The 64,849-nt window shown below is 34.6% G+C and overlaps 7 protein-coding genes across 8 annotated transcripts in view; 1 reads left to right on the top strand and 6 right to left on the bottom strand.

Moving 5' to 3' along the window:
* Positions 1–4,184: 4,184 nt before the first annotated feature.
* tgy (twiggy) lies at positions 4,185–5,681 on the bottom strand. The gene is made up of 4 exons (XM_068303186.1): positions 5,108–5,681; positions 4,921–5,029; positions 4,582–4,863; positions 4,185–4,525 (listed from the first exon to the last, which is right to left on the bottom strand). Exons 1-4 carry the CDS (start codon positions 5,644–5,646, stop codon positions 4,340–4,342), a joined length of 1,116 nt encoding a protein of 371 aa, XP_068159287.1. The 5' UTR covers positions 5,647–5,681; the 3' UTR covers positions 4,185–4,339.
* Positions 5,682–11,819: 6,138 nt separating this feature from the next.
* Positions 11,820–22,792, bottom strand: RhoGAP18B (Rho GTPase activating protein at 18B). Its single transcript, XM_068302170.1, is given in 9 exon segments — positions 11,820–12,653; positions 12,711–13,199; positions 13,309–13,330; positions 14,519–14,693; positions 18,375–19,025; positions 19,027–19,539; positions 20,486–22,177; positions 22,180–22,268; positions 22,326–22,792. Coding segments are annotated over 9 exon segments (4,257 nt in total). The 5' UTR covers positions 22,768–22,792; the 3' UTR covers positions 11,820–12,469.
* Positions 22,793–24,008: 1,216 nt separating this feature from the next.
* Positions 24,009–24,473, bottom strand: LOC137583417 (uncharacterized). Its single transcript, XM_068298438.1, has one exon. The coding sequence runs from the start codon at positions 24,471–24,473 to the stop codon at positions 24,009–24,011; it is 465 nt and encodes a 154-aa protein (XP_068154539.1).
* A 7,645-nt stretch (positions 24,474–32,118) lies between these two features.
* Positions 32,119–34,120, bottom strand: Inx5 (Innexin 5). Its single transcript, XM_068303210.1, has 2 exons — positions 32,916–34,120; positions 32,119–32,832 (listed from the first exon to the last, which is right to left on the bottom strand). The coding sequence occupies exons 1-2, from the start codon at positions 33,657–33,659 to the stop codon at positions 32,308–32,310; spliced, it is 1,269 nt and encodes a 422-aa protein (XP_068159311.1). The 5' UTR covers positions 33,660–34,120; the 3' UTR covers positions 32,119–32,307.
* A 5,698-nt stretch (positions 34,121–39,818) lies between these two features.
* Positions 39,819–40,509, bottom strand: LOC137586850 (uncharacterized). The gene has a single exon (XM_068303027.1). It carries the CDS (start codon positions 40,506–40,508, stop codon positions 39,855–39,857), a length of 654 nt encoding a protein of 217 aa, XP_068159128.1. The 5' UTR covers position 40,509; the 3' UTR covers positions 39,819–39,854.
* Positions 40,510–41,834: 1,325 nt separating this feature from the next.
* On the top strand, positions 41,835–42,722 carry LOC137587033 (uncharacterized). Its single transcript, XM_068303270.1, has 2 exons — positions 41,835–41,924; positions 42,013–42,722. Exons 1-2 carry the CDS (start codon positions 41,883–41,885, stop codon positions 42,655–42,657), a joined length of 687 nt encoding a protein of 228 aa, XP_068159371.1. The 5' UTR covers positions 41,835–41,882; the 3' UTR covers positions 42,658–42,722.
* An 8,425-nt stretch (positions 42,723–51,147) lies between these two features.
* mei-P26 (meiotic P26) overlaps positions 51,148–64,849 on the bottom strand; it is a 23,292-nt gene continuing 9,590 nt past the window's right edge. For both annotated transcript variants that reach the window (XM_068303256.1, XM_068303257.1), the window contains exon 7: positions 51,148–64,740. In XM_068303256.1, coding sequence (XP_068159357.1) covers positions 64,636–64,740 — 105 coding nt within the window. In that variant the 3' untranslated portion in view covers positions 51,148–64,635. The remainder of the gene's footprint in view (positions 64,741–64,849) is intronic.

Below are 64,849 nucleotides of genomic sequence, written 5' to 3'. Positions count from 1 at the left end.
GCAAGGACAATTTTCCATTCTTCTTCTTCATACTTGGCACTTTTTCATTCAGCTTCTACAACTCCCCTTCTTCTCTTGGCCGAAACTGAATTATACTTGGTTAACACGAAAACTCAATAAATTTGCAAAAAAAAAAAAAGGAAGAATTTACATATATATAAAAGAGGCTATATCCTTGCAACGAAATCTAGATACTCTTGTGACTAGTTTGGTCTGAGAAGCACTTTGAAAACCTTTCAGAAGAAACAAAAATCAAGCATACCCTGTGGTTAGGGTAAAAAAAGGAAAGAAGTACGCCCTTTCTTCGTCTCTGACACGTCTCCGCTTGCTGCCCCCTCCACTCACGGCTCGCCGCTCGTCGTGTGGTCTATGTAAATTTCATTTGCCAAAGGATTTTTCATTGAGTTTCCTTCCTCAGACTCTGTTGCATTTAGATTTATTTGCAACGTGTGTGTGCTATGTAAAACCTATTAGAGAGAATCCCTACCTCACCTTTCAACTCCCCCGCACACACACAGTCACACACACAGACACACAGTCACCCTCAAAAGCTGCAAACTCTGGTCAGGGCCCTGAGTGGCAACTGTTGCATACTGAAACTGAGCCGAGCCGGTGTCGATGTTGTTGGTGAGTCGGTTTAGCTGTGGCAAGTCTCTGGCACCTTTTGCGAACTAATCGCCTGTTGAAAATGCTTGGCACAGACACACACACACACACACACACACACACAAGCAGGGTGGCAGCAGTCAGCAGTAAGTAAGGCAAATATATTGAGTTCTCATATTGAGCAATGGGTATAAATGTAATGCAAAAGCCAAGCATGGCTAAAATCCAATGTCAAATAACCAAAAGAGACGCAGTCAACAGCCAAAAGCCAAGGAGATTCACTACACACAGATGGCAAAGTTTGTACCACGAGTCGGCTAATCGATATCAATATAATATGGTTCAGTTTCAACTAGATCGCAAAAAGTTAGACGAATAAATAAATAAAGGCAAAAGAACAATTTGCCACAAAGTATGCAACAATTTTTTCAGCGCACTTTTCCAGTCGTTGTGATCTAATTGCAGGAGAGTAACGCTCTCTCATACAATTCCAGTGTAGATTAGCGTGTCCTGTCCTCGTGGACAGGAAGCGAAAAGTAAACTACATCCACACACACACACACACACACACACGCACACAGGCACACACATGTCTCTATAGGGAACTGAGTGGGTGAAAAAACGTAACAACAACAACAGCTGAAAAATAAAAAGTACAGCAACAAAAAGTAAAATGAAGCCGAAAGGCAAATAGAGCATAAATTACGCAAATCCAACACGACACTTTACAACGGCAACAGCAGCCGCAGCAGCAGAGGGAGCTGAAGCTGGGGCTATCGAGTGGGATGTTGTCAGAAGGGGGGCGGAGGGAATGCAATGTGGTTGGGGACTAGCAGTAACAACAACAAATAAGTTAAGTCAAAGTCAGAATGGCAAACAAACATTTGCGTGCGAATGCAATAACAACACATTCCCCATCTCACTCTCTCTCTCTCTCTCTCTCTCTCTGGTCATTCGACCACTCGTGTTTTTCTAGCTCTCGCTTTCGGTTGCTCTGTTGCTCCCGCTCTTGCTCATGGCTTTGTCAATGGAAAAAAAAAAAACAGAAGTGTTGCATGCAATCAGACGCCAAATGCTCAAGTGTCTCATTGTTAGCATACATATACATACATATATGTAGCATATAACCAGGCGTCAATGTTAAAACGAGAAGAGAAGGCGAAGCAAAAAACAAACCAAATATAAAAGGAAAGTAAAATGAACAGCAACAAGCAACAACAACACCAACAACAACAACAAATATTAAAGCAAAGAAATAAACATTTTGTATACCTACTATTATCAGGCACTGCCAGTAGCAGCAACAATCAGAGCACACTCCGGCCAACTGAAATGGGGAACGGGCAATGGGGCAACATAATTTGCAGTTGCTACTGTGTGAGAACTTTTCAATGGTTGCCAACCTGAATAAAAACGTACTTTCAAGTGCATCGTCCATTCAAAATACAGTGGCAACACTTTACTCGAAGTTCGTATGCCAATTTTTAGGCAAAAAACGCAACTCAATTAGATTTCGATAAAGTCTAGTTGAAAATAAAACTTTTAATAATATATATATAATATCTAATTCTGATATAACGAGCAGTGTTCATTATGTATGGACCCAGTGTGCAGTTGGTGCCAATGGTAACGGTAACAGCGACATCCATTGCCCGGATATGCCGGTAGAACCTGATACTGACTGAATGTACATACATTCATACATATATATGTATGCGTGTGTGTGTGTGTGTGTGTGTGTGGGTGTGTGAGTGCCCATGTAGTGGCATCAGGCGGATGTGCAGTCGAGCAACAGCAATGCATGTGTGTGTTAGAGTTGTGTTAGTATGCGCGTGTGTGTGTCGGCTAAACAAAAGTGGCACAACAAGCACGAGCCAAAGCTGGGCTATAGACAAAAAACAAGCTGACAAAGAAATTGTACAAACTGAAAATGATTTGTGACCTTTGCCAGCATACACACACACACACTCACCCACACACTCACCCACACACTCTTTATTCGCAGCACCTACATATACACAGTGACGCTTGAGCGATCAAAAATCCAGCCAAATCCCAAAAAAAAAAAAAAATTTATAATAATTCTAGACAAAGGCATACAAATCTTTATAAAGATCTTTTGTTGTGTGGAATCGGAATGTTCAGCAATATGGAAATTAAATTGCAATCCTAGAAGGGTCTTGAAAACTAGCTTGGTAAGTCTTATAAGTAGTCACCCATCAAAGGTAAGCAACTATTTAACTAGTTTAACTGAAGAACCCCATTCATCTTCGATTAAGACTAGTAAGAGCTTTAACTAATTGAAGGAAGCCTATCAAGCCAATTTAACTCACACCACAACTAGTTGAGAATTATAGCAAGATGAAGTGAAAAGATAGGCCAACAGCAATAAGAGCTTGACATCAAGTGGGCAATTTACCCTAAAGCAAACTGTCTATATAAAAAATAAAAGCAACCGACTACCTATAATAACTAACAGAATGACATAGGAAACCTTATCTTTAGGTTATACAAACTTAATGGTTTGCCGGTTCCGGAAATGTCATTGTGTGGAACATTGTGTTCCCTGAACTTCTAATTAGGTTAAAGTCGAGTATTTGAAAGTTAGTTCCCCACTGTTTAGTTTTTTCTTTTTGCTGACAATTTCCACAATAATTTCACAGAAGTTGGCAAACTCATTGTGGTCCTGGAAGTAGAGGTAAAGTTGGGGGGTATGAGAGGGTGCTTCTGTTCTTATCCTGACTGCTTTTGGCCTCTGTAATTAATACCAAATTAATTGTATTTGGATAACACAAGCGTTATCAAGATTAATTGAGTAACAGCAGGCAGTTTGCATAATTTGGAATTACCCACAATGCCCGCCCATCTAACAGCACTCGCCTCGACGTGCCTTAGCCGTATAATGTCTGGCCTAAATCACTACCACACGCCTTCTTCTCTCTCGGTCTCTCTCTCTGTCTCTCTCCCTCTGTCTATTTGCGTGTTGACGACCGTTGGAAGCATAATTTGCAATTTCAAATTCCAACCGAGTGGATTTGCTACCTCCTTTTCGCTGCCTCTTTTATCCTCATTTAATTGCACTTGGCCATGGTCTGAAACGTAACCGACCAAAGAAGCCAAAATAACGTAACGTGGCATAGCTAAAGTAAATTGTATGCCTCATCGAAGACAATCACAACACGGCCAACATATAGTTAAACGAGTGAATAAAATCAAGTTAATAAACATTTGAAATTCAATTCTGTCTCCCCTTTGCTTAGATAAGTTCTTGTGAATTCATATTGTAAATATTTCTGAGCTGTTATATTGGAAATTGAATTCCTACAACAGATCTTTTGTCCAGGCATTCGATATAACCCATTGTTGAGAGGCATTAGGATGCTTTTAAGAACTACAACTGCACCTTAAGTCCATAATTCCTTATTTAATGTTGGCTGACTCCTTTTGTTCTGCATAGAACACAGACGCTGCTCAATAATGCATACACAGGACAACACATGCAGCAACTGTTAACTCCCCTCCCCCTTCCACTTCCCATCCCGACAGCAGCTCGAGCAGCATCTGGAAACCTTAGCACGTCTCCTTTAAGCCTATTATTTATTAAACATATGAGAGAAGTAAACACAGAACGAAATAAAAATAATCATAAAACAAAAAAAGGAAAGAAAGAAAGAAATGCCACTAGAAATAAAATGGAATCTGTTCCGTTGCGAGAACTTTGTCCCGGTTCTTTCTACACATTGTCACTTGGCCGTATAAACGACTGCAGCTGTTCGGGTAAGATTTTTGGTGGCAAATACTCGGTCAATTCGGTTCGACCATAGACCTGCAGTTGATAGTTGAAATAATCATAGACATATAGCTCATTGCTCGATATATAATGGAATGCAACTGGATAGTCCGACAAACAGTTCATGCACTAAAACGGCAAACGAAGGATTTCAGCATAGTTTTCTCTCAGTGTTGTTAACTCACCGCTCTGGGATTGTAGTAGGCATATTTAAAGAACCAAAAATCCATGCCATAATAATGTGATAAGAGTAAGGAGAATGGTGCCATGGGTAGGAAACGAAACCGTAGACTGGCATCACGGGAATCACCAGATTGTACACCCAAATTAAACAGACATATGCCCATTTCCAGATCCTCTGCTTGATCATCCTGCTGACGGCATTTACTGCTATCGTTGACACCAGTTGCAAAGATGCGTAGAGCCTCGCGACTAAGGATATAACCGCTGCCACCCGACATATAAGACTAGGAAACAAGTAAGAGGATATAAATCATTCATTTACTGGAGGCTTGAAGACTTACCCCATTTTTAGGAGGATTACCGATCAATTTGTAATTGAAACCAAAATGCAGGGCCATATCTGGTGAATAGGGATACAGCATATAACGTAAATTTTCCACAAACACATAGCTTGAAAAGATAATAGAAAAGTTTTCCATTAAGGACTTCTGAGTCTGTATGTAGCTGTTTGAATCAGATCGATCTTACGTGTCGTCATCGGCTTTCATAAACCAATCCGCTTCATCGAACTTATTCTCATAGAGATAGGTGAATGCCTCTTTGGTTTTGCCCCAGAGCACTTCGTACTTATCCGGCTTGCTGAGGATCACCGTCTCGAGCTCATCATCTGGGGCCGATGTCATAAAGTAGATTTTGTTACAACGTTTGCCCCATGTGCGTTGAATGTGTACGGCTCGTGATTTATGATATTTCGGTGTGGTAAGGACCCAGCACAGGACACGCACCTCCCTTTCCAGCTGCTGGGCCAATGTTTCATTCATATTGTTTCGTTGCCTAGCCGCTGAAATGGGTGCAGCAAAGGAGTTGGCCGTTGCACCGGCTGTTAGCATCATTACGTCCCAGTAGGCATACAGTGAAATGAGGCAAATGCCGCCAAGTGTTAACACCAGAATCAACTGACGCCTGGACAAACGTGGCGTATGCTGAGAACGCAACAAGCCCAGATCGCTGTCATTCGGATAGGAGTGGTGGTGCCGGTGCTCCACTATGACGTGATGCTCGGCCATATCGCTACTACTTCTACTGCTCCACTGCAGAGGCTGGCAAAACCAACAGGTGTGTGTGCGAAAAAAAAAACTGTCTAGCTGGCATCTTATCACACAGTGCAAAATAAATTAAAGAGAAACCCACCAAGTAGATAAGACTCCAACAGAAGCCGATAACCATAAATAGACGCATGAATTTGAAAGTATTTCCGACACATTTCATCCATTTCATTACAAAAAAAAAAGATAAACACACAGGCAAAAACAATAACAAAGATAACTTAACCTAATTCAAACCACTTAAAGTCTTTGGCAGGTTGAACAATTGATTCTGACCATTTAGATAAGGCGTCTCCTTTGCCTTTGAGAACACTTTCAGGCAGGTCAGGAATTGTTATTAAATTGTCACTTTATTTAAATTTTTTCCACCACCTAAAAAATGATTTTTGTTTTCTTTAATTTTGCTTCGTTTGTTTTTTGTTTTCATTAATCAAAATACTTTTTCTAGAGCGAAAACCCCAAAGCGAACCAAAAAACACACAGAAGAACCAAAACTAGAGGAGAGAAACTACAGTTGAAGTTGAGCGAATCTTTTCAATTAATCATGAGCGACATGTGGTCGTTGTCGGTGGGTTGGCTCGGCTAGTGCCAAAGGAGGGCGGGGACCGCCAAGCGTGAGAAAAATTATATAGCCGCCCCTGGTTCAACAGTCGGATGTCCGCGTGCAAACAAATGGTTCCCATAATGGCGACAAAGCGCCATTCTGCTCCCATCCCATCCCATCCCGGCCAGCAAAACTTTACAAGAACAAAAATCTCTCATACGTCATTCGTATATTTGCTTTTATTGTTTGTATTTTACTTCTGATGACTTTTAGTTTACCTAAAAGGTTGATATTTTGCATATTGAGAGCGTGAATTTATCATGAAATAGTTAACATTAAAGTTCAACGAACGAATCCTTAGGACTGTCCGCAGTACATCCTGTGGCCATTTCGAAAATGATCTATAGGCAAGATGCCCACTTCTTGAAAGGGTATAACAATTGTCGGTTTCTCTGTGTGTTGATGCTAGAGATGATAGCGTGAAATTCGATAGAGAGATTCAAGTATCTTCTCCAAGGGAGAAGTCTGTTAGGTAGATATAAGGATAAGAGCCTTAAGGATCAATGAATTCCAACAAATCTTTTACTATTTCCAATTATGGAATCGCATTAAAGTTTAAAGCATTGTCACGGGTTGTCTCACGATCATTTTTTTAATACTTCGGTGGCCAAACATTTGCCATATATTATTGTAATCAAAGTAAACATTCCAATTGACCAAACACAGACAGACAGACATATGTACATATGTATGTGTGTACATACACCCAAGTGGGGTTAGCTCCAACTGTTTCAGACACATATTTTCTTTTTTTTTTATTTTGTTAGCCAAACGAAACGAAGCGTCTTTGTCAATTTTGCCTTCCCTTTGACTTTTACCATTTTATCCATTTTATTCATTTTGCCGGAATTTTTGGTTTTTCTTTTGCTTCTTTTTCTGGGCACCCCTGGGCGGCCAATGACTTTACAAACAAGTGGGGAGGAATCCATCAGTTTTGTTGTTTTTGTCACTTTTTAGTATGTCGGTTGGGATACTACTTGGGGATGGAGTGCAGATTGAAGGTACATACATATACATATGTATATATGTATGTATATATGATGGTTCGTCATAATACCAACACGGAGAGTAACCATGGACATGAACATGTTGTCTTCGCCTCGTTTTTCTTTTTTTTTTTTGCTTTTTTTTTTTGTATTTTTTATGCAAACAGCATTTGAATACGAAATGAAAATGCCAATGCAAGATAGATATTTAGGGGCAAAGAGTGGGCCAAGTGTGTGTGTGTGTAGGTGTGTGTGTGTGTGTGTGGCAGCGGGTGGATCGACCGGAATACCTGTTTCTGGCATTGCATTTGGCATTATGCGGTTACGTTTACCATTGGCATTTTGTTTGTAAACAAATGTTCCATGGTGCCCAGGTGAATGAAATAGTTTTTACTATCTATAAAATAGCAAAAGCCTTCAATACTCTGCTGACTCTACCAACTCTCTAGCTCTCTCTTACTTTCAATACTCTCCAAAACAAAACTTAATTTCTGTTTAGACGTGGTTCCTTATAAAATAAAGAATTTCAACTGGTTTCATTTTGCTCATTTTTTGTTTTCGTTTTTAATCTCTGCCCTTTACTTAGAGATAAAAACAAGCATCTCGTTTGTAGGTAGAGTATTTGAAAAACGGCTTTGTCAATTGTGTTATTTGTTTTAGTTTTTCGTCACTTTTTTGCATAGAGTTTTTTATTGAATAGGTGGAAACAGCTGCTGGTCGTTGTCCATCCAAGACTAGCGTAATTTCCATTCGCGCTAACCCATGGAATTTCATCTTTTTATTATTCTTGGTTAGTTTGCGTTGCATTACAAAGTGTGGGTGTGTGTGGGTGTGTGTGTTGACATGTTATGATTTCGATGATATTAATTTCAACTGGCTGCCATGTTGATTCAGCAAATATTCCTACATCTGACCAACTGCTGATTCACAAGCATTTTTTTATGAAACACAAAAATTGCAACAAAAGTTAACTTATTCTCCTGTCACTTATTAACCCATGTTTACATATGAATTAACATCTGTTGAGATTAATATGCTAGGTAATCAACGATTAACCAATTGCTTTTGAGTATCCTATAAGTTAACAAGTATTCACAACAATCCAAAGTCATGGCTTATCATTACATTAAGGATATCCTGTAATTGAGAACTGCAACTACTTGATTGTATCAGTGACACAATCTCTCAACTCGGAGAGAGCAGAAAAAGGATGAATACTCACCAAAAACTTATTGAGTTAAAGAAAATTTTAAAAAAATTCTACTTTTTTATCTTGCTTACTCCATTTTGGTTCCGGTTTAATTGCAGTTCAATTAAATTCAAAGTATCTATGAGGCGAGGAAGGACAACCCATTAGGATGCATGCATGAAGATGAAGACGGAAACCGGAAACAAATATAAGTTGTCACTCGGTTGCCAAATGAGAAAATAAATAAATAAGCTGTGAGAAATGGATGTTTGTTAAGGGGAATTTTTGCTGTTGCCTTTGTCACGCGATTTTCAATAATAATCTCTTGTCCTGTGGCATAAATGTCGCATTAAAATGTCACGCACTTGTGGCTTAATCATGCCAAAGGACACTTGAATAGTCATTCACTTCCTTTGCCTTCGTTTCTTTCAGCCATGGCTAGCCCAAAAGGGCAGCACATTGCATTTGATGGTAGCAGAGGGGTGTTGTGGCCCGGTTGGATGGGTTCTTTGGTATTACTTGTTTGCGGTTTTATTATTATATCATCAGGCTCGTGTGTCAAATGGGCTCAGCATTGTCATATCTCTTCGCTCAGAGCTGCTGGCTCAGCGTCTTGTCAGTTATTACACATTGCCGAACGACTTAATGTCGAGGATTGCTGCCAGCGTTTTCACTCTAGTGTTGCTAGAGTGGTGAGTAGGATGCCACACTCTTTCGTCTATCTTTCTTTTGCTAGCCACAACAGGTGGCCTGGCCCTTAAAAGATTTCGCCTTTCTCCCAGTTTTCATGTGGGAAACCATTTTGGTCACTTTTTTTTTGTGTACCCTAAACTAAAGCTGTATGTATTACACTTTGGACCTTTTATCTATTAGTTCCTCTAAAACTGTAATGCTTTGGTAATCGATGGCATTTTAAAAACATAACGAATCAATTCCAGTTTTAGCCTGCATACTTATTTTGCCTGTTGTCTTAGATTGAATAAAGTCCATTTGATTTCTAATTCTGATTACTTTTGTGCCATTTTTATACAATTTGATTTTGTTTACTTATGAGAGTATTGCCAGTTCGCTTGAATGTCAAAAACAAGTGTATTTATTTAGATAACATTTATGGGGGCGGGGGTGGGTTTGTGGGCAAGGCGATGCTCGTTTCTTTTTTCATTTCTCCTGTCTGAAATTCATTTTTCATGCAATTGGCAGTCTTGCTAGTGCTGCACTTGCACAACGTTTTATAAGTTAAGGCACGTTTCAGTGGTTAGGTCCACTCCACTTTACTGCTTCACTCTAGTTCAGTTCATACCGGACTCCACACTCCACACTCGGCTCAGCTCAACGCAACGCAACTCAACTCAACTCAACCGACTCGACATCACCTCGACATTTTCAATGCGGTCAAAATGCGGCCCCTTCGACCTCCTGGCACAAAATGTCCGCAATGAGAACGCAAAGTTTATTTGCTGAGCATTGCCAAAAACGGGCAATATTGTGTAGTATAGAGCTGTACTTAGGCAGTTAGGCAGTTAGGCAGTTGTAGGCGGTGGCCGAACTCTTCTGTGGTTTTCTACCATAAATTGAATTATAAGCCCTGTTTTCTGTTGCCATTTTTCATTTGTTAGCCATAATTACATATATTAGAAACTTGCTTCATTCAATTTGCATTGTCAATTAAATAAAGTAAGGAGAATTCTTTAGATTGAATTTCGCATACGCTATACACCTACTCTAAGATTTTCTTCATTTTAGTCTAGAATAAATTTAAGTAATGTACACATACACACACACATACAAAGAAAGATAGTATCTTGAGATGGCATTTCTCTTTTTGCACTTACTTAGTTATTTTTGGTGATTGGCCAGCAAAAGTTTTGCTGCCAGGCCACAGTCCTAGTGTCGCCAAGTTCAGAACTTATATATTAAACCCATGTGCCGCCTTCACATAACCCTATACACATACATGTACGTTTGTATCTCTCTCTCTCTGTGTGTGTGTGTGTGTCCTTTCCTTCTTGATGAAATGCCAAGTCAAATGCTTGGCTGATTACATTGCTGTTTCGTTGGCTTTTTACTTTTGGGTTTTCTTTTTATTTTGCTAAAAACTTTACGTATGATTTGGTCAGAAAATTGAAATTTTCCTTACAGCCGGTTGCGGCAAAACTCTCCTCTCTCTCTTTCAGAATGTCATCTATATGAACTACATATATGTATGTATGTATGCCTGTTATTTGCGATGCGGTTTGGCAACCGAATTAGTTATTATTACTTTGATTACTTGCAAACAGCAGAGAACATTTTAGGCAACATGTAAGTGTCTTGGCATTTAATTTAATCATCAAATTATAACTTTGATCACCATTTAAACCCCTTTTAAATGTCAGTTTTAACTGACAGCAAAGAGAAACTCAAGTATTTCTCCTATTAATGAAGGGAACTTGCCTACTGAAATTACGCATACGCACTGTGGGCCAATATATAAACTAAGCTTAAATTTAATCTGATCAGCTTTGAGACATTTTCTAGACATAATATTTCATTATATTAACGAATACATAATTTTTGAATCTCGTCAGTAAATTTTTAGTCGATTTTATTGGTGTTATTTTGTTCAGTGTAATCCGCTTAGTTGGCCGAACAAAAAATATATTGCCTACTTTTAGGCAGCGCATACAAAGAAGCCATAACGAACAAGCTGGAAGGACGTATAAAAGCAAGCTGCTTGCTACTTATCAATTTCATTTGTCATTTGTCTGGCCAACTATTCTATGGTCCACTCAATTGTCATGTCGAAACTTTATTTGCTACTCCTTCTAGCTCTAAATCTGGTAAGTTGAAAATCCTTTTCTCTTCAAACACCTTGATCTAGCCTCCGGTTTTTTGTAGTTCCTCCACTGCTCGGCCGAGGATATCAGTTGCCTTAAGCTAAACAATGTGACATCGAACGAAGTTGAAGCTGTGCTACCGACAACGCCAGTGGATCAAGTCCCCATGCCCATCAAATGCTATAGCAAGTGTGTGATTAAAGAATATCTCAATGACAAGGGTAAAATCGATTTGAAACTAGTGGGCAACCGTGCCAGAGAAACGGAGAAACGAGTTTTGTCCCACTGCAAGACTAAATACGATCACAATTACGACGACAACAATGATGATGTCAGGCCGAATGAGAGCAATTGTGACTACGCTTATGTGATGTTACAATGCCTATATCTGGGCCCAACCAACGGAACGTCAATTGATTGAGCTTTGTGAACTACAAAACAAACAAAAAACACAACTAATGTCAGAGCACGACATTAGCTATAAGCTAAATGAAATAAAACAGTAAAAACTTAATGAGTGATAAGCAAAACTTCCGTAATTATTCTCTCTTTTAAATATGAATTTAATTGATATTTAGTTGGTTATTTTTTTTTTTTCTCATGTTTTATTGAGTAAGCATTTTATTGGGAAATTTGTTTGGTTTTTGCTTTTGCTCTTCTTTTAACAATCATATCGCATACAATTGTATATATGGACTATGTATACATATATATATATGGTATATAAACTATATCTTAGCGAATATCACACGATATATGTATGTGTTACATAAAAAAAAAAAAAAAAAAAAAAATATATATTAAAAAAAAAAACACATTAAAAATGTATATATAAAGATATATCAAATTAAATTAATTAATTATAATATGATGTAATTGTAATTATCGGTATTATTGTTGTTGTGATGATATGGGAGACCTTATAGTGAGCACTCACTGTATATCAACTAACCTACTGTCTTTTCGTTATAAATAACATTTCCTTTTTTTGGTAATCATTTTCGACTATTAGAATGTTTCTTAGTGAAAAATGGAAAAATGGACATACGAAAAACAAAAATTTCAAAACAAAACGTTCAAAATAAATAGAATTTTAGACAAAAAAAATGAAAAGCATCTAAAAACAAATACAAAATGAATTTCTGACAGTTGACAAATGTTAAAGAAATATTTGCATGCCCCCTTAAAATTAGCACACTAGACGCTCATTATCGGGCCGAAAGATGCGATCATGATTCTCAATCAGGAGCTTAGCCAGCATATTCATGCGACCAATATCGAATTGAATTTGATTGGCGGTCAACAGGCAGGGACCCCAGACGATGGCTAAATTGGAGGCGGGCATACGATTCAAGGCACTGGCCGCAGCAACTCTGCAAAGGGGATTGATCAGATTCAAGTTGAACACTTTTATCCTATTCATTACTCACTTGGTCAAATGCTTAATGAGAAACCGCAATGTGGAACGATTCGGTTCGGGCATATCATCGAATGCCAAACGCATACGTTCAATTGATCCCTCATCGTTCAGTTGCCGACCCAGACGCTCGTATGCCTCCTGAGTGATCAGGGGGGCGGATAATTCCCTAAAGAATTGCTTATGCAGGCTGGTCAATGTATGGATATCGTCCGTTTGCAGAAAGCGCGGATCATACAGAAGCGTCAACTTTCGTTTCAGCTCGTCCACTAACAGTTTATTGCCCGATGCACGGTACAGACCATCCTGCTCAATGCAATCGGCCTGCTCGATATAGGCACAGACATCAACTACGAAACGTGGCACATTCGGATGATCGGTCATATTCAGTTCAAGGAGATTGAGAGGTGATCCAAATAGAGGATATTTCGACTGATCGTCTAGAAATAAACTGTTGACTTGACTGCGACGTACTTTCTTTTCGCTTTTTGGCGAGCGATTACTGCAAAGAAAACAAAAACCAAAGGTCAATATACATTTCATTTCAAAAAACGAACAAGGAAATTCCAAATTTCAACTCATTTTTTAGATTTCTAAGTTGGTTTACTTACATGCGAAGTCTATTGACATTGACTGAATTCACAAACGTATCCAAAATTGGTTTCACATGAAAAAAAGAAAAAAATGGAGCACATAAAAATATACATATATATTGATAAGTTTATACAAAAATATTTATGTAAAATACTCTTCACTCAAGCCTACATTCGGTCAAACGCCCATCAAAGGAAATGAGGGAAAATGTTGGCTTTGCCATAATGCAAACTCTTATGATCTCTGATCAAGCCAGTTGTATATCAGCTCCTCGACTGGCTTCCAATGCAAATTGCGTATAACTATTTATCCGCCCACCCACAAATATGTGGATATGTCTGTCATCTTACCCCCCTTACCTCATCCACACTGTGCCCCTACACACACACACACACACACACACACATGATTCATTTGGAAGCCAAAAACAGATATTCAGCAAAAAAATAATAATAATCAAGAAAGAAAGAAAACAACAACAACAATGAAAAGTGAAACCAGCTAAACTTTCATTAACTAAAAAATGCAACAACTCTCAGAGAGAGAGACACACAGGGTGAGAGAATAAGTGATATGGAGAAATATTTACATATGTATATGATGAGGGAGAGGAAGAGGAAGAGATAGAGACATACACTGACAGTTTCCCATTCATGTGGGCGAACCTTAAAAGGCTCTGCTTTACCCATTAAAATATCCACAACAAGCAAATACATTTGGAACCACGGTCTAGACAAAGACTTGAGAACATTTCTAGTGACAGGATGAGACAATTTATTAAAAATTTTTATAGATTTCGAGAATTTTTGCAAATAATATGTGGGGATCTTTTAGAATATTAAATGCAATCTCACTCCGCTGATTATATTGATCAAGTCAGAAATCAACAAAAGTCATGACCACTAATCAGACCTAGCTTCTAGTTAGTATTGAATTCTCAATCGGCAAAAGAGTTAAAAAGATAGATAGATTCCTTAGACAAAGGCAAAAGAGCTAAAAGGATAATGAAGAAGGATTATGAGAGATTTTCAATAAGAATTATGAAGCCAAAACCCTTGTAAAACAGATCCTCAGATATTTATAGACTTTGGAACTAAAGAATCCTCCAAATTATTTGCCCTTCTTTCTTTCGAGCAATTCTTGGAAGATATAAATTATAATATTAGAATTTTGAATCTATCTATTTGCCAGATCGTTTGGAGGTAATGTCAAATTGTTTGTACTTACATTTCTTAAATATTTGGGTCGTTATGGACTTCTTATCTTCCTCGCCCGGCAGTTCGGTCAAATTGCCAATTGAGGCGCTCTTGAAGCGTTGCAATATCGTTGTCTGTTGTGTCTGTTGCACCTCATTATCTTCCTGAATTTGCTGTGCACGCAGAATATCAGTCACTGGCACAATCTGGAACAAAAACAAAAAAAAAAAACCGAAGAATTACAATCACACAATCAGCACCAAAGTAAACACACAGAGAGAAAGAGTGAGGAGAAGAAGACACGCAACACATGCATTTAATAAATAAGTTCCATGTGGTGAATTGTGGGTGGAAAAAAGGGCCCAGAAAGAGTAATATACAGATACAATACAATTGCGTGGAGAGCACCCAAAAGACTGTGGGCAGGGGGGAACGGATACAGAGAGAGGAGATACATACATACATCTATAGAGGATAGACCGAACCTCCAAAGATGAAGATGAAGAGGTGGAAAGTGCACAAATTGAGATACACAATTTGAGAAACGGCGGCAAATTAATTGCAGCATTTCGTGCTCGATGTCGATGTTAGGGCCATTGTGTTTTTTTTTTTGTGTTGTGATTTCCCTTGCTCTGTGTTTTGTTTTTCTTTGCTTTTTCTTTGAAAAAGTTCATTTTGCTTTTTGTTGTTATATTTGTTATTGTTTTTATCATCCCCCCCTTCCACCCCTCACTTCATTTTTTTGGATGGTTCATTTTTCTTTTACGCTCACCGTTGTTTGTCTTCTTTTCGATTTGCCTTTGTCCGTCATTTGTTATCTTCCGCTCTCTCTCTCTCTCTCTCTCGTCGTTTTGTTTTTGCTCTCTCTTGCAAAAAATAACAACAAAAAATTTAACAAAACAAAGAAAAATAAAAGACCGAACAAATTTGTTACAAAAATCTTGAGCTACGCTTGGCTTGACGTTGAAATGAAAAGTGTCTGTCCGCAGGGCTAATAGTCTTCTATTTAAGGTCTTTTTTTTCTTAGCTCATCTTATATTGCATAAGTTTTTGATTTTTGTTTATTGTCGTCTCTGGCATAAGTAACAGAATTCCAACTCCAAGACAGCCCCCCTTGCTCACCTTCTTCACAAGTTTCCCCCTCAGGAACATATGGCACACTAATGCATTATCGAGTAGCAGTGATTTCAATAACACAGATTTTCCATTATTTTTCCGATCAACTCTAAGGGCATGAAATCAACTCTAAGGGCATGTTATCGAGACAGAAAGTGAAAAAAATATCGTATCATCTGTTATCGAAAAGTGAGGGTATTGGGTGCCGCCTTAAGTTCTATAATCAATTGATCATCGAAATGAAAGCTTTAGTGTTGGAAGGATGCAGAGAGACAATCCATTGGGTTTGGTCACCCCTGAAATCTCAGTGTATTGAATATTTTCTGACTTCATTCGGCACGATGAGTTTTCGAAGTGATTTTGTAATATTCTTATCCTGATTATCTTGATTTGAATATACTTTTTTTAAACCCTTTTCTAGGGTACTCAAAGTAATTCTTCTATGTATTAGATTGAATCTTTTATTCTTGAATCTACATATCCATCACAAATCCAACATAAAACACTAACTAATAAGTTACTATTCTTCCTCCTTAACCAATCATAGGTAGCTTTAATTTCCATTACTTACATATTGATTGACAAATAATATAAACTTTGAGTTAGTCTTTGTTCAGATACATCGTCTATAACTGTCTTTGTGTACACTTAAAAGTTCTCAGAAGACCCCAACTGGTTATTCGATATGGGTTGGGTTATTATATTCATATACAAAATTTACTCACAACTCGAATCGGATGTGCCTGTCCCTTTTGTGTGTTCGTAATGAAACAACATATATCCCATCGAATCGACTGTGACTCGATGTTTATAAACAAATGTGGGTATATATATTAAGCTTAATGATTTCATTAAGTGTAATCTAGCGGTTGTGACTGAATCAGCTGACCATGTCCATAAATGTGGACATGAGAATGAAATGGAATTGAAAACAAGTGAATTCGAAAAAGAGTTTTTGATTAAATGAGTATTTTGGTTTGTTTTAAACTGAATCTCTGGAGCTTTGTTTTTTCTTCTTTCTTTCTTTTTTTGCAGTGTTTCTCATGTTTTTTTTTTTTGTTTTGTTAGTTTGCATAAACATTACACACATACAACATATGCGTGTGTGTGTATTTATTCGAATATACATATGTACATATATTGTATATATATAAAATGCCCAGTTGTTAGTTTTTTTGTTGTTTTTGTTGGACTTGTTTATTGCTCTTTGTAATCCGACTGGTACATTATACAGAAACGATCCGTTTGTTTTAAGGGTCTCGGAAATCATGTGCTCCGCCATTATGCCAGTTGGATTCCTAAAGAAATCTGATGGCCATATCAAATGGCTGTGGGAATAAGCACAGCAGAGTATTACGAATGGGCAAAGGGTATACAAACGTTTGCTTGGGCTAAAATTTAGCAAATTTCAAATGCTCTCTCGTTATTTGATTTCAATTTTTGGTGTGCTTCAGAGCTTGAACGATTCTTGTCTTGTTTTTTTTTTTTATGAATATGACCTCGAATGTATACGATAATTTTGATTGTTTTTATTGTGGTTGATGTTGTTATTTTTAAATCCCCCCCATCTGATTCACTAGACCAACAAATTTAAAGCCAAAATAAGGCATATGAGAAGTTTGTATACCCTTTTCCGAACATTTTTTGGCATTTTTTTTCGAATCCTACCAAACTGAGAGCCAATTGTGTGTATCGAATAGAAAGGGTATCTAAGGAAAGTGATTGATTCGATTCCGTAGAGAAGAAATCCATGCAACGATTCGAAAATCCAAAAAAACCCGGCTTGACATCCAGAGAGAGTGGATGGCGGGGAGGGGGGGTGTAAGTCCCCCTATTCTATGATGGCAATTCCAAAAATATTTGACTAATGATTAACTAATTTAATGCTAATCAATATCAGAGAACAAAACCGGTTTGCCACAAACTTGGATACATGCTCTTACATTCATTTAAATGCCGATTACATATACAAATGTATATATGTTGGGCGAGAGAACACACACACACACACATACACTCACGTACATATAGACATATGCAAAAAAAAAAAAAAAATAAATAATTGTCGCTCAAGGGGAACGACGCTGGGAAATGTGAATCAACAGAATGTTTTTGGGGTCTTTTGCAAAAATGACATACACTGAGAAAAATTACAGTTTCATTTGCTTAAGACATCATTTTCAAAGAGCTAACAATTTACATTTCATCCATTTATAGATCAATCTCAACCACCGCACCCCTAAAGTATGCAAAAGTCTATCCAAAGTGAGAAAATAATTCAAAATTTTGTTGAATTTCCGTTTCATGGACTTCGCCAGACCAATGGAATGCAATATGGAAAGCAATTCCATGGAATTTTTTGCATGCAGCAAACAGCGAAGGAAAAAAAAAACGTCAAAGAAACAGGCAAAAGAACGTGAGAGACAAATAAATAAGGCTGAAAAACCAACAGCCACACAAATGGCAAACAAAGTGCAATAAAAAATATTAACTATCAAGAAAAAAAGTCGGCACAATTTCCACACTGATAGTGCAGATGGCTCTGGCCCGAGGATAAGATAAATCAGGGTAGATAACGGTTGTTAATAATTGATTGATTTGATTTAGAAGTTCACCAAGTCTGAGGAAGAATCAGCCCATCAGACCTTGTAAGCCGATTAAACCAATTGAAATTGAAGTGAATCAAATTTAAGGTTCTTGGGATCGGAAGGGGATAGTGCACATGCAAGGATTCATACATTTTGGGTTATGCTCATGCGCCGTGGACTCACCATATCTTCCTCATCCTCGCAACAATCCATGCGTAGCAATTGCTCCCGCCAGGCTAATACCGAATCGGTCAACAACAGACGGGCCTGTGAACGAACGCGTAGTTTACGTGCCGAACGCGGTCCCTGAGCCAATGAGGCACCGGCTCCACGCTTTGTGCTCGCCGCAGCAGCTAATACAGCCAATGCCCAATCCTCCTTGAGGGCATCCAATCCAGAAGGATCCTCACAACTGCAGCCGCTGTCGTCGTTCTGATTGCTATTCCCAATCTGATGTGCTGCCGATGTGACTGAAGTGATGGTATTACTGGTATTGGGTATTGGCGGCGCTGGACGATGATATTTCTGAAGGCGTGGCGGGCGTGTCGTAAATTTTTGATGAATTAACGAACGTTGATAATCATAGTAAATGGCGCTATATTTCTTTGGCTCCTTGGGACTATAGATAATGCAAATGTTACGCAATATGGGATGTATTAAGACGGCTGCATGCGAAGCGGAATTATTTATAATATTATGAACTGAAGTACTGGCACTTTGATTGCTAATTGAACTACTAATCGAGCCCAATGTCGCTGTGCTATTGGTCACTGTGCTACCCAGACTGAGTGTTTCCAATTCGTTGGAAAACTGAAATTCATCTCCCGCTCTCTCCCAGGCACTCTGATCCATCGATATTGTTGGTGAGGGCAATGACGGCGTTGGCGGGGGGTGATGATGTCGGTGATGGTGACGTCGATGGCGATGGCGATGGAGAGGGCGATGGAGACGGCGATGGCGACAAAGACGTGGATGAGATGATTGCCGTTGGTCGCTTAGTCACCAAGTGACTGGCTTTAGCCGCAACTTCGTCGTCATCTCTTTCATCGTTGACTTCCCTCACATTGGGTAAATGTTGCAGAATTGGCTCTAAAGTTTTAAACTGCCATATGGGCTGATAAATGGATTCCTCTCCATCTTCATCTCCATCGCCATCGGCATCTCCCAATTTCATTTTCTCATCACTTTCATCCTGTTCCATGTGTTCGACAACTTCCTCTAGTTTTTGTATTCGCTTTATATCCTGATTCTCCGTTGTATTGATATACCCTGCACGAGTTAGAGCAGTATTCGGATTCCTTTGCGGCACTTGTGGTGCTCTTCGACGTAATTTAACCACACAGTTGTTCTATATATGAAAATAAATATATGCCGATTGATAATTCAAGTCCTACTTTAATTGAGTTTCTTCTTCTTCTCATTGTGGGCAGAGAATTGACTATTTAACATATTCAAATATGTGTGTGTGTGTGTGTGTGTGTGTGTGTGTGTGTGTGTTCCAATACTTGTTTAAGAAGGTCAAGCAAATATCAAAGTATGTTTTATAAACAATTACTCGATTAGAAATATATTTTCTCATATATATAAATATGCTTTTTGTGTTGTTGTTTCACTATAATTGAAGCAGTATTGTTTCAAAAATAAACAATTTGGAAAACACATTAAGCACACGAGGGCTGTGTGAGATCACACAGGCCAACAAAATTCCGACTCAATTTGCAATTGAATTCGTAACGAGAATCTGCATTTAAATTTACTAAAATATATTATTTAAATGAATACAACTGTTTTTTGTTTTTGTTTCCACCGAGGGGAAATCAGAAGCATTATCTCAAATTGGTCTACACTGAGAGAAAAGCATTGCAACTGTTTCTGTTTTGCTTTGTTGCGCTGTGTATATATATATATATTTCATTATCGTCATTCAAAGTGCACTAATTATTAATGATAATAATTATCATTTGTTTTTGTTTTTTCTTTTTTTTTACTTGGATTTTTCACAGAATTTGAGTTTTTAGTTAAAACTTTACACTAGTTTTAATGTTTGTTTTTGTTTTGTTATTTGCTTTTCTTATCGTATTCTCGGACACACACACACACACAACATAACGACTAGCAACAAATTTTGTTGCTGTTTTATCTATTTCTCTAATCAATTTTCAATTTTTTTTTTTTTTTCAAGTGAACCACCTCACAAAAAGAAGAAGAGAAAACATTAAAAAAAAACCAAAAAAAAAAATAATGAATTGTTTTTCTTTTTTTTTTTTTTTTTTTTTGGTTTTATAATTGTTAACCTGTGCGGAGGTTTGCTGCTGTGTGCTGCTTATGTTGTTGTTGTTGTTGTTGATGTTGCTGCTGTTCAAGTTGTTGCTGCTGCTGATGTTGTTGTTGGTATTGGCATTTTCATTGTCATCAATGCGCTGATCGGCAATTTGTTTTGGCTTGAGAGGTGCTGCCATATTGTTGTTGTTGCTGCTGTTGTTGTTGTTGCTGCTACCAATTATTGTAGCTTGCTGTTTCCCCAACTCTTCCGTCTCCTCCAGCATTGCCCCTTCTATCAATGACTTCAACTCTGTTTCTGTTTCTGTTTCAGTTTGTCCTTCTCTTTCTAACTCTCTCTCCTCCGTCTCTAGCTGCGTCTTTATCTTTGGCTTTAACTTTGGTTCGGCTACGAACGCGAGAGGCCGAGCGCCCAGCAGCAGCACGTTCTCACTCGCTGACGTTGCTTGGACAACTGGAGGTGAACTACGACAACAACGACTTTGAGACGATTTGCCTCCGACGACCAATGTATTTGTGCCTGGGCTGACTCTGACTCTGTCTGACTCACACCCGGTATTGGTATTGGGAGAGCCAAGAGCAACGGTTTTTTTTACTCTCCCTCGCAAGCGATAGCAACGATGTAGCCAACGCTCAATGGAGATTGCCGATCGTTGTTGTTGCTGTCGTTGTTGTTGCCGCAGCAACAACATTGCCAACGATTTGTCATAGGCACACAAAAATCCACGAACACTTGAATGTAAACTAGCGGCTAAAAAGGTGCTTTGCATTAATTGCCACAATGAAATATTGGGTAACACATTAAAGTCACTTTTTCGTGAATAGCCCAACTGATCGATCGTTTGAGATTGTGTTTGGACCATAATCTCAGCATTTAGAATGACGATTTCAACAGGTTGTTGTTGTTGTTGTTGCTGTTCTTGTGGCGGCAATTGTTTGAGAAACTCATTGACAAATTCCGCATTATGATGTTCATTGATGCCGCATCGTCGACTCTCCTCATATTCATTGTTGTCTTTTGGATTGGCTCGTCTCTGGTGGTTTTTGTATTTTAGTTGCCTTTTAAAGTCATCAACCAGAGATTGCTCTGGTCTTCGTAACTTAACCATATCCATGTCCATATCACGTTCGACATTCCATTGGAATCTGTCATAGCTGGCCGGCATCGATTTGGGTTGCTGATGTACAGCCAAATTATCATCGTAATTATGTGTATCCCTACGCAAGAGGCTCATCCATTGGCAAATGCTTTCATTCAAATATATAGATGACAAGGATGACATTTTAGGGTCCTTATTAGTATGAGGATCTTCAATCACTTCCTCCAACTGCGCCTCCTCTTCCTTCTCCTGATCTCGCTCTTCCTTTGATTGCTGTAACATACGTCTACGCGATATTCTAGGACGTTTGTGTCCAACTTTTTGCTCCTGTTGCTGCTGCTGCTGCTGCTGCTGTTCCACTCTCAATCTACCATAGATATGTTGATCACTTTGACTGTTTTGCTTAAGTTCACATATTTGATGCATATCAAATGTGGCCTGAGTGTGAAACACTTCATCCACATTGTGTATTATTTCCAAAGAAGCAGCACCCATCCCCCCACCACCACCACCACGTGCCCCTCTGCCGACACAGCCATCAACATCTTTTGTGTTGCCTCTCTGCAATGAACCCGACCGATTCAATTGTCTTAGAGATCCAAAAAGTAGCGACCAAGAGTAGCGGCACTTGACTTTGAATAACTTAAAAGGCTGCGCGACTTGTTTGATTTGCTGTTGCTGTTGCTGTTGGTGGTGGCAATGATGTTGCTGATGTTACTGTTGCTGTTACTATTGCTATTGCTGTTGCTTGACAGAAGAGTCTGTTGTTGTTGTTGTTGTTGCTGCTGCTGCTGCTGGCATTCACATTGGTCATTTTCACTGTAGATGCCACGACAAAGTTCACATATATTTTCGTATATGTTGGCCTCGTTCAAGGATGACGGCAATGGTGCGGATCCAACCAATACACCTCCACTAGCAACACACTGACAGAAATTGCAATAATGACCTTGGGCCGTAAATTTGCCATAGCCACAGCCGCGACATAGATTCTCATAGATCACCGTTGTCGTTCTATTTCGTTGAAAGTACTTATGAAGTTCCGGCATTGATGGCACTTGAACTTGACCGGGACATCGTAAGGGTACATTCTCGTATATATGATTGATTCTCTCAATATTATCATTGATATCGGCATCCGCATCTCTCACTTCTGCATCGCCATTTCGTTTCATATCATTCACTTTCTCTGGCATCTCGCGCTCTCTTTTTTATCACTAGATTAAATTCATTAGTCTCAATACACTAAGAAAAACAAATAAAAAGCAGAGCACAAAAATAAATACCCTCAATGGATCAAAATTTACCAAAATTATTTAGAAATTCCCAATACCTAAAAAAAGTCGAGTTTCGTAACATTAGGTTAACTTTATAGACTGTCTTTATGTAAACTTATTCAATTCTTTAATTTCAAATTGTCTATTTTTGAGGTTAAGTGTCTCCTAACCTAACCTTAAAAGCAATTTTCTTTCTACTGTGTAAATAATATGCCTTTTAGTTTTGAAATTAGAAACTTCAACTTCAAAAAGTTAGCCAATTTTCAAATCTAAACTAAATTTATTCATTACCATTTAAATATACTTTTAATGGTTAAAAAAAAAACTTGTTCCACTGTTTTTAAGTGTAGTATAAACAGAATGAGTCACCTATTTCGAACGAGCGAGAGAGCGTGTGTGGGGGAGGGGAGGAGAGAGAGAGCAAGTGAAGGAGAGCAGCGCTCTTAAGCGATAAACTGTATTTGCTGCTATGCGTTTTCATTAATTGATTGCATTCAAACAGTTAAATGATCGTTTGCCTGCTGCTCTCTTGCTCGTTATCTTTCTCTACTTTTTTTTTTTTTTTTTGTCGCAATCATTCTTTTGCCTTTCTTCTTGTAGGCCATCTTCTTCGCACACATGCGGGACACGCAGGCACACACACACACACACATACGATCAGTAGAGTTTCTGTTCCTCTCTCTCTCTCTCGCTCTCTTTGCCCAGAATCGACTTTCCTCAACTTTAACCCCTACTTTAGGCCGCATGCTTAATAAGCACTTTCTGGCATTGTTCACTAATTAATTTTTAAAATATTTTTTCATTTAACGATATTCATCAATTTAAAAAAAAAAAAAAGGGGAAAACCATTTTTAGCTAGACGAACTTATGGAACCCATTTGGGGGTTAACCATGTAAGTATCTGTGTTTGTTTTGGGAGTGTTTCACTGTCTTCAGCCGACTGTGGAATGTGGAATGTGGGCGTGGAACGGTTAGAAAATGAGGAGAAACTCCCCCAAACGAGAAAAGAGTTACCAAATACTTCTGAATGGTTCGGCTACTTTAATAATTTTTAAATCAATTTCATGTCGGTAACAATTTGGAAAATATGTTTATACATTTAGGCCCGCTCCCTTAGTCTCACACTCGCTGTTCTCTGCTCTCCCTTCTTGCCATCTTTCTTAGATTTTACCATACTTGATAAACATCTTTAGCAACTCGTCATAGCTCAAACGTCCATCGCCATCGGCATCGGCCTCTTTCATCATTGCATCAATAAGGGCCATATCCATGTCCTCCTCTAGGATCACCGTCAATGCCAGACGCAATTCCTCGCTATTCAAATAACCATCCTTGTCGAAATCGAACATCTTGATAAACAGCTTCAACTGTTCATCCCGTTCGGCCTCTAACATCACACGGTACAAGTTATTGAAATCGATTTTAATTTGCCCATTGCTCTCCCATTCTGCATTCTTATCAACAGCATTGATCATTTCCTTAAGTTCCGTCTCGCTAACTGGATGACCCAACTCGACCATCAGATTCCTCAAACTGTCAACGGTCAAGAAGCCTGTATCCGTGGTATTCAAGAAGGCACAGATCTCCTTCAACTCAGCGAATAGTTTTTTTCTATTGTTCTCCATTTTTGTTTTTTGTTTTTTTTTGTAAGAATTGAAAACTTTTTCCAAAATTATTGTAGAAATTTTGCGAGAAAAACAAAATAATTCAAAATTGATGGAGCAGTGAACAACAACTGAATATTTCTCTGTCTCTAGAAACTGAACTGAATTTTTGTTTCTGGCATGAGCTACTAAGATTTCTACAAACACTAAAACACAAAAGTTAAAAATTGACAATCGAAAAGCAATGATATATTGATGAAAAACTAAGCTACTTGGTTTTTGGATCAGTATTTAACCAACAGAAAAATTCGAAAATTTTCAAGTCTTAAGTTGGGGTTTTTTTTGCATACTTTTAGGCATGACTCAAGCTTAGAATAAGGCATGAGAGCTAGACTTACGCCTTTGAAGCATGTGTTTGTTTCAGTCTAATCTCATTGTCAATTGATTTTGAAAAATACCCATCAAGCGACAATGAATCATCCGACGCTTGAGTACTTAAGGAAAGACTGATTATTCACATTTTACACGAAATGAGACACTTGGACACTTGGAACGAGGTTTGGCTTTTAATAATCATTTTCCCCCCAAGTCGAGTGCTATCAGTTTTTGCATAACACATACCAAACGAATACATCATATACACTATTTTTTTCCAAGTAAATAGAAATAACTTTCGAAACACTGCAACCAAACTTAAAACAAAAAAAAAAACGTAACGTAACAAATGGCTTAACAATATATTTTGTAATTATTTGTTTGCTGATAAGCTCAGCTCAGTGGTGTTTTTTTTTTTTTTATATTTAAATAATATTTTGTCGTTTTGCTTCGAAGTCGAAAGCGCCAGCCACCGAACGCGACACGTTCGTCAATTTAACAGAACATCAACTGAAATTGAACTCAAGATGCTGGCGAATGTTTTTCCATTCTTGGGTGGTTCGCTCTGTCGGTCGTTTGGTCGGTGTATTCCCGCTGTCGACGCCAACGTCGCTTGTGCCGACCCGGAGCCAGGCCAGGCCAGGCCGAGCCGGGCCGGGCCTCGCCGTGCCGGACTGGGACGCGCGGTCTCTGTCACCCCCATGATAAGTACACTGTCCAACACAAGAAGAGAACTGTTTACAAGTGATCGCTAATGATGGAGACTATTTCAAAATTTCATACTCAATTTTATTAAAATTTTGGTGCATAGTGTAGGCAAAAGATCTCTGTAGAATGAGGGGCTATGGGGTGGGAGGGGCTGACAAGCAAAAGCCCAGAAGCACATCAATATGCAATCGTAACATGGGCAACATGTGGCTGTAAATAGGTCTTTCTCTCTCTCTCTCTGTCTCCCCGTTTCTCTACAGTTGACGGGTGCCGGGCTAATTCTGGGGCGTGGCAGTGAGAAAAGACGCTTTTTATGCTAAACATATCAAATGCTGGCAGTTGGCAATTTAAATTAGTTAAATTTAAATGGCATGGTGGGGGGGGGATGTTACTGTGACTGATATCAATTCGTACATCGACATAAATATCTGGTAGATCAGTTCAGGGAACAGAGAAGACACTCTCTTCAGTGGCCAAATGAAATGCAGCTGCCATTTTGGACAGGGTTGTAAAAAGAAGTGAGTTTGGAATGGGGGAGGGGAGGGAAGATACCGAATGCAATTGTTAAGGGGAGGCGGAAAGAAAACGCATTGCATACGCTTTTCGCGTTCTGTTTCTGCTTTCGCTTTTGGTTTTGGATTAATATGTCGGGGTGTTGGTTTCTTTTTTCATCTTCTTCTCTCTCTCTCTCTCGCTCTCTCGCTCTCTCGCTCTCTCTTTCTGTTGGCATCTCATTTGGTCGCTTGATCTTTGAACTAAATTAATTAAGCACAATGAACGCAATTGTTGTTGGTGGCAAAGAATATAGCGGCTGGCAGTCGAACAGAGACTCCGATCAAATGTATCCAACAGATACAATCACTGGGAAAAATGCATGCAACTTTAGTTGTGTGTGTGTGTGTGTGGCGAATAAGACTTTCAGTCTTTTTACATTTGTCAAAAGACAAGTATCTTATACTTCGATCCAATCATTAACGATCCTAAAACTATATACTCTTAATTGGATTTGATTCGTCCTTATTATAGAGATCTTTATAACTATCATTCCTAAATGTTGAGTAAGGGTATTCAATGACCAGTCTTTAATAAATTGATGTTGCCCTTTTCTTATTGTTAATTAACCAAAAGAAACAGAAAGTAAATGAAAAAGATATTCAAAGTTTTTGACTAAATTTAATACAAAATAATTAGAATGAAATGAAAAGAAACGTTTTTGGTGGAAAAGAATTTATGAAATATCTTGGAATCTGATAGTTTATTGGTAAATAGAGGAAAGTTATTTGATGTCAACTTGAAATAATTCTCAAGTGGTTAATAAACACACACACATACACACACACACACTTGATGTCAACTCAAGAGTCAATCAGTTGGCTACTTTGCGGTGCATTAGCAAAGAAAATTGTCGACAGATGAAGAAAAACACAAGAAAAAAGAGAAATTTTCTTGTTGCTGTTGTCGGTCTAATCATGGCAACTCAAATGGGAATAATGCATACGATTGTATGCAACAGAGTAACTAAGTGTGTGTGTGTGTGTGTGTTAGTGTGTGTGCATTTTGATGACAAAATTGTTTTTACACAAAACGTCAAGTCAACGAACCTACAATCGACTGATAAAAACAGAAAAAAAAAAAAGAGTCAATCCCCAAGCCATGCCAAGATAGAAAGATGCAACAAGAGAGACAGAGATAAAGAGTCTCAGAGAGAGAGAAGGAAATATGTGTGTAATCCAATTGCAGGCGGCAATTTTAACCTACTTTTTGCCATTTTGATTTGCAGGCGAAAAATCGCGCCTAAACCGCACTCAAAACGCATGCACAACGATTAGTCACACGGCAAACTTAATGCGACAAGGCGAATCAGAAACATTTCACAGGGCCGGACTAGCAGAAAAAGGGCAAATGGAACGACAATTTGTATACCCTTGCAAATACTAACTGAATCGATTGGTCTAAGTAATAGAATTTGATCCCGACTAACTTCAATCGAAACCAAAATGGGTATACATAACAGCATTTGAGAGGGTGCAACAACAGCGAAACACGCAATGTGCAAGAAGCATGCGCAATGCACTTTATGCCATTGCATCAGTGCACATGACGGTGACTGGTGAATGGGAGGGCCAACAGATTAATGGGAGGGGATGGCAGAGGTCTGATGGCGGAGGAGGGAATGAGCACACAATGAAATCCTCTGTGCTCGGTTGACTGCCACTCTTGTTGGACCCTTTTGCAATAGATGTGCATATTGTTTTACTACTCATTGAAAACTTTTAAGAAATACTTGTTAATACACTGCAACTGCAATACTCTAAAGCCAACAACTCATTAACTAGCCGAGTCTATGTGTAGCTTTTGACATTTGTTATCGAAATCGAAATACATATATGACAAATATTTCATTGGGTATCATCACTTTCACTCATACATACACACATGGAGAGAGAAGCTAAGGTAGGTGTTCCTACATACCAAATTCTACACAATGAGCTATGCAAATTTATTTTTTTGTTTAACAAAACAATGGCCATAATAAAACCAACATTCAACAATATTGTATTAACGAACAACAAGAAAACCAGTTTAGAAGCGAAACCAATTTGTGGTGAAATCTTTCGTTTTTTGTATCTTATTTTTTGAAATCTTTGGCAATTCCTTCAGTCTGAAGAACCAAAAGCCATGAGTTTCCCCTTGGAGACGAAACTTAAACAAGGTTTAATTCAATTAAAGGTTTGTTTGAGGTTTATTTAGTTTCAGGTTCTTTAAGACAGGGGGAAATTTTGTAATTCTCTCAATGAACTGTAAATTGAAAGTTTCAATAGGAAGCGTTAACAGATGTTAAGCATGTGTTAACAGCGGCAACCTGTTAAAAGGATATCGGATATAAAATCGAACTTACCCTCTGATTGGGTTGGCCATTATGAAGTGCCATACCGAGGCTTAGATTCTGCATTGAGCTGGCAGCACGAAGTTTGGCAACATTTTTACTCTCAACATCCATTGAAGAAGCGATGGAAAGAGATGGAGATGGTGTAAGATCCTGTGATGTTGGTGTTGCATTTGGTTTTGTGACTGATATTAATGTTACCGTTATTCCACTATTATTTACATTATTTGTATTATACAATTGCACAGGTGTTGTTGTTGTTGTTGTTGGTGTTGATATTTGTAATGTTGCTGGTACTTCAGATGTTGCTGATGTTGCTGATGATGATGTTGCTGATGATAATTGGCATTGGCTGCCATTATTGTTGTTGTTGCTGTTGTTGTTGTTGTTATTTATTGTATTGCTGATGTTCACATTTTGGCTTGGATTGTTTGTACTTTTGGCATTGGCATAAAACACCTGTGAGATGCTGCGAAATATGGTGCGATAGCCCCTCTTATGCTCCGCATCGCCAGCCATGACTGAATATAAACACACACACACACACTCACACACACACACACACGTGAAAAAAAACACAATAATTACACTTTATTTCTTTTGTTTTGTTTTGTTTAATTTGTTCTTCTTTATAATCTTCACATAACACTGCAAAACAAAAGAGTAAGAAAACTGAAGAATAAAATATTGGCCATGGTTTCTTCTTATCGCAAATGCAAAATGTTTAAATGGTAACACAATCAATACAGTTTCGACCTACTGAACGACCCTAAAAGAGGGGGATGGTGGGGGAGGGATCTGTCTATATATTTTACTACCTATACCTGTAACTATATGTTTCCGCACTCTGCAGGCGGCCCCACTGGCAACCGCAACGGCGACAACCAACTAAAACGCTCTGAAGAGCGCAACTAAACACCGAGGCGCCAGTGTCAGAAGCAGCAGCAGCAGCAACAACAACAACAACAAACTGAATTGAGTTGTTGTCGTAATCGCTGTTGTTGTTTTATTTTGCTTTTCGGTTTTGGTTTTTGTTTTTGTGGTTTTTTTTTTCTTTCTTTTTGTGTTTTATGGCCACGTTGTTGTTTTAGAGGGCTTCTAGTGGGCACAGTGACACAATGACATACGAAACTGAACTAGACGAATTGAACTAGATGAATTGAAGAGACAGTTGCTTACCCCTACCGCTAATAACTCGAACATTTTTATGTTAATATATAAATCGCAGGTTGATTAGAATTTCCAGCAGAGTCAATGAAGTCCTTTAGATATCAAGGGAGGCCCTTTCATATAAGTTTGTATTGGCACCAACCAATCACTTATCGAACTCTAGTCGATATAACCGGACGGAAGTTATAAGCGGAGTCGTTATAACCGGATTCTACTGCAGTTTACTTGATAACTTCAAGCTATTAACAAGTATAAGAGATCGAACTCTTTCAAAGAGGCAGAAGAAGTTTAGAAAGGAATGGACTTGAATACTTTACGTTTAGTAGATAACTATTTAAAGAGTATCAAAAGTTTTGAGCGTGTTTAGATATCGTTTTCGAACCACTGTAGTCCCATGTTACTGTTTTACACTTTTGTGGGTTATTTTTCTTTTATCAATATGCCTACACGAGGTGTTGGTCGCTGTTCTAGCGTACCGTATCATATCGAGAGACTTCTCTATCTAGCGTGTGTGTGTGTGTGTGTGTGTGTGTGGGAGTGTAGGTGTGTGGAGGTGTTTGTTTGTATGTATGTGTGTGTGGTTGTTTTGTAAAGATTGGTGGGCTAGCAAAAGACTCTTCAAATATTCATATTACTCATACTTCAAGTGTCTGAAAAATACCCAAACGACTCAAAAAGCCGCCCCTTAAACGATGACAACAAATTGCACTTGCAATGTATTTATGTATATGAAATTGTTTATTATTTTTGTTGTTGTTGTTGTTGTATACAAATCCGCTGTCGCGGCACGTACGCGTTTTAATTGAATGCCACAGCGAGAATCGACAAAAATTGAAGGAAGACGACAAAACAAAATGATAAAAAAAAAAGAATACGATTTTGCAGACAGAAACAGCCACAACACGATGGCTTCTCGGTTGTCACACGACTAACCCACTAAACACAGATCCAACCAAAATCCAAAAAAAAACCAAAATAAAAAAAAAAAATAAATAAATAAATAAAAACCAAAACACAAAACACCATGAAAACAATACAAACAAAATTCAAAATAGAAATAGATGTAACCCAAACGCTAAAGAAAGACACCGGCCGCACCTTTTAGCCAACTAACCAGCCAACCGTCGACAACAACAACAACGGGCCCATCAACAAACCAGCCAACAACAACCGTTACCTGCTCACACCCTCGCCCCCAACCCACCCCATCAACGTCTCTTAGCCTTAGCCGCATCGATTAAAAATGTAATCATCAACAGTTAACCAAATGATCGACTCGTTAGTTACCCATTTTAGTTAGCATTCATTTCAACAACATAAAGTGTGCATACCCATACAACAACAAGAGTACCCTACATAAACCATACGAATGACTTCTGAATAATATTTACATTTACATGTGTGTGTGTGTGTGTGTTGTGACTGAGTTTCATTTGGATACAACCAAAAAAAGTTACATTCGCTCGTTAAGGTGCGGAAAACAATGATCAAAAACACTTTGAACAACACGCGGGAGGTCCCAAAGAATAAGCCAAACATATGATGAAATTATAGCCGCAACTAACTTTAGTTAGTGGGCCAACTAAACTAAAATGGCAAAGAGCCACCAACGATCAATCAAACAAAACGGAAAATGCCTGAGGATCGATTCAAAGTCTGTAAGAACATAAATCCAAACACAATTCAATCCAATTGAAATGGTATTAGAAATTGATTAGAACTAAAAATTTCTCGCCATGACCCACTTTAGATATTAATATCCTGTCTATCCATGGCAATCGAATAATAATTCTTCAATTCTCTAGAAGCTTAAGATATATTTCAAATATTGAGATCACTAACCTTAGTCCTTAAGTCCTATTCCTATCAGCTGTTGGTTTATCCTTAAACAAATTGCTCTTTGTTTTATTTCATTCACAATCACGTGATTGAAGATTAATAATACTTTTGAATGACTTTGCCTTATTTGATTAAAAATGATCTTTCAGCCAAATGATCCAACAAATAGTTTTAGTAGGACAAAAAACTTGTTTTGACTCACATCACATGGCAGGATTAGCAATTGCTAAGGGTCCATAGGCTTGAAGGGCGCTGTTTAAAGATTTTTGATCACTGAAAAGTTGATTCAGTTTGCGAATTTGTAATTTTTTCCAAATTTCAAACTGTTTTCGAAAGTGATATCTCATTTTAAAGCTTTAAAATTTAATTTTTGATGTTAACTAAAAAGTTAAGCTAATTATTTAGTTATTTATTAAATTATCAAGCGAATAAAGAACAGCAATAAGCCTGAAATTCACAAAGCTCTAATTTATTTTTAGAGTATTTAAAAAATTAATGTCTTTATTTTGATGTTAGAATAATGTCTTTCAATCTGCAATTGTTTGATCAATTTTTCCTTATTCCAAAAATCCAACTGAATGATCTTTAAATATGTATGTACAGGCCCCTCTTTGGCTTAATCCGGCACTGAGTTGGCCATCAAATGGCCAATATATGACTTGAAATGGCTAACAGACGAGGTTTTTGCTTTGTTTGTTGCAACAATATATTTCATTTATGTATTATACAAAAATGCATCGACAAAAAAAAATATATATATATGTATATACACTAGTATCGTATTAAAAATGACAACAACAATCAAAAATTGTGGGACACGACCAGCAAGATGGGCACAGAATGGACACTAGGAGACATCAGGTCAGGATGTTTCATTTAGACAGCGCTCTCCAGTATGCTTATCGAGGAGGATGTACGCAGCTCACACAACTCCTGCATCAGGTCACGAAAGAGCATCGGATTCACGTTCACGCTGACCTTCATTAGGAGAAACCAATCGCCAATGGTTAGATCCCTGAGAGCTCGTTGGACATGCCGTTTGGGCATGAAACGCAATTGACTGCGAATCATTTGCTCGCGGACGCTCTTGCTAAGCATCATGGCCAGGCGACAGAGGAGATTCAGGCCCGACATGAAGGCCATCAGTAGGAACCAACACCAGAGGAATACGAATATCTTCTCATTGAGTATATTCAATGGTAGAATACATAGATTGTCCATAATGCTGGCAGTGCCACTTGAACCAAATTTGAGTACCTCACATTTGGCAATTTTGGGAAAGACCCGAGATGATACACGATTCCAGCGTTCCCAATCATAAAAAGGTATTGTGGTCAATGCATGTAAATATTTTGACCAAAATCCATTCAAAAAGACTTCCAAGACGACAATGTTCATTACCTATAAGGATAAAGAGTTTCGGTAAATCATCAATGGAAAGTAGGAAGATTGGAAGATTGTAGATTAAGCGACATTCTACTCACACTGATGAGAAAATTGAGCAGCTCACAGAAGACATATTTGGCCATGTAACAGAAATGCATATCCTCGTAGTCGGTGGTGAAATATTTCACCAACAGCCTCAGTCGGGTGTTGTAGGTCTCCTCGGAGAGCAAAGCCTCGCCCACCTCAGAGCAGAGTTGCTTGAGCCGTTGTCCTTCCCACACTTTCCACAGACATGAGGGGAAATAGAAAATAAACGATTGAAATAGCAGCAGTATGATCACCCATTGATAGTAACGTAAATATTCACGTTCCGTTTGGCCCCGCACCTCGGGGCCAACACCCTCGGCAATTGTCATGGCTCGGGCATAGGCTTCAGTTTGTTCGATTAGTCGTCGATAGGAATGACGGGAATTCGTTCCTCTTAGAAATGAAAATCTGTTTGATTTGGTTGTTGTTGTTGTCGTTGTTGTTACGCTCATATTCTCAATGTCAGCAGACACTGAGGTTGGCACAGGCAAATGCAGCTTATCACTTGCACCATAATCCTCCAGTTTAAGTATATATGTGCCCATGGTCCAGCAGTACGATTGAATGTAATTGATATTCTTCTCCTCGCTAATGCATTGAATTGGATCACCGAAATACTGACGGGCCGACAGCAACAACGAACAGGTCAACAAAATCACAACGGTACATTTCGAATGGATGGTGAAGCAGGCATCATAGATCCGTATGGATTTGAATTGTAAATACTTCGATAAGGGCTTCACTGCCGAATACATTTCGCGAGCCTCCGGAAAGAGCTTCTCGAGAGCTCTTTCCAATTCTTTTTCTTGTTACTACTCTGTCGGATAAATGGCTGTACTTCAATCACTCTTTTCGTCCTGTGCTTGAACGTTGTATACACTTGTGGTCGATGGATCGGGTTATGAAGGCTTAATCTAATGCTCTTTCTGCTGCTTGGGCTCAACTGATACTGATGCTGATGATGATTATATTGAACACATATAATTATACCGTAATATAGATCGTCACTGGGTTTCACATAAGAGTTTTTCTTTATCCGTGCCGTCATCATTAACTACCATACACTTATCCCCATTTCCCCCCGTTCCTCTTCACTTGACTGGAATTAAATGTTTTTCTCGATTACAAATTTATTCATCTGCAGTGTTTTGTTTGATTTTTTTCTGGGTGTCAATTTTTTTTTGACATAAAACTAAAAACTATTAATTGTCACATTTTTTCGATACCTTTTTTTTTGGTTACTTGTAGAAATGTAGAAAAGTTATTAATTCACATGGGAATATATTATTATTTTCAATGACAAACATTTAAATACATAAATTTAAACTCTAATTACTTTGGAGGGATAGCAAAGCCCTTAAATTAACTTCTTAGAGATGAACTCAATGTCTTCAGTGAAATCTTGAAATCGAAATCGTTATCGGCAAGCAATTTTATTGCATACTCTTGGGCAGTGGCCATTAAATGAAACTTCGTTTCATATTTCATTCCATTCATAGGTGGTTTTTGGTAAGTGTTTCATTATCTAAGTTATATTTGTAGTATATACTTACAATTAGCTAATGCTCTTTATTCGTATAGCATAATTAAAAATTGTTCATTACAATTGCCCTGAGGACGATTAGCTAAGAGCGTATACGAAATATGTTTATTGGAAACTAAAGTCAGTATAAAATTTATATTTATATTATAAATACTTACAAATCAATACACACATTAAGTTTATAATTAGGAATTCGAAACAATTTACCAACAAAATGTTATATTAAGAGGAGGGACTCAAAATAAAAGTAGATTTCAGTTTGGTGAATTGAAATAAATGAAAAAAAAGCCTAATAACAAACAATTTTACATTAAGTTAAATGAAAATATGTAAAGTATGATATGGAAATGAGTCTGCTGAACTCTTTGTATTCATATTTTACCATTATATAGCTTCAATCTCTGATTTATCTAAATTTAAATCATACAAAATTTCCTTTAGATTCAACTTACTTCATTAGCTTTTGCTAATAATATGTGTGGCATACTTTTAGGCAGACCAAAAGCCTAATATGTACATAGAAAAGACACGAACGAGTGATTTTGTTTTGTTGTTCTACATTATTTTATTGTTTATCTTTATTATCGACAGCTTATGACTATAATTCTCATGACATTTGTCTTCAGCCTTCATAGTTGTGGAATGTTTTCTTCATGTGTTCCTCTAGTCCAAATTCAAGAAACCAATTATTGAGGGAATCTGTAACAAAAAAAAAAAAAAAGAAAAGCATTAAAGCCATTATATTTGTTTGCTATTAATATTCTTGACTAGACCATGAAATAGAATAACCTTTAATGAAGATATCAGGTTTTGGATTTCCAAAGAATCCGGTTTCCAAACATTCAGGTGACTAGCACCTGTAGTTGATATCATCGGGCAGAAAATGTACAAATGATAAGTATGAAAACACAAACAAATCCCAGCTAGGTGTTCCCTGAACATGACCTCCTCCAATGCTATTCATTGTGAACAACAACAACAACAAGAAACACGTCACGATCTGTGAAGCAGTTCGCTGCCAAGGCACACGCATTTATTAGGTCTCGACTTTGGTATACCCTAGGTCAGGTAACTTCAATCAATATGGGTAACCATCTAATATACCCATTTCTTGGGCCATGTTCAAGGGGAATCCCATAGCGACTCACACGAGGCACAGGCGGCAACAAGCAGATCATGCGAAGAGCGCCTAATTGAGCATTAAAACTTGTTTGTTATGGTTTTTTTCTCTCTCTGTCAATTGGTTAACATCTTTGACTACCAATAACTATATCTGTATAGAGACAAGCCATCAGTCAGTCAAAGTGTTAACTCTTGAAGGGTATATACAATTCGGCATTAATATCAAGAGAGCTCTCTGATTTTTTATGCCACTCGTTTGTGATGAACTTAAAATTAAATATGTATATAATTTTATTTGTTAATTTTTTTTCGTTTTTCATTTTTTTGGTGTCTCTTAAGATATGCGGAAGTTGAAAGAGAGAAATAAAAATTAATAATTATACCCACAACACAGAGACTGAGGGAGGAGAGAAGTGTAGAAAGGGTATATAACAAAATTAGCCGAAATCAACAGGCAATAATCTGTCTATACATCTGTAACTCTAAAGACTCTTTGTTGTTGTTGTTGGTTTTGTGTTAGTTGTTGCTTTAGTCCGCCGTAATCATCGACATGTTCCGCAACGTTGAACACAATTGTAACTCAAAACATTAGATACAAATTAAAAGAACTAACTTTTGAACAGGTCAACGTTTTGTATACCCTTTGATCAGTCTCTCTCTCTCTCTCTCCACACACACACAGACTTTTAATCTGCTAGTTTAGTTATAACCTTTCGGCAAGTGTAGCACGATATTCTTAAAAGATTCTTTGCCAGATACGGGCCACTGAATTATAAAAATAGAAACCCAAAGAAAAAAAAAACCCAATTGCTGATTATTTATTATTGTTTATGGCAAACGCTTTGTCCATGTCGGCCAGACCACAATCAATCTCTTACTTTGCCGCCCCTATTTAAAAGGTGCAAGGTATATTGACCTCACAATTGTATACCCATTAGGTAGCCACTAGTGTGTTAGAGATAGGCTTTGTCTTAGAGAGTATCACCAAGTCAGTGTTATGGAAATAGGTTCTATGTTTAATTTAGGGTATAACAGATTTGGTCATAAGTTGTATATAGAAAAGGGGGGGCTAACATTTTTGATTAACATTCGCAATTAATTTTATGAACCGGTCTTTTCGATAGTTAGATTGTCGTTTTAGGGTATTGAAATCTAGATAAAATGAAATTATTAATGAGAATTTGAATTTATAAATCTAAATTCAAAACTATTTACCATTAATACGCTCAGTCACTCAGTCAACTGTCATTTTGGGAGTCATTGAAATGAGTGAACCAAAATACTAATACTAATACATTGACTTTTTAACCTTAACCTCTAAACTCTAAATGAACAAACCACTTCCGACTTGGCCATATACAACAAATATTTGAATATCGAGAGGGCAATGTCAAACCTTTCTAACTAGTTTTCAATTTTCGGCTCCAAACATCAAAATTGGTCTCAAGGCACATAAAACAAAAAGCACTAAAAACATAAGTGCTTCCGCTTTTATTTATATTTTTTGGCATAAACAATAAATAACAAATATAACACACAATCAAAAGGGAGGTAAAGCAAACCGAAGTTTAGTTACCCTAACAGTCTATGGAGCTAACAAATGATTTATAATAATACCCTTAATGGAATTTCACTTCGCTTACTGAATGCCAAATTAGTTAAAAACGCCAACAATGTTAATTTTCACTCTGGATGTTCTAATTAACAGGCACGTGATAAAAAAAAAAAAAACATAACAAATTGAAATTAATAGCTTCTTGACACTTACCTTGGTAACAATATCATCATCGGGTTGTTCTTGAGGGGGGCGACATTTTCATTCCACAATGTATATGAGATGCTTCAAGCAATTAAACTTCAATGTGTAATAATAATAATAACAAAAACAAAAAAAACAAGAAAAAAAAAACAGCCAAGAAATATAGAGAAATGTGTGAGGGGTAAAGGTAAAGGGAGGGGGTAGGCAACTAATTGCAAATAATTATGATTTGTACTAAAATGCCATAAATTGTCATCCTCTATGGTTTAATTTATTAGCCCTTTTTCAAAAATTCTATATATTTCTTGTGATAATGATGGGAGTAGAGCAAGTCGCGTACTCAAACAAGCCGTCTATACATATAGACTTCTTTTTTTTTTTTTTTAAGTAATAACTTGTCTCTAGAAACGCGCTCGTTCTAACTGAACCGACTTGTGTGGGGTTTAGGTTTAAACTGACTTTAAACAACGACAAAGCCGACAACGTAACTTGGAGAGGGGCTCGATGAGTTTCAGAGTCAATGTGCTGAAATCAGGTGTACCCTATAAACACACAGCCAACAAGTAGCCGAGTAGATCTTCTAACAACAGATATAACATTAGTTTATCGATCAGATATGTGTAGGTTTCGATAACTCAGTTATCGATAACTTTGATGTTTTAGTTTTCCAAAGAGTAGGTTAGTTGCTTTGATGCCAGGGTATCTGACGGTTGATCTCATGCATTTAATACTCATACTTGGCAAAAAACTGGTTCTGAATTCTGTTTCACACACACACACACATGGACAACACATAGACAAAATTAGCACGCCCAAGTTTGGGTTGGTTGAATGGTTGGTCGTCTCGTCGTCCGGGTCTCAGGTTCTTTTTCCACATTGTGTTTTTATTATTTATCTTGGCTTATATTTTTGGGACGTCACCAAGATGAACTTGTTGCTTGAACTCCAACTCCAAAGCGAAGGTCGTCTTGAAGCTCTGACTCATTGGCTCAGACTGCCAGCCATTTGAATTGCCATATTGAATGCATTCGGTGAGTTGTCATTGGCCATTACACACACTTGCACTTGCACTTACTGTTGGCCAGCATTGCAGCCCGTTTCGGTCTTATGCGCTTTGGTTAGATGTTGTCCTTGAGTCTCATGAAATGCTCGCTCTTAGGTCAATGGCTCGATTAACATTAATATATAGGTATATATATATTTAAGCCGTGGGCTATCAACAGTATGATTGCAACCAATTGACATCCAATATGCTAATGCTTTGGCCATAGAAATCTATCTTTATATTTATATTTAAATTTTGCAATTCGTTTCAAATCGAATTTTTCAGTTAAGCTCTAAAATCTTGAGAAGGTCATGAATGAAAATGTCGTCAATCATATGTAAATGCAATGAAACAAACTTTGGGCCAACTTGATTTGCCCTGATGGTCTTTCTATTGTTAAGTGAATCAAAGACTGTCTAGACTTTTCTATTAGTCCCAATGGCGTTTCGGTGTAGTCCAAAGAGTCCGGCTAGAAGGAGAAGATGCCTTTCCATCAGTCCTACGATTTTAGTACAGATTTTGAATCCAATGCCCGGTTTAACTTGCTGAAAAGTTGATTCAATATAGTTCTGAGCTTTCCATAGGCATTGTAAGTTGGTAAAGTTTTTCATGGAGAGCTAGAGAAGAGTTCAAAGATATTCATCTCCGATTTTAGTTATCGATCTTGATTAACATCTAAAATAAATAGCCCCCAGAAATGGCTGATTCATTTGGAGCCTAGTTCACTCAACCTGTTGATGTTAAACAGGAATATTCCTTAGAGGATTTGATAAATTTTGGCAACTTCAATAATTTTCAATTCACTTTACATTCAAGAACGTCAAAAAAGTTGAAATAGAAATTAAAATGTCAAGATACAAAGATCAAAAAATCAATGATTTTATAGTTTGCCATTCGACCAAAAATGGGAAGCCAACACACACACACACACATACGCACAAAAGTTGATGTAACTAAGGTGAGAGATTTGCCAGTGAACTGGCTTAGAGCTCAGCGCTCCAATAATTATCAAATGTAAGATTGGGGTGTAATTAAAAGCGAACCGTTTCAAGGCCCTCCACAAGCTTTAAGCTGCCGCCAATCAGTCGTATAGTCAGTCAGCCAGTCAGCCACTTACTCATTGAGACGTACTGCGTCGTGGTTAATCCAAACGTCTGGCACTGGCAAATTAATTATTAATGGATTTGTATTTTTGATGAAAAATGTTTTACCGGCAACGCATTAATTGGTCTTCAAATTATTATATAAATAATAAATCTAAGAACTTTTTGCCACTTTGATGACAGGCAAGTAATATGAAGAGCTAACTAACTAACTAACTAACTAGCTAACCATCTAAAAAAAATCAAGGAAATCATTTTCAAGCAAATAATGTGGACTTGAAATGACGAATTAGAGAAATCCAACAAACATGAGAGACTAGGAAGACTGGAATGAATACTAGATTTTTGTTAGCCAAATTCATTTTATTAGTCGTTTGCTTAGGCCTTGGCCACACAGGCATCAATGTTGCGATTGATCTCGTCCAGAGCCAGGATTGCCTTATCGGAGGCCTGATGAGTGCAGGCATTGCCATCGCTGAAGACGGCGGGAATACGTTCATTGGTCGACTTCTTGATGGTCTTGATCGAAGAACGAGCACTAATCAGATAGACAGTGGCCTGAACACTGAATCTAGCCATGCATGTTTGTTTTAGGACGGTGTTTTTGTATGCTTGACATTTTTGGTAAGTGCTTCCAAGACTATAGCCACCGTAGACCAATTGTTGGGTGGCCTTATTGACATCGGAAGCAATCTCAGCCGATGTATGGGCTGCCACCACACCGCAAGCATACAATTCATCGTGGGCTGCGTCCAAGACCTGAACCAATTGTTCATCCTCCGCGGCCACACACTGGGGATTGGACTCGCGGCGGGCCTCAATCTGTTCGACTGCCTCCTCCAATTGCTGTTGCGGTTCCACAATAATTTCCTCATACTGATGGACCAATTGGTCGCCAACGTTTTTGCCCACCTGTGTCATGTCATCGACAACACTCTGCACCTGGGCTTCGAATGGATTGGCCATTGGTTGGCCCAAAGCCACCGTAATGACTAGGCACATGGCCATAACAGTGAATAGAAACGATTTCATGATGAACTCATAATAACATTAATGCCCACAATTCGGCCTATTTATACTGAATTCGCAATTGGCTTCCAGACGCATAATCTATATGGCTCGACCATACTAATATTACCACGCTTGTAAATCAATCTATTTATGATCCATCATAAATTCAATAAAATCACTTAATCGTATTCCTATTCGAATAAAGACACAGTTTTGTTTTCTGTTTTTTTTTTTTTTGATAATGTTTGAATGCAAAACTATATGAAAAGCATTTGCTCAATGATAGGCCTTTATATCGGTCAATGGGTCAATAGACTTGTTTAATGCATCTCCATTTGATGGGAGAGACGTTACCAACTATATAAAATCTATATATATTCGATAGAGCTTCACAATTAGAAAGCTTCTAGACTGAAACTGAGTGTTTAAGCCTTTTATTGACTAATTGATAACAAGCTTGTCAATTCGTCCGATAGAACAACTATAGAAACCAACCAATTATAGATTTTAGGCATAAGAGATATGTATATCAAGACAGAGGATTTCTGCAGAAGAAGAAGTTCTGTTCGGTTCGGTTTGGTGGTCTATGAACTCTTCTCATACATATATACCTTATTTGGTGGGTTATGCTAAGAATCCTTTGAAAGAGAAGTCTATGAGAAATCTTAAGTTTAGATATGATAATAAGGGATAAAGAGGGAGCATCTAGAATCTGTTACGTTTGGACAAATCTCAAAAAGTGCGTGGACCATTGGTTAGAACTCTTCTCTAAGAGTCACATCTCTAGGACCTTCTCAATGTCCTTTACTTGGAGAAAAAGTGTTGTCTCATCTCTCTCTATCTCTCACTCGTTTGCTCGTACCAAAAAATGTATAAAAAATTGATATTGATATTGAATCGCAATCGTAAATTAATAGACAGTATCTTCTACTATATAATTAGGGGCATTATTAAGATTCGATTAGGCATTTGGAGTGTGCATTAAAAATAAATGTCTATCGCATCATAAATATTCCTCAAATGGCAATCAATATTTATTTACGCAACTTATCAGGGATTTTTTTTCGCAGCTACTTTGATCTGTGATAAAATTCTCTACAACAAGAAAGCATGGAACGGAAACTAATTCAATTGAATAGAACAAAAACCCAGTGAGTAGCCAGGTATGTATGTAGGTAAATGAAAATAGATAAGTAACAAGTGACCCAAAAGCACCCCCCACTCTATAGGCACTTGAATATATTTTAATTAAAGAAAGACAACAACAACAAAAAGAGAACTTATTAAAACATGTGTGCGCGATAAGGACACAATGCCAAAAATGAATAAATTTTCGACTATAAAAGATTGGCCAGGGACCAGGTAATACTTGAAATACAATTGAAAAGTCAAAGCATGAAGAGCATACTGATTCTATTGGCCCTTGCATTGGCCGCGGTAAGTGCAGACAAAGAGACTGAAAAAGAGAGAGAGAGAGAGAGATAGAGAGATGGACAAATTGATGTTAATTGTTGTCCTTTTTCAGGTGACTGCCGCACCACAAATCACCTCGGATGAGTTCAACGGAGTGGAGATCAATGATTTCAGTGTGGTTGACAAAATGGTTTCGACCGCCGTCCATGAGGTTGAGGCATTGGCCGATGATATTGTGAAGCTAGTTGAACATCAACTCTTGGAGATTTTCATGTACCCGGTGCATCAATTGGAGCAAGCTGTTTCCGACATCGATGCCCGTCGCCAGGAGAGTGAGGAATGTGTGGCCAACGAGGCCCTTCATGTGACCGGCACTGTGGAAACGGCGACAGTTGATTTCTACAAGTGCGGCCATGATGCCACCGCCACCTCGATCCAATTGATTTTGGACACCAAGAAGGCTGTTCTTCAGCTCACCTTTGATGGCTACTCTCTCGTCCAGGAAGCACGCTCATGCTTCAAAGAAACCAATACAATTAGAAAGAAACTCTGCAAGTCCTTGTTGACCTTCAATGCTGCACTTTTCGTTGTCAACGGCCAGAAATCCATCCGCCATTTGGTCGCTTTGCGCAAAACAGTGCCAGCTGTCGGCACCGATGCCAAGGCCTGCACCCTCACTGCCACCGAACAGGCCATGTATGAATTTGGTTTGGTCAACGACAACATTGACCTCTGCATCTATAATCTGACACATTAAGCTAAATTAGCTAAACAATTTCAAGTAATAAATTTAAATGCAATCGTAAGTCGTTTTAAAGCGAATTTGAAAATATTTACTTGTAAAGGGAAAAGCAGTTAACCTGTTTAGTTAATTTCTGAGTAATCTTCCCCTGCCCTAATACTGCCCAGATTGAGTATAAAGAGGATTATCTATTCATTGGCAAAACTAACATTCTTAGCAGGCTTAACAAGGACAATTCACCACTGATTCGACGAATTTTCAACGATTTTTGAAATGGAAAAAATAGTTCACTCCTTTTACTAAGTTTTCCTTTCAAGCGAGGACTACAAATGGAGGAGACTTTTAAGTCCTCCTGTGGTGATTCTGCTCTGGCTTAATCTGGGTCTGCATCTTCTCCAAGGATCACACTATAGACTTAGAAGATCAAACACCTTTAAGATGTACATATATAGCTTATTCTGCTGACTTTCCTAAAGGACTCCGTGATAAAAAGTTCACTCCTTTCATTCCTAAAGGACTCCTGGATAAATAGTTCACACCTTTTATTACGTTTTCCTTTCAAGCGAGGACTACAAATAAAGGAGATCTTAGGTCCTCCTGTGGTGATTCTGCTCTGGCTTAATCTGGCTCTGCCTCTATTCCAATGAGACTCCAAGCTCTGCCAAAGGATCACACCATAGACTTAGAGGATCAAATACCTTTAAGGTGTATGTAGCTTTATCTGCTGACTGTTCTAAAGGACTCCTGGATAAATAGTTCACTCCTTTCATTAAGTTTTCCTTTCAAGCGATGACTACAAATGGAGGAGACCTTTAGGTGATTCTGCTCTGGCTTAATCTGGCTCTGCCTCTTTTCGGGGCTCCAAGCTCTGCCACAGGATCACATCATAGACTTAGGGGGATCAAACACCTTTAAGGTGGATATAGCATTATCTGCTGACTTTCTTAAAGGACTCCTGGATAAATAGTTCACTCCTTTCATTCCTAAAGGACTCCTGGATAAATAGTTCACACCTTTTATTAAGTTTTCCTTTCAAGCGAGGACCACAAATAAAGGAGATCTTAGGTCCTCCTGTGGTGATTCTGCTCTGGCTTAATCTAGCTCTGCCTCTTATCCAATGGGGCTCCAAGGATCACATCATAGACTTAGGGGATCAAACACCTTTAAGGTGGATATAGCATTATCTGCTGACTTTCTTAAAGGACTCCTGGATGCCCACTCCGCTGCACTTAAACTAGTTAAGAGTCAAAAGAGATGTAAAAGTTGTGACTAGACAAAATTTTCAAAGATTTCCTTCCCTATGAGGATTCAAAATATGGAGACAAAAACAACAAAAGCTTTTTTTTTTGGGTTTTTGGTTTGATTTTTTTGTATTATTTTTATTGAAATTTTTATATCATACCATTTTTTGTTGTTTTCAAATACAATAAATAAACATTTAAACTATTTAGTGGTATGTATATATGTATGTATATATGCATATATATGTATATATAAATCGTTTTGGTTTTTTTTTTTTTTTTTTTTTGTTAAATAGTTAAGTAAGTGTATATATATTGTATTTCTCGTTTCGTCTCTCTCTCTCGCACTTGCAACTTCATTCGGTTTGTTTGTTTACGCTTTCTTTCTTTCGGCAAATTTCTCATTCACTTAGTCGTTCTTCAAGTTAGTTACTTACATAGTTGGTTTTGCATCATTGATTCGATCGATTATGATCGAATTTTGATTTTTACTACTACATATGTATACACATATATATATATATATATATATATATATATATATATATATACATATATGTATATGGTAAGTAAATTGCTGTATTCTTTCTTGGTTGGTATATATATATATATATGTATATGTATGTATATGCATATGTATGTAAATAGATATGTGCATATATATATATGTACAACAAATATATATATATATACACATATGTATGTATGTATGTATGTTGTATGTATATTAATCTAAGGTATATAAACTGTCCACTACAAGTACACATAGAATTTGGTTTTTCATCTTCTTCTTCTTCTTCTCAATCATTCATTTTTGTTTTTTGTATCTGGCAAAAAGTTGTTTGTTTGGTTGTTGTTCTTGTTGTTGTTTCTCAGCTGTACATATGTAGAATGTATGCACCGTTATCTATGATTATTTATGTAGCCTTAAAACTAATGTGTGTTTAATATGGCTGTGTGTGTGTGTTCGTGTGTGTGTGTGTGTGTGTCTATCAACTGTTTGCTTCTTTTTCTTCCTTCAAAACTTATTTTTTTCATCATTTTTTTTTGGTTTTTGTTTTTTTTTGATGTTTTATTTTCAAATAATTTATTTATTAGTCACAGTTTTTTGTTGTTTTTGTTTTAGTTGTTCTTTCTCTTTTAGGCGCATTTTGAATTATTATTTAAACTTTAGTTTTTCATCAAATTGTTCGATTTTTTGTTTTTTTGTTATCGTGTTGTCAAGAAATTAGAAAGTAAAAAGGCAATTTTGTTGTTGTTGTTTTTTTTTGTGCTTTTAAATCTTTTGGTTTTTTGTTTTTTTGTTTTTTTGTTGTTGTAGAAATTGTGTTTTAGTTTCAAGTTTAAAAATCAATTTGAAAATTGTCAATTTTTTGTTTATCAATTTTCATATTTGTTTTCATATACATATGTATATATATATACATACATATATACATTTATGTATATATATATATATATATGTGTGTGTATATATATGTATATATAATATATGTATACATATAATTTTTATTTCAATAAATTCGTTACGACACATGGACTAAGACACAGCAAAAAAATGATGTATGCTTAATTTAGGGTTTCAGTTTAAATTATTTTGTTGTTGTTGTTTTAATTGCATAATATTTCACATTTCGCCATTTATTTTGTTAATAGCTATTATGTATGTATGTATGTATACAGAACCTTAATATATAGGTTTCATTGAACGCTTTTTGTTTTTATATGAACTTTTCATCGCATGGATTCGATTTAGAAGTTTTTTTTTTTTTTTGGTTTTTGGTGTTTTTTTTTTTTTTGGATTTTTTACAGGCTAAAATAACATTCAAATGTCTTCAAATTGTCATGGTTTGTCATTTTTAATTATTATTCAAAAATTTTGTTGAATATTATTAGTTATTAATTATTATTATTATTATTCATTTAATGCTTCAAATATTCCTTTTTGATATGTTTGCTTATTTTTTATGTTTTTAATCCGCGTATCATTAACTGTGTTTTATTTTCTTTTTGGTAATTGGTGGAAGTTATAACATGGCCAAGGCAAGCAGATTCATATATATATATATATGGTCTTTTATTTTTCTAGCCAGAGATGGACTCAAGACTCAAGCAATCGCAAACTCTCTGAGGCTAAAATAAACTCTTGACCAATATCCCAATAAGTAGGCAATGGAAAATGTGAAAAAACCCAAAAAGGAGAATTCAAGGCATTTTTGTCTGTCATCACTCATACGACATGTATTCGTGTTCGTTTTATACAATTTGAAGGGACTTATTTATATTAATAGTTGTTTTTGTTTTAGTAGATGAAAACAATTGAAATATATATTTGTATATATGTATGTATGTATGTATGTAGTTTGTTTGTATGTGTTCTAGGAAACATATCGTATGACTAATAATAGTAATTAGTTGATTGGTTTTTGCTGTCGCCGATTAAAATCTACAAATTCATTCATTGTTTTCACATATGTATGTATGTCTATATATATATATATATATCTGCTTGCAACAAAAGGCTCTTAACGTCTTATAGGATCAATCCCATTGAATACAAAATGGGTCCAATTTTGCATATATGTAAATACGTATATATATTATATGTATATATCTGTCGATTTCGATAGAGAAAAAATGAGTTTTGTTAAATCAAACCAAAAAATAGATTTACTTTGCTCTACTTGCCTCTTATTGATTTGAATTTTTCTGGAATCTTTGTTCTGGCCATGTCTGTCTGACTGTGTGTGGGAGGGTGGAGTGGGGGGATCAATATTTTTATCGTATAAAATACGTTTTCTTAACTTGTTGTCTCGTATTCAGTGTGGCGAAAGCTTATTGTCGGAAGCGTTATGCATTTGCGTGTTTTGTCTATAATTTCATTTCATTTTCTTAAACATTTTTTTTTTGAATTTTCTTTTCATTTTCGTGTTTTGTTTTGTTTTTCTTTTTACTTAAGAACAATTAAATGTAATTTTTTGGTTTTTGTTTTTGCTATTTTCATCATTTCATTTTGTTTCTTAAATTTAGTTGTTAAACACAAAACTCCAAATACAAATCATGACCTGACCTGACACTTTGATCTACATAGTTAAATATTTTCTTGGTCTTTGTGCTAAGTATATGTATGTATAAATGTATGTGTGTGTGTGTGTGTGTGTAAATGTAAATTTTTTTGTTTTTGGCGCAACTTTTTTGTGGTGTGAGCTTTTTTTTTTTTTTTTTTTTTTTTTGTTATTTGGTAAAGACAAAAAAATATTCAAAAAATTTGTAACAATGCGAAAAATTTTTTTGTTTTTGGTTTTTTTTTTTTTTTTTGGTTTTTGGTTTTGTATTTGTATGTATATATGTATATAAATCAATTGTAAAATATATATGTATGTATGTAGTTGTATAATTAAATATTGCATTTGGTTTCGTTGAACGTCTGGACAATTTCATTTCATTATAATTTTTTCATTCATGTATACATAGATACACATCTACACACACACACACACACACACACACACAAAAATGCATGTATGCATGTGTACATATATGTATACATATGCATTGAATATTTGCATTGGTATTATAATTTAATTTCTTGTTTGGTTTTTTTTTCTCTACTTATAATTAGCAGTAAACTTTACATTTTAAATAACTACATAGTATGTATGTATGTATATAAGGTATATATGTATGTATATGTATCTGATGTACGTATGTATGTATGTATGTCAAAGTAAGTGTGTGTGTGTGTGTGTGTGTGTGTCACTAAACTATGACAGAATAAAACGCTTTTCTATAAATGTCAAAAAAACATATTTGAATTAGATACACTCAGAAAAATACATGCAGTTTTTCTTCTTCTTCTTCTTCTTCCTTTGTCCCCTTTGTCGTTTTGTTGTTGTTTAAAGGCTTAAAATTGTTCAACTTTCTTTGAAGCTTGTGAGCAAAATGTTTTTTTTTTTTCACATATTACGTAGCTTTTCGTTAGTTTTAGTTAGTTTTGTTTCTTTCTATTTTTTTTTTTTTTGGTATCAATTGAAATTTTCTTTTCAAAATTCAAAATTTGTATTGTTATTATTATTATTTTTTATTTCTTTTGTTTTTCTGTTTTTTTTTTTTTTTTTTTGTTGATAATTTACAAAAAATTTTGATTTTAGTACCTGATTACAATAGGATTTGGTATTATTATAATTATTTTTTATTCTCTTTGTTTTATTTAAATATTTGTTAAATTTGAGGAATGTTTCAGGGGAAGTCAATGCAACGGGACAGTTGCCCAATAATAAGTATTTAGTATATACTACTAAGGGTAAGCGTAGGTTAGTTATGGCACCCATGTATGTATGTATGTATGAATGTATATATGTATGTATGTAGATTGCTCGAAAAACCAACAAAAAAAAAACGCCAAAAAAGGACATCTTCTAGTTCTGTTAATATATATATGGAGGGAGAGTGGGAGGAATGGGTGGTATACCTTTTTGTATAGATAGTAACAATTAGCACCGAAAATATGTATCTCATTGTGCAATAATTGTTCGAGGAATGTTGAGGATCATTAGACGCATAGTAAAGTTATCGATAAATATCTGACTCTTGCCACACCCATTTCAATATTACGTATCACTCTACTAACTAATACTATATTTAATTCAATAAGCATTGCCAAAATGTATCCAGAATTGAAAGAGTCCAACGGACGACCTCTATAATGGCAGGTAGGTCAGGTCTTTAGATCCTTTTCCAGAATGCTCTTCTACTTGAGAGTTCGTTGATATAGATAAGCAACAATAGTTACTTCTCGATTAAGAGTAAAAGGAAATCGCAAAACTAAAACTGATTTTTTATTTGTATAATGAGACTATTGAGCAAAATATTTCTAGGACGCAAACTTTACTGGAAAAAAGTTTAATTTGCTTTGCTCTATATTTTGTTAGTGTTTTTTTTTTTTTGTCGTATAATTTGCACTACAGTAAAAGTTTTCTTTAGTATAGTTAGTTATTAAATTTAGTATATGTAAGTAAAAATAAACTTTTCTTCTTATTATTTTATGGACAACGAAAGAGAAATGATAATAAAAAGAAAGTTCTTTGGTCTGCTCTAAAATTCACAACCACTTAAAGAAGAGAGAGAGAGGGAGGAAGAGTGAGGTGAAAAAACTAGATAAAATAATGCATGGAATAAACTATTTGAATTGGAATAATGTATAATATATGTATGTATGTATGTGTGTGTGTGTGTGCTGTGTGTGCTGTGTGATGCTGCTGCGTATCCGAAGGGGTTCAGGTAATCGATTTCTAGTCTTATCTGTTGCACTGAGTAGTCTGCTTTTAAACGTTTTTGGTTTCAATTTCTGTCTGGTTTTTGGTTCGATATATATGTATGTATGTCTGTATGTATATGTATGTCAGGGGGCGTGTGTGTCACAACTATATAGCAGATAATGCCTTGCTTTTGTTCTAAATCTTCAATTTAGATTGAAACAAGAAGGATGAGAAACACTTTAGTTTTTAGCATTTCATTAGTGACTTTTCAACACTGGAAAATTTGAAATTGGAGAACAAATCAACACTTACAACACTTAATTGCAATGAGAGTAGAATCTATTCCATCTTAACATTTTATATTTATCGAATCCTTTTACCCTTCAATATAACCATAAATGAGCTAATGAAAGAAATTGGAGTATTCTTTGAATCCATTATGAATATAATCAACAAGAGAGCTCAAAAATGGCTAATCTTTTGAAGTGTTGGATTAGGCTATTGAAAATTTTAGTGCTTACCAACACTGGAACACTTGTTCTTCTCTCCTATGCAAGGCTTTATCCATGTTGATATGTGTATGCAAAAAATAATATATATATTGTTCAATTTTCTGTACTATAAGCAAATTGATTTATGTATGTCCATGTCTGTGTGTGTGTGTGCGTGTGTGTGTGTAGGCCAATTTTAGAATGTTGCATTGATAAATTTGATCGAAATTTAGATTGTGACTTGGTTTACGCACTTCTTAAGAGTCTTTTGTATTAATTTTTCAATATATTTCAGTTGTGAATGATTTATCAATTGTTTTATGTTTTTCGTTTTATGTTTTATGTTTATTGGTGTTTGTTTCCTTAATCAATGTTTGATTTACGCTTGTATCTTGATTTTGTGGTCTTTGGTCTTTGCGGAATATTACACATTATTTGTTTTTGTTTTTGGTTTAATAATCATTTTCATTATCGTTCATTTTGGTTTTGTTTTTTATTTAATTGATTCAAAGGGAAGACATAATAACATTCTAGAAAAAGGTTCCTAACTGATTTTGCTGCTTGTATAATATATTCATATCATTCTGTTTGTATTCGGTTTTTTGTTTTCCATCTTAATACATTTAGTTAAGTATGTATATATATATAAGTGTATAATTGTTATTGTTATAATTTTGTTTGTAATTTTTTTTTTTTTGTTTTGTTTTTTTTTTCAATATAATTAAAGCATTTTCAATATAAATTTTGTTTATGATGTGTAAATATCATTATAATTTGTTTGTAACTTTCATTTTCCTTCAAAAGTTTTTTTTCGCCTTTGGTGCAACACACAAGAAATTGATGTGTAAGCCCCTTTGGATTAACTTGATTAATTTGTATATATATTTGTGTGTATATACTTACATATACAAATACATATGGCTATGCATATTGCCTATATATATATATATATATATATATATATATGTATATTTGTATATAGACAAAGGAAACGAGAATTTTTGACTTTTATTTAGCATTCTCGAATTTTTTGTTTTCTTTGCAAAATCACAAAGTTTTCTTTTCTCCCTTTCTTCCCATCGTTTGATATTATATTTTGTTTATGTTTTCTATATATGTATGTATGTAGTTTTTTTGTTTTCATAATTGGTTTAATATGTTTTTGTTTTTTACTTTTTTTAATAATTATTTATTAGGACAACATTTAAACATTTAAATAGATATTTATAGTTTATAGTTTTGGTTTTTCATTGTTTTTTTTTTTTTTGTATTTTTAAATATATAAAAATTGGATGGAATTATGTGATTCTAGTTATTACACGCACTATATATGTAGTATGTATATATATATATATATATAATTATATATATACATATATGTATATGTATTTTAAATACTTGTTTCTTGTTTTTATTTTTGTTTTGGTTTCGCTGTCTTTTTCTTTCAAAATTCGGACCAAAAATTCTAGATTCTTCTTCTATCATAAAGCAAGTGGGTGGAGGCAGGAGTGGGGGGTTTGGGGGCTGGGGGGGTGGAATAAGTCAGATGTATGTATGTATGTTTTGTACAAAACTAAACTGAAAATAATATGTATTTGTTTCAATATATATTTGTATGTATATATAGTATACATAAATGAAACCATTACTTAAAAATTTGTTATTCGCGTTTTTTCCTTTTCTTTTTTTGGTTTTAGTAGTTTATTGAGTTTGGCTTTTTGTCCTTTTTCATTGTTTTTCGTTTTCCATTTCTTTGGGGTAAAAAAAAAAAAAAACAAAATCATGAAATCATATGCTGAACTTTGATCACATCGATCAATCTCTCATCTTCAGATCGTTCTCTTTAAATGAAATTATCGATAAAAGTTGATCACAAAACTTGCTGTTTATCGGATCACCATTCATTGTGGATAAGAGTTGCCAGAAAATTTTGAAGAAATCATGTTTCGAATCGAACTGAATTGAAATTGAAACTTAAACTTAACGGAAAAAGTGCCAAAAGTGCTTCTGGATGACTGATGACGGTGGAAAGGTGGGAGGTTGTAGGCGGTAGGCAGATCCTCCCAACTAGCCCTTCTTTGTCACTTGTAATGCTGTTTGTATGTATGTATGTGTGTACGTGTGTACGTGTGTATGTATGCCGGGGGATTTTGACTGAGTGTTAACACAGCCCGAAAATTTCGCCCGTTATATTTAGTATATTAAATCTCTGAACGTTGTATCTATCACAGGGTTGAAAAAGGGTCACAAAACGAAGAGATCTTGGTGGTGTTTATTAAATGTGTGTCTGTGTGTGTGTGTGTGTTTATAACTCTATATATATGTATATATACCATATATAATATGTATGCATTTGTGTGTGTATGTATATATATCGTTTTGTATATGTATTTATGGTGTATATGATAGATTGTATATGATAAAGTGATTTTTAAGAGCTTAAACGTGACATGCACAAATTGTTGCTGTAGTTGTTGTTGTTGTTGTTGTTGTTGTTCTTGGTTGTTGTTTATTATTATTGTTGTTGTTGTCTGGCCATTGCGAGTAAATGGTTAAAAGGTGTAAAAAGCCTAAGGAGTATAGTCAGCAAAAATTGTGGTATAGGTAATTCTTTAATCATACTTTTTTCTATTTTCTTTTCTTTCTTATTTCTCTCTATGTAGGTTAGTGTAAATAAGTTTTATTTGTTTTTATTTTTCTTCTTTTTCTTATTGTTGTTTTTTTCTTTTTTTCTGTTTTATTTCTGAAATACTCTGTACACTTTAGAGATCAAAAAATGACACTAAGCAGATCGATTTTCAATATCATAGCTTGCTCTAAACTTCAAACAGATCGAAAATGAACGGACATGTGTGTATACTGTTAAATATGGCCGCTAGGTGGCGCTAAGGTGCTAAGTAAGCAAGTTACTATAAGCTAGAGACATTCATAGTTTAACTTAGAAGGGTACAGGGCATCTTAAAGTCGAGATTGGCGGAGCCGACTGTAAATGGAATCCTGGCAGACACAAGGGTTAACAAAGAAAAGAGAGAGATATAGGGCTAGAAAGAGAAAGAAACTTTTTGTTTGAAGGCTTAACCCTTACCGTGCCACCAAAGATCAAGTTGGACTAAATTCGTTATACAAATAGATAGATATTTTCACAAGGACTATATAATTGGATTCTTTTTCTTTCAAAGTTCAAAACAATTTATATATACATTGATATACTATATATGGTATTCAAATGGAATTGCCAATTTCGATCAGGCCACTATATATGCACATACATATATATATGTATATATAGTCTCTAATTAGTGGTAGTAAAAACGATTCCTCAAATAAACTTAATAAAATCGTTCTGCATTCCGATTCATGTAAAAATTTCTATAGTTTATTTCAAGTTTTTTGTGATTTTTGATCAATTTTGTATATCTTCTTTTGGAAGAAAAATATAAAAACAAAATGAACTTGAAACACAAAATACAATTGCCTAAGTGCAGGTTTGATAGTTGGGTTAAGCAGTTAATAGAAGGGATGCATTCGCAAAAAGAACTCCTTTAGCATATGTCCCAGCCAGAAATCGTCCTAGCACTCTGAGGCTTACAAAAGTAAGCCAGGTTATAACCGTGAAATGTATCCTCAATCAAAATTCTAACTGGGCAGATAAAAGGGTTCTGAATTATGTCGGTTGAACACTTGAAAGTGCGTTTATTAGTGATGACATATTTTCGATAATTTATCGATATGGTCACATCACAATCTGCAGATCCCAACTAAAGTTATTTGATTTGTTTTTGGTGCGTTTTTCCGTTTTAGTTTGCTTTTTCTTCATTTTTTATTTCTGCTTTTCATATTTGTTATTATTGTATTGCACTCCTTTTTGTTTATATGTATTGATTTTCTTTCGTTTTTTGGTTTAAAATGAGCACTCAATAATTTTGAGGCTATTTTTTTTTAGTGTTTTTTGTTTTTTTTTGGTTTTTTTTGTAACTATACAACATCAAAAATAACTCACATAAAATTTATTCAACATTTGTTTTTTTTTTTTTTTGTTTCTTCTCTCTTATTTCTTAAGTATTTTGTTGTTGTTTGCCTAAACACATACATACATATGTAGGTATGTATATGTATATGTATAATAATATGGTGTATATAATTCATAAAACATTTCAATTGTTTGTTAATATGTTTGTTGTTGTTGATGTTTGCTGGAAAACCGTTTTGCCATTTTGTCTTCTGCTGCTTTTGGTATTGAATTATTGGTTTTGGTTTTTTCTTCTTTTTATATTTTTATTTTTGAAGCACACACACACAATTAAAAATTTTGCATTATTCGCTTAATTATTGTATATATATAGGTATATATATATATAAAAGAATGCCATTTAGTAGGTATATTTGGTGCCCAAAAATATTGTTACTGTTCTGTTTTGTTTTCGTTAGTTTCTTATTTTTGGCTTTTTCACATAGCAAGAAACAGAGAAAACACAAACAAAAAAACACTACAAATATTAGTACTTTTCTTTTTGTTTTGTTTTTCTGTTAAAGCCTTGTTGTTTTTTGCATTTTTTTTTTTTTTTTTTAATAGCTTATTAATTATTATAAATTAATTTGTTTATATTTGCTTCGTTGGCTTTCCCTTCAAAGTGAAAAATTCAAAGCACACAGCTCGTTGTGACCTTCTCGTCACATGATGCAAAGACAATCTGGTCTGAATAGGTCAGAAACGGAAAAGTAGTCCTTACATGGTCCTCCTTCCGTATACTACTCTCATATTCCTTTCATACTACATACTCCTCAAATGAGGACTAGAGAAATGTCGTCATGAGATTTTATCAATGTTTCAACTTTGAAACGACTTTGCTTAGTCATTAGGCTATATAATTTTAATTCTTTTTAATAATGTTTATGCCATTTCTCTACCTGTTCGTTCTCTTTTTCAACCAAAGGGACCTCTTTTTGACCTCTTCTGGCACTTTCTTTACCATCTTGTTCTCTTTGCCTCACATTTAGTTAGTTTCCCTTGGGAAGGACCTCTTTTCAATCTCCTCTCTTATTCTCAGCATCTCCAACTGCCTTCAAGGATCATTCCCTATTCCTATTATCAACCTTTGTCTTTGGATCAAGGTTCAAGGTTTTCTGTATGAATAATTGTCATTTGTTTTCTTTTATCCTTTATGTGTGTGTGTGTGTGTGTTTTTTTTGTTGTTGTCGTCTTTCATATTCTTATTATTATTATATATTTAGTTTTGTTTCTTTCTTTTTTGATCTACACTCATCATATTTGGTATTATTTTGTTTTTTTTAGTTAATTTCTACAAAGAAAGACTTTCGGTTTGGTTTGGTTTTTTGTTCTTTTTTGTGTTTCGCAAGGCTCGCACAGTTTTCGGTTTGGTCGAATCTTAATTTAAATTTTATATGTTTTTGTTGTCCCCATTTTTCGGTTTCTACAATATTTTTTTTTTTTTGTTTTTTTGTTGTAATTTGTATTTGAACAACCCATAGACATGCATATACATCCAATTATTGCTATATAGTTAATACAAGTTTGTGTGTGTGTGTATGTGTGTGTATATATATTTGGTATCCCACTAGTTTTTTGTATGTATTGTATATATCGGTACCAATATAGATATATGGATTAGTGTATTTTAGCTGAGAAAAATTAGGAAGTTGTTTTGTTTTGTTTTTTTCATTTTTGAATTTGTTTATCATTGTTTCTTTTGTTTGTTTCTTGTTGTTGTTTGTTGTTGCTGTTATTGTTAAAATCCTAGAAAAATAAAAGCTTTCTAATTGCTTATGTTCTCATATGTTAGTTTTGAAAAACGTTTGGGTTAAAGTTCGATATACATATATATCGATATATATATGTATATATATTCGGTTTCTTGTGTAATTGTATTGCAACTTTAGTTCTAGCAAATAAGATTTCGCATACATATTTATATATAGATATATACATTTTCGATTTGTATCCTTAGGGCCAAAATGAATACACCAAATATTCTCTCTCTCTCTCTCTTTCTTTTTCTCTTTCTCTCTGTCTTACGTTTACTTCGCACATTCAATAAAACATCCATTCAATTTTTTGTTTATTTTTTGTTTTGTTTTTTATATATATATATATATATATATTTAAACTATATAATCATGGCACTAGTTTAGTTTACTTTACTTTACTGCAGTTTTTTTTTTTTATTTTAGATTTTAGTTTTAGTGATTGTTATTATTATTATCAAGAGCTACTTAAATGCCCCCAAAAAAAAACCATTCCAACCACGCCCACGGCCACGACCAGGTCCTGAGCAACAACTCGATTATGCAAATAAGAAATATTTATAAATAATACATGTATATGTCTATATATATATCATTATACAAAATTGTACATATATATATAAAATATGTGTGGCACACATTGGTGTAAAACAAAGTAGAAAAAAAAAACCATGCCAAATGGGACAAGAAGAAAACCAACAACAAGATAATAGACAAAACAAGCAACAAATTTTGCCAATTGGAAAATCGAAAATATTGTTTTTTGAATCGAACAAGCCAAAAAGATTGAATCTCGATTCATTTCCCTTCTGTGTCATATAAAACTGAAAGGCATATAGTAAAACCATCTACATATGTATGTATGTATGTGTGTATGTATGTGTGTATGTATATGTGTTTGTATATTTTCAAAATCTGTACGAAATGGTCTTGAAAACGATTGGCTACTCTCTACCAATATCTTAATATCTATATATGTATCTATTATTATCGAGAAAAGAAAAAAAAAAAAAAAAACCAACAAATTTATGGAACATATTTTAGAATTTACCATTTACATGTATGTATATGTATATGTATATAGGAGAGTATATGTGATATATGTATATGTTAATTAACCGATTCAAGCTGAATTGAAGCAATATTGAATTCAGTTTCGTATTCTTTTCAATGATCAATCAAACTTCTGTTGATTCAAATTTTTGGTTTTCATCTTTAAAGCCATTTTTTTTCTGTTAGTAAAATAAATATTGTTCAGGTCGGACCACAATTTTCTAGTTGTTAGTAAGTAGGTTTTGGTATACATATAACTGCTATAGGAACGCTATAGGATCGGCGGCAATGGCCAATTTGCATCTCAACTAAACATTTCAGTACAGTCTGTCTTTCAACTATATGCCTAAGATATCGCCAGATCATCCTATAATACATATATTCTTGTCTTATCTCAAATTGTTGAGAGTTTTATGTTAAAGAATGTCTACAGATCGTATATAAAATAAAGTTGCTAAGGGTATACAAAAATTCGGCTTAAAGCCGAAGTTGGCTTTAAGTGTGTCTTTCGGAATACAGGAAAATTGTATTGTGTTAATGTTCATTTTACCATTCCCCATTATTACTTGTTGTTGTTTTGTTTGTTTTTAGTATGTATAGTTCTTAAAATTTTAAACTTGGTTTTGGGCTTTTTGCTTTAGTTGTTGTTTTTGCTTAATTGATTTGTTTGACTTTTTTGGATTTGATAATATATTTTTCATTACTTTGTCTTTTCCTTTTCTTTTGATTACATATGTGTGTGTCTGTGTGTGTGTGTGTGTATATTAGTTTTAAAACTCTGGTTAATTGATTGCTTCTCGTTAAGTTTAAAGACGGATACAAAAGACTTGGAACTTTCTTTGTGGCTTAAAATCGCCAAAAATCAATTTCAATTTATATGAGTAATAGAAAAAGGCCGAAAATCAAAGACCAAACATCAAGTTGGTTTATAAGATCATTTAAATGAAAATAAATTCAATTTTTAAACATACATTTCTCTGGTTAATCTTTCATTTCATTTCTAATCGATTTTAAAATGTTATTGGGATTTGCCATATTGCGACAAGGAGAGAGGAGAAATTAGGCTAATATCCATTTCTAGTTCGAAAGTTTGAACCATTTTAAGTTGGATTTGAAAACATTTCAAGATATTCAATCTGCATCTCGTTGTTAATTGATCTCTTAGTCATTAGTTGTTGTTTGTTTGTTTGTTTATCCCTTCAAAAGTTCATTTTAATAACTTTTTTCGACTGACCAAATCAATCTGTGTCAGAGAGAAAGTAATAATGTCATTACAATGCTTTATCCTTTATATATATATATATATATACATATATATGTATATTTTAATAAACCTTCTTCTTTACATCTCTTTTGTTTATTGTTAAGATTTTGTTTTTTCTTTTATTCTTTTTGTTTTTTTTTGTCTATTATAAGGCGAAAAATATCATCAAAAATTGACGTACTCTAGATTGTGTTTTTTTCTATTCATTTCATTTCATTTTTTGTTTGTTTTTTAAATGTTGTATTACATACATATACATATGCATATATTTTAGTTTTGTTTTTTTTTTTTTTTAATTTAGTAAATTTGTTTTTGTCCTTGAAGAGAGGAGATTACATATCAACAATTTCAACTCCATATTGAAATAAGTTACATATTCTATATACTATATATATACATATACATAAATGTATGTACATACGTGTGCATGTATGTATGTATGTATATGTATGTAAGTAGATTTTTTGCTTTTGTTTTTTGATGTTATACATTTATATTAAAATAATTTGATGTATAAAGCGTTTGGTTTTTTGTTTTGGTTGTTTTTTTTTTTTTTTTTTTTATTATTATCATATTTTGTTTTGTTTAATAAATTTGAACTAAATGCACATAGATCAAAACGCAAATAGAGAGTGGCAAACGGGGGGTGGAGAAGGAGGGGCGCAATGATGATGTGTCTGTGTGTGTATAACGAAACCAAAAAGAAAAGAAAAACAGGAATAACCCTCAAATATTTTCACAATGACCCTGACGACTTATGTTCTATATAATTTGTATATATATAATCATAATGTTCAATATGTATATCGTATATGTATAGTGTTTTGTTTTTTCTTCTTCTTCTTCTTCTTCTTTTCTGTTTCATCTTCGTTTCTTCAACAATTTTAAAAGCCTAGCATCGACGCATTGCAGGAGGAACAAATGAATTAACAAATTTGAAATTTTGTTAGTAGTAAAGTTTTTTTTTTTAGTTGTTGTTTCGTTTTCTTTTGTTGCTGAGTTAAAAATCATAAACTTCTATATGTATATATGTATGTGTACATATACATATAAAAAATTGTTGTTGAGTCATTACATTCTTTTTGTTTTGTTTTTGAACTTGAATTTCTTTTGTTTTTTATTATTATTATTATTACTTTTATTATACAGGTGTATATATATTTCATATATATATACATATATGTATGTAGAACTGAAAATAAACAATTAATACGCTTCAACTCTTTAATTTTTCACTTGATCTCTGCTAGGTTTCTACTTCATTATCATTTTCTTATCGTTTTGTTAATAATAATAATAGAAGGTAGTAAGTTTTATAAGTTTTAATAATAATAATATATCAATAATAATTCATCGGTTTTCTTGTCGCTTGGTTTTTGTTGTTGTTTCTGTTTTTTTTTTCGTATTTTTTTATATATATTTTTTTTTTTTTTAGTTTATTTTTGTATAAAAAATCTTTGGCAGCATCATAAATATTCTTTTTATCATCCATGTTTTTATTTTTTCCTCCTCATTTGCTTTTGTTTTCCCAATTTCAGATGTGTCTGTGTGTGTGTGTGTGTGTGTGTATATGCATTTAAATTATATAAAATACAATGTAAATGTATATATGTAAGTAAATTTAACAACAAAAAAAAAAAAATTGCATCTCTTCTTGCTTTGTCTTTGATTTTTCGTTTTGTTTAAAATTTGTTTCGTTCTGATAAAATTTGTTGTATTGCTTTTTTTTTCAATTTAATTTTTCATTAGTTTTGGTTACCTAAAAAACTGGACAAAATTTGAGCGTGTTAAGTATTCAATGGAAACGGTGAGCGCGGGAGGGAGGGGGTAGAGATTATGGGTGGGGTGGGGAGTTGGTTAGTAGATTATGGAATTCCCCTTTCTCCCTTTCTCTTCATTCATTCTGCTGACTAGAGCAAACCCTAAACAAAATGATTATCTAACGTCATCCGTCTTTAGTTTGTGGTCGTCCTTTCCATCCTTTCGTTCAGTTTCTTAGTTAATTCGTTAGACACGCCCAAAAAAAAATGTTGCCCCGCATGATGCTCGCTCCTCGCTCTCCTCTCCAAAAGTCATTTTGCTAAATTATTACGCATTTTTTGTTTTATGTATATAAACTTTCACTAGACATTCTAATGTATATCATATTATTATTATTATTATTATTATAATTATTATCAAAGTTGTTGTGTTTCTCTCTTCTTTAGAGTAAATAATCTTAAACAAGTTTTATAAATTTCATTTAAACTTAAGCGAATTACACTTTCATTACATTTCATTTCATATGGTTTGATAAACAAACACAAGAAAAAAACACAAAAATTTCTAATTGGAAGGGTTTTTTCTTTTTCCTTTTCTTTTTTTTTAAACGCAGTGCATTCTTAATATCAATTTTTGTTTTCTTTTTTTTTTTTTTTAAGAAAATGAACAAAATATAAAACAACAAAAACAAATAATGTACAACAAAACGGAAGATAATTATTATGATTATTAATATGTATATATATTGTTTTTGTTGTAAATGTTTTCCTATAATTTTTATGGTTTTTTGTTTTTAAAGACAACAAAGAAATATATGTATATTTATTTCTTATATTTAAATCGACAATGACGATTTCCAAAGAATCCTGTACCAAATTTCGAGGGCTAGATGCATCTTAAGTTTAATTACAAAATTAATAGTAGAGAAGAACAAGAAGAAGACGACTAAGAAAAAGAAGTACAGTGGCTCACACTTAGACACGGACACGGACAGCAACTGGTCCTCGTTGGTGTGTGTACAGGATAATTTTTAACAAAAAGATTTTCAAAGGAAACATAAAAATGTAATGTAAAAATGGTTTCAAAATAAAAGCGTGTGGAATTACAATTTCATTTCATAAAAAATTTGTGGTTTTTGTTTCAGTTGTTTTTTTTGTTTTTTTTTTTTTTTTTTTGTTTTGTTTTTTCATTGCCTCTTAAAACAGTTATTTGAGTGTTTTAGTTAATTTTTTTCTTTCTTTTTTTTTTTTTTTTTTTGGTTTTCTATTTGTTTTTTGCGCACAAATTAAAAAGAAAATATAATTTTATTTATATATATGCGTGTGTGTGTGTGTGTGAGTGTGTGTGTGTTTGTTTGTTTGTTTGTTGTATATATCTATATATTTATTTGAATGTCCATACAATACAGTTATAGTATGTACGTATGTAAAAAGATTTTGGTATTTCCTTAATACTTTGTGATGAAAAAGAAACAAAATTTAAAAAAAAAAACTTAATAAAAGAGAATACAAAGAGAAGACAAAAAAATCTAAGTAAATTCACTAAGCACAATGTGTTTTGTTTTGTTTTGTTTTGTTGGTTTTGTTTGTTGTTGTTTTACAAATAATCTATATAACATTATACACATATATCAAATAGAACTTAAATTATTGTAACATAATAATAAAAAAAAAACGTAAAAATTATATTTCAACAGCCAAATTGTTCACAAAAATTGCATTTTTTTTCTCTCTCTCTCTCTTTCTCTCTTTTTCATTCTCATTATCATGATCTTTCAACTTTTTTTTCTTCCATTTTTTTTCATTTAACAACTTTGGGGTTTTTCTTTTCACATTTTCCATTCGTTATGCACGTTGTTGTTGTTCTTGTTGTTGTCTCTTATTATCTATATATAGTAGCAGTAGTAGTAGTGTGTTTTATATATATATATATATATATATATATTTTAGTTTTAGTCGTAGTTCTTTTTGTTGTTGTAGTAGTTATAGTAATAGTAGTTTCTTTCATATATATATATTGTGGTTCTTTCAATAATAATTTCAGAAACAAAAGCGTTTTATATAACTTATGATATTATATATATATATATATATATATATAATGTATATGTGTAGCCTCACACGTAACAAACAAAATAATAAAAAGACGCAAAAACTTAAATTTAGCTAAGGAACAAAAATAAAAAATATATAATGTATGTATATAGAACAGAAAATTAAAATTTTTCATATTTTAAATTGTTTTCTCATATTTTTTCTTTCGTTTTGCTTGGTTTTTTTTTTTTCATAGAACAACATGTAAGATTATATATATATTTTATATATATATATATCAACGGTAAACTAAAGTATATAAAATAATATGTTTTTTATAATATAAATGACAAGATATAAAACAGTTTTTTTTTTCTTCAGATTGTGAAAAACAATTTTTTTTTTTTTTGTAAAACAAAAAGTTTGGTTATAAATTTGTAAATTTATGTGTGTATATTTCGGGGAGAGAGTGTGTATGTGTGTGTGTGTGTGTTACATGGTGGGTGATTGTTGGGCGTGATAATTATATAACTATTATGCATGCTTTTCCTTTCAAAGGTAAAGACGACAACATGCCCCAGTTTTCTATATACGCGACGACATGACAAACAAGAGAGTTAGTTAGGGAGATAAATGATATAAATAATATATATATGTATATGGATATATATGCATACAGATACACATGGGAAAAACAACAAAAACTAATAAAAAAAAAAATTGCATATGTATATATATATATGTATATATTATGTGTGGTTTAGTTATTTTTTCATTTTGTTTTTGTTTTTTTTTTTTTTTTTGTTTTGTTTTTGTTTATAATAAATAATAATGTCTTGGGAGTAAAACCAGCCTTATTTTGTATTACAACGGGAAAGTAAGATGTTCGATGTGCTCCGTTTCTTAAGGTGGGGACCACATCGACATATATATATCTATATATATATATATATGTATGTATGTATGTGTATATATATATGTATGTATGCATGTATAAGCAAAAGGAATATCGTTTTGTTCATTTTTTTTTTTTGTGTGTTTGGTTTTTGTTTTGTTGATTTTTTTTGTTTTGTTTTGTTTTGCGTTTTTCATTTCTTCTTTAACAATGTGTATATATATATAGAACTTAACAATAGTTTCTTTTTTTTATTATTATTTTTAGTTATTGTTGGCTTGTGTGTGTTTTTGCTGCTTAATAATCATTGTTGTTGTTGTTGCTGATGTTTTTTTGTTTGTTTTTGGGGGGGATTTTGTTTTGTTGTTGTCTGATCTTATATATATATATATGTATATATGTGTATATAAGAGTTGTTGCTTAAAAGCACACACACGTACACAATGCAGGGACAAAGAACATACATACATATGTAGGTACATGTATACATAAAAGTTGTACATTGGCAAAAAAAATAATAATATATATATATACATATATATATGAGAATATGCCTCTGTTGTTTTTTTTTTTTTCATTTGTGGTGTTTGTTTGTTGTTGTTGTTGTTTGTATATGGCCAAGTTATATATAGTCATAGGATTTCACATATTTGTTATGTTAGATATTTTGTTTTGTTTTGTTTTTTTTTTTTTTTTTTTTACGTTAATTTATACATATATATATGTATATATAAATAGATATCACCTTATATAAGCAGCAGTTAAGGAAAAGAGACAACAATACCTAAACAGTTTTTGTTTTCATCCTTTTCTTCTCTTCATCGTTTTCGTTCTTTTTTTGTTGTATTCGTCTTTATCTACTTTTTTAGTATTTATATATATATATATATATAATTGCTAGTTTTCCTGTTTCTTGTTTTGTTTTTTTTTTTTTTTTTCTTTGTTTTAGTAAGTTTTTGTTTTGTTATCTAGTTGCAAAAAATTTCCTGTGCATCCAAAAAGTCACACGATTTTAATGATTTTTGACATGTATACATATATTTACACACAAATTTTGCGTGTAAAATAATATATATATATATATGGTATACACATATATGTATATGTATGTGTGTAGTTATAATTATTTGGTTTCAATTCGTTTTGTTTTTTTTTTTTAATGTTTTTCTTCTTTCTTTCATTTTTTGTTTTTGGTAAGTTTGAGAAAAGATTTTTTTTTGTTTTTTAGTTTAGTTTTTAGGAGACTTGTGAGAAGAACCGGGGATTGGCTATGCACAAAGAAAAAACTCTAGTTGGTCGATATAACAATATATATGTCTAGATAAGGGTGTAACAGGTGTATTGTTAGTGTATGTGTGTGTTTGTGTGTGTGTTTGTTTGAATTTTTAACAAGAACAAAGTTGTACGACAATATAGGAAAATAAAGGTAAAATTAAATTTTGCCAATTTTAAAAATAGACTAAAACATCTTAAAAAGAAAAACATAAGCCAAGTATTTGTTGGTTTGGTTTTTTCTTTAGTTTGTTGTTTGTTTTTTTTTTTTTTTTTTTATAGATACAAACACATCCATGTATATATAATATATATAAATTCATTGGTGTGTGTAGCGCTAATCGATTTCTTTGTTTTGTGTGTGTGTGTATAGATGTGTGTTTGTTTGTTGGTTTAAATTAGAGATCAAAAATAGTATTGTTGCATGTTGTTGTTGCTGTTGCATGTTGTTGTTGTTTGCTTAGTTAATAGTTATTAATTTTTTGTTTTGTATTTCTTTTTTTTTTTTTTTTTTTGTTTTTCGTTTGTATTTTTATCCTTTTCTTTTGTTTGTTTAGGATTATATATTTTGAGATTGTTCACTTCCTTGCGATTTGCTATTGATTATTGATTTTTGATGTTGTTTTTGTTGATGTTGTTGCAATGTTGTTTATTGCAGTTATTGTTGTTGTTGGACACGTTGCCATTGCCGCCGTTGTTCATGGTGCTCGTAGCTTGGTGTTGTGATTGTTGTTATTGTTGATGTTGTTGTTGCAGAATCTGTTGCTGCTATTGATGCTGCTGCTGCTGTTGTTGTTGTTGTTGTTGTTGTTGTTGTTGTTGCTATTGTTGCAGCTACTACTGCTGCTGCTGCCACTATTGGTCGCTTGCCTACGACAGCCATAAATCTTGCCTGACGAGTATTTATAATTATATTTGTTCATGTCGACTGATGGACGATTGTTTCGCGCCTTGATTTGCAATCAGTGAACATAGAGTGTGTTAAGAACCAAAACATGATGATTGTTCTTAGCCAATGTTACCACATAGCCCTCGGATGTGATTTTCAAACCGCAGCAACGTGAAACCTATGACAAAACGAAAACACAAATTATTATTAAAATGAATAGAGACTTTAAATTCACAGCTGTCATTCTTCCAAGTGAATAATAAATGGAATCACAGAATCAGAATGAT

Source organism: Drosophila tropicalis, unplaced genomic scaffold (genome assembly GCF_018151085.1).
Source record: "Drosophila tropicalis isolate 14030-0801.00 unplaced genomic scaffold, ASM1815108v1 contig_158, whole genome shotgun sequence".
NCBI classification, from domain to species: Eukaryota; Metazoa; Arthropoda; class Insecta; order Diptera; family Drosophilidae; genus Drosophila; species Drosophila tropicalis.
The sequence above is the reverse complement of the archived record's forward strand: the minus strand, read 5'-3'. Positions and strand labels throughout refer to the sequence as shown.

What these genes read in the sequence shown, in the direction of transcription:
- tgy (XM_068303186.1), bottom strand. Translation starts at nt 5,646, where the DNA reads ATGGCCGAGCATCACGTCATAGTGGAGCACCGGCACCACCACTCCTAT. An exon ending in GTAATCCTCCTAAAAATGGG is followed by an intron (nt 4,864 to 4,920) that starts GTAAGTCTTCAA and finishes CTTGTTTCCTAG; the next exon opens with TCTTATATGTCGGGTGGCAG. An exon ending in CCTACTACAATCCCAGAGCG is followed by an intron (nt 4,526 to 4,581) that starts GTGAGTTAACAA and finishes TTGCCGTTTTAG; the next exon opens with TGCATGAACTGTTTGTCGGA.
- LOC137583417 (XM_068298438.1), bottom strand. Translation starts at nt 24,473, where the DNA reads ATGGAGAACAATAGAAAAAAACTATTCGCTGAGTTGAAGGAGATCTGT.
- Inx5 (XM_068303210.1), bottom strand. Translation starts at nt 33,659, where the DNA reads ATGTATTCGGCAGTGAAGCCCTTATCGAAGTATTTACAATTCAAATCC. An exon ending in TGCTCAATTTTCTCATCAGT is followed by an intron (nt 32,833 to 32,915) that starts GTGAGTAGAATG and finishes TTATCCTTATAG; the next exon opens with GTAATGAACATTGTCGTCTT.
- LOC137586850 (XM_068303027.1), bottom strand. Translation starts at nt 40,508, where the DNA reads ATGAAATCGTTTCTATTCACTGTTATGGCCATGTGCCTAGTCATTACG.
- LOC137587033 (XM_068303270.1), top strand. Translation starts at nt 41,883, where the DNA reads ATGAAGAGCATACTGATTCTATTGGCCCTTGCATTGGCCGCG. An exon ending in TGGCCCTTGCATTGGCCGCG is followed by an intron (nt 41,925 to 42,012) that starts GTAAGTGCAGAC and finishes GTCCTTTTTCAG; the next exon opens with GTGACTGCCGCACCACAAAT.